At 48.2% G+C, this 67,768-nt stretch overlaps 1 protein-coding gene and 2 long non-coding RNA genes across 6 annotated transcripts; 2 read left to right on the forward strand and 1 right to left on the reverse strand.

Annotated features, from left to right (window-relative positions):
• Positions 1 to 5,742: 5,742 nt before the first annotated feature.
• Positions 5,743 to 30,635, reverse strand: SCIMP (SLP adaptor and CSK interacting membrane protein). Of its 4 annotated transcripts, none has more exons than XM_021928625.2 (5): positions 30,409 to 30,635; positions 18,306 to 18,429; positions 15,513 to 15,576; positions 10,284 to 10,357; positions 5,743 to 6,290 (listed from the first exon to the last, which is right to left on the reverse strand). In XM_021928625.2, exons 2-5 carry the CDS (start codon positions 18,415 to 18,417, stop codon positions 6,115 to 6,117), a joined length of 426 nt encoding a protein of 141 aa, XP_021784317.1. In that variant the 5' UTR covers positions 18,418 to 18,429; positions 30,409 to 30,635; the 3' UTR covers positions 5,743 to 6,114. The 4 variants fall into 4 exon arrangements, with proteins under 4 accessions (XP_021784317.1, XP_009187728.1, XP_031513158.1 ...); XM_009189464.4 differs by lacking the exon at positions 30,409 to 30,635 and adding an exon at positions 29,915 to 30,402; XM_031657298.1 differs by lacking the exon at positions 30,409 to 30,635 and adding an exon at positions 29,508 to 30,402.
• On the forward strand, positions 30,263 to 41,182 carry LOC108582565. Its single transcript, XR_002517944.1, has 3 exons — positions 30,263 to 30,376; positions 34,042 to 34,110; positions 40,821 to 41,182. It is a non-coding gene; the product is annotated as an uncharacterized LOC108582565 (long non-coding RNA).
• A 1,845-nt stretch (positions 41,183 to 43,027) lies between these two features.
• Positions 43,028 to 43,909, forward strand: LOC103878614. The gene is made up of 2 exons (XR_638842.3): positions 43,028 to 43,400; positions 43,716 to 43,909. It is a non-coding gene; the product is annotated as an uncharacterized LOC103878614 (long non-coding RNA).
• Positions 43,910 to 67,768: the final 23,859 nt, after the last annotated feature.

The raw sequence follows: 67,768 nt of genomic DNA on the forward strand, positions 1-67,768 counted from the left end.
GAGATCGTGCCACTGCTCTCCAGCCTGGCAACAGAACAAGACTCCATCTCAAAAAAAAAAAAAGGATACATGTTAGTAATGTCCCTTTTCTTTCTGACTTTCAATGTCATCATGTACAGATGCTTGGAGTGATGGCAGCTATTTTGCCACCATGAGGCTAAAGCTAAGCAATTTGAAAGTAGTCCACACTCCTTTTTTTTTTTTTTTTGAGACAAAGTCTGGCTCTGTCACCCAGGCTGGAGTGCAGTGGCGCGATCTCAGCTCACTGCAACCTCTGCCTCCCGGGTTCACACCATTCTCTTGCCTCAGCCTCTCGAGTAGCTGGGACTACAGGCACCCACCACCACACCTGGCTAATTTTTTATATTTTTAGTAGAAACGGGGTTTCACCGTGTTAGCCAGGATGGTCTCGATCTCCTGACCTTGTGATCCACCCGCCTCGGCCTCCCAAAGGTCCACACTCCTAAGTTATGGAGCTGATGAATTCTGGAGTGTTTACCTCTAGACTTCTTGCTTTGTGAAATTATAAACTCCTCGTTGTGTAAGTTATCTTTAGTTAAATAGTCTGTTCTTTTTTTTTTTTTTTTTTTTTTTTGAGATAGAGTCTCGCTCGGTCGCCCAGGCTGGAGTGCAGTGGCCGGATTTCAGCTCACTGCAAGCTCCGCCTCCCGGGTTTATGCCATTCTCCTGCCTCAGCCTCCCCAGTAGCTGGGACTACAGGCGCCCGCCACCTCGCCTGGCTAGTTTTTTTTGTATGTTTTTTTAGAAGAGACAGGGTTTTACCGTGTTAGCCAGGATGGTCTTGATCTCCTGACCTCGTGATCCGCCCATCTCGGCCTCCCAAAGTGTTGGGACTACAGGCTTGAGCCACTGTGCCCTGCCAATAGTCTGTTCTTTGCAGCCTAAAGCATCCTGACGAATACACTTCAGTTATAAAATTTATTGCTGGTAATGCCAGTGCATTTCCTGAAAACAATCTTGTTTGTATTGCAAAGATCAGATAGTAATTATTATAAGGAAAATTATAATCCACTGATTTGTGGTATGTTTTCAAGACAGAGTCTCATTCTGTCACCCAGGCTGGAGTGCAGTGGCACGATTTTGGCTCACTGCAACCTCCACCTCCCAGCTTCAAGTGATTCTCCTGCCTCAGCTTCCTGAGTAGCTGGGATTACAGGTGCCCGCCACCATGCCCGGCTAATTTTTGTATTTTTAGTAGAGATGGGGTTTCACTATGTTGGCCAGGCTGGTCTCAAACTCCTGACCTCAAGTGATCCACTTGCCTTGGCCTCCTAAAGTGCTGAGATTACAGGCGTGAGCCACTGTGCCTGGCCAAGCATCAGTTCTTAAAACAGTTAAGGTGGCAGAACAGGAGTTCTTTTAGAATGACGATTTTCAATGTGGGTATTTCAACATCATAATAGTCATCTTCAGGTTCAATATAGCTTAGGACAGAAACTATCTTCTTCTTTCTTTCTTTTTTCTTTTTTTTTTTTTTTGGAAACGGAGTCTCACTCTGTCGCCCAGGCTGGAGTGCAATGTCATGATCTCAGCTCACTGCAACTCCGCCTCCCAGATTCAAGCAATTCTCCTGCCTCATCTTCCCAAGTAGCTGGAATTACAGGTGCCCGCCACCACGCCCGGCTAATTTTTTGTATTATTAGTAGACCCGGAGTTTCACCATGTTGACCAGGCTGATCTCGAACTCCTGTCCTCAGGTGATCCACCCGCCTCGGCCTCCCAAAGTGCTGGGATTCCAAGCATGAACCATCACACCCGGCCCTTATTTCTAACTTTATTTATTGATGAGTATGTATTCAATAGGTGACGGGGTTTCCTGTGGTACTGGAATATACAAAAAGATCCTATGAAATCTTGATATATTTAAATCTGTCATCCAAACTAGTAACAATTTCCCTAGTAGAAAACTTGGCTTTATTATACGTTCCCAGTATAAAGTCTCAGACAAATTACTCATGTCGAGAGAAAAAAAAAAATTTTTTTTTGTCAAACCGATTGATAGATTTTCCATGAATGTTCAACAGTCAATAAATATTGCCTACCATGTGACAGGCTTTGTGCTGGATATTGGGAATATAGCAGTGAGACAATTTCCATCCCAAAGGAGCCCCCAGATTAGAAAAGGAGAATGGCAAGTAACCAGGTAATTATAATTATAATATAGAATAATGATAATACAAAGGGAGAAGTAGTTCCACAGGGCCAAGTATGGGAGCTGTGAGAGCTCAGAGGAGTTCATTGATTCATCCATTCGACCCAATTGATTATTCAACATATTTATTGAGCATCTACAATGTGCCTGGGTACTGTGCTAGGAACAGGGAAAACAATAGAGGAAAGAAGGACATATCCCCTGCCCTCATGTTGCTTTGGGTCTAATGGAGGAGAGAGACAGATACGCAATAATTATAACATGCTAATGCTATGAAAGGAGAGCATCCAGGAGGCACCAACCCACGTTGGGTCATGAGGAAAGGGTAGCCGAGATGAAATGGGAAGGATCCAAAGGTGGGGAAGAATGTTTCATACAGAGGAATGGTGCTGTGCACAGGGGCAAGAGGGACCATAGTGAAGGTCATTTTATTATTATTATTATTATTATTATTATTATTATTATTTGAGATGGAGTCTTGCTCTTTTGCCCAGGCTACAGTGCAGTGGTGCAACCTAGGCTCACTGCAACCTCTGCCTCCCAGGTTCAGGTGATTCTCCTGCCTCAGCCTCCCAAGTAGCTGGAATTACAGGCATGTGCCACCATGCCCGATTGAGTTTTGTATTTTTAGTAGAGACGGGTTTTCACCATCTTGGTGAGACTGGTCTCAAACTCCTGACCTCATGATTCACCCGCCTAGGCCTCCCAAAGTGCTGGGATTACAGGTGTGAGCCGCTGTGCCTGGCCTGTGAAGGTCATTTTAAATGGCTGGAGCAAAAAACTCGGGCGGAGTGGAGGTTGCAAGGGGGTAGGGAGAGAAGAGTTTGGCAGAAGATAATCAGTGACCAGATCCTGACAAATCTTGTAAGCCATGTTAAGGGGTTTGGTCTTTTTCTGGGGTTAATGGGCAAAGAGAATATTTAAGCAAAGGAACGAAGTGGTCAGATGTTCACTTTAGCAAGTCCCTGGGTGCCATGTAGAAAGTGGACTGTAGGTGAGATGCCAGAGGCAGGGGAGCAGTTAGGGGTCTCTTGATGTTCTCTTGCAGGTGCTGGCAATGATCCATCCTCAGAACAGTGATGGAGAGACGTGGACTCGTTGGAGAACCACGTGGGAGGCACAAGTAACATGGGGAACTCTGGAAACAAAGCAGTGTGGGGAGAAGGATACTGGTTTCTGACTTCAGCAACTAAGAAGATAGTAGAACACAAGACATTTGGGACTAGAGGTAGGTCATCAGTTCCTTTTGGTGTATGCTGAACTTGACGGGGGGTCTGTGGGGCAGTCACAGGCAGATGTCTTTGAGGCAACCCTGCTGGAACTGGAGAGAAAGAGCTCAGCTGAAGTCAGAATAGAGGGGGCAGCCGGGCATGGTGGCTCACATCTGTAATCTCAGCACTTTGGGAGGCTGAGGTGAGTGGATCACCTGAGGTCAGGAGTTCGAGACCAACCTGGCCAGCATTGTGAAACCCCGTCTCTACTAAAAACACACAAAAAATTAGCCAGGTGCGGGCGTGTTGGCACACACCTGTAATCCCAGCTACTCAGGAGGCTGAGGCAGGAAAATTGCTTGAACCTGGAAGGGGGAGGTTGCAGTGAGCTGAGATTGTGCCACTGCACTCCAGCGTGGGTGACAGAATGAGACTTGGTCTCAAAAAAAAAAAAAAAAAAGAATGGAGGGGCCCACTGAGCTCATGGACACTGGTGAGATCACTCGTGAGTGTTGGAGGCAGGTGGGCAGAGACACAGGGACAGAATCTGAAGAAGACTAGCATTGAAGAGATGCTTTAGAAAGAGTGGGTGGCCCCAAAATGAGATGGAGACAGAAGGAGAACCAGGAGAGGGTGGCGTCCCAGAAACCAAGTAAGAGTCAACATTTGTCTCGTATTTCTTTTTAATTTTTGTCACAGGCATGGAGGGTTTACAGAACATTTGTAAGAAGCAAGCATGTGTTTGAAACACTCCAGTCCTTTGGCTTATTTCTGTTCTATAATTTGGGAAGAGTCCTCTCTTTGGCTATACCAGAGTCCCATAAGGCCATAGTTAGAGAACTGCTGGCCTAACATAAGGAGGGTTTATTTATTTATTTATTCTTATTTTTTGAGATGGAGTTTCACTCTTGTTGCCCAGGCTAGAGTGCAATGGCGCATTCTTGGCTCACTGCAACCTGCGCCTGTAGTCCCAGCTACCAGGGAGGCTGAGGCAGGAGAATGGCGTAAATGCGGGAGGCGGAGCTTGCAGTGAGCTGAGATCAGGCCACTGCACTCCAGCCTGGGCGACAGAGCGAGACTCCGTCTCAAAAAAAAAAAAAAAGAACACAGCCTCAAGCCCCTTCCTTTCAGATCACTGTCCCTGGGCACCTGGGAGGAGACAGAAGGTCCAGTATGATGTGCTGTAGCCAATGAGATACCAGGGGCGTGGGCTGATGTCTTGTTAAACAAGTGTCCTAATGGGGCCAACGAGGCCCAAGTCAGTTTTGTAGGCTCTTAGACCTCATCAGTTCCTTCCAGCTGATCTGTTAGAGCCCTAGGACTTGACTCATTCTCACTATACTCACAAGATCTGGTTTCTAAGCAACCTCTGGGAAATCTGGCAAATGAACAGGCTTGCAGAGAGAGCTCTGTGGACCTGGAAAGGCCTGAGAGTGACTCTCAGACGGAGCTTTCCCTCAAGAGATGGGAAAATGCGTTCCTCCTATTTTCAAGTTTTCTCCCTCAATCAACACTGGAACACTGGGGACCTGGCCTTCCTCCCTGGTTCTCTCTTTCTAGACTCTATGAAGGCTTCCACCTGGCTATTAATACCTCCTTGAGAGGCCGAGGAGGGTGGATCACCTGAGGTCAGGAGTTCAAGACCAACCTGACCAACATGGAGAAACCCCATTTCTACTAAAAATACAAAATTAGGCGTGGTGGCGCATGCCTGTAATCCCAGCTACTCGGGAGGCTGAGGCAGGAGAATCGGTTGAAATCGGGAGACGGAGGTTGTGGTGAGGCGAGATCACGCCACTGCACTCCAGCCTGGGCGACAGAGCAAGACTCGGTCTCAAAAAAAAAAAAGAAAGAAAGAAAATGATGGACAGGGGATGTTAAGCCCCCTGAACTCTCATCTTGAATATGCCATTGGTACATGCCCCTTTTCTTTCCTGTTCCCTATGATTTTTCATGAGGGAAATCTGTTTTTCCTGTAGCACCCCCAACACACCTATTGCAAAATGATTCTTCTCGGTGTAAATCAGAAGGTAACTTTTGTCCTTTGTCCATTGTTACAGTACAACTTGCAAGCACAGGGCAAAAACCTAGGGGAAAACTCAAATCTCTGTGGTCAAGTTGGCCTATGTCATATAAAGGCACTGGGGTTTTCTGGGTGTCTAGGTGGGGAGGGTTCACAAGAACAAAAGGTACTCCCTGCCCTTGCAAACTTGCGAGATGTGGTATGGGAGCCTGGGCACAAGAGCACTCAGCTGTAACTCACCCACGGCCTCACATTGCAGGAGGTGGGTGGGGTGAGAGGGTAAAGACCAGCATGCTTGGTGAGGGCCCTGCTGGGGATGGGAGCCTGGGAGGGTCTGCAACACCAAATGCAGAGATTTCAGATCACTCAGAACCATGCAAACCAAAGGGAATGAAGGGGGAAAGAGTGCCAAGAAATGAGTAGTTTCTCACAGGTGGGAGCCATGGAGCCCCATGGTCCTTCCCGTGGAAACTTCCCTCAACAACGCGAGGCTGACCCCTCTGAGTCCTCAGAGCCGAGCACCCATGTCACTCCTCTGGCTGCAGTCATCTCATTGCCGGGGTGCCTTCATCTAAGGTTTGGCAAGTGCTTTATCTTATAGAGCTTCATAAAATCACCACTGGCTTTCAGGGCCCAGAGACCTACTGAAGTTAACCAACCATTCTTCATTGTTTTAAAATAAGTCGTGTGAACCCTCTTCAGTTTTGTCAAAAAGAAGAAATGGCTGTTTCAAAATGATGCTTTTCAGTATTTGCAGGGATTTCAACATCGTCATAGTCATCTTCAGGTTCAATGTAGCTTGGGATGGAAACAGTCTTCTTATTTTTAACTTTATTTACCAATGAGTATGTAGGTGGCGGCTGACTTGGGGTTTCCTGTGGGGCTAGAATACACAAAAAGATCCTTAGATGCAAAGCTATCATGTGTTTTTATATTTTTGACGCAGTGGCTCAGTGTGATTTTCACGTTTCAGTGATCTTCCCACTTCTAGTGGGCCAGATCCCCATTTTACAGAGGAAATTCAGATGCAGACCTGACACAGTCTCCGGATCACCCAAGTGAGTAAATGGAAAATATTAGTCAGACATCTTGACTCCTGTATCTTTGCCTAAGACTGCCCTGCATGGAAACCATGAAGCAAAAGCTTAGAAAAGAAACAGACCAGGTCAGGTGCAGGAGCTCACACCTGTAATCCCAGTACTCTGGGAGGCCGAGGTGGGAGGATCACTTGAGCCCAAGAGTTCCAGACCAGCTTGGGCAACACAGGGAGACCTCGTCTCTACAGAAAAATTTAAAAATTAGCTGGATGTGGTGGTGCACACTTATAGTCCCAGCTACTTGGGAGGCTGAGGCAAGAGGATCTCCTGAGCCCAGGAGGTTGAGGCTACAATGAGCCATGATCACACCACTGCACTTCAGTCTGGACAACGTAGTAAGACCCTGTCTCAAAAAAAAAAAGAATGGATGAAAAGAAACAGACCAGAGCCCAGTAGTCATGAGTGCTGTTGTGTTACAGATCCTAATTTTCACAAGGAAGTGAAATAAATCATATTTCCTTTTTGGCACATCCCTTCCAGTGACTTACACTGTTTTCCAGGACTCTCCGTAATTGCTTATGTACAAATCTCTCTGCTAAGAAGAAAGGGGATGGCATTATTTTCAAAAGGTGGAATTAGTACAGAACAGGTCCATAGGAGGCCAGAGGTGGTGGCTCACGCCTGTAATCCCAGCACTTTGGGATGCTGAAGTGGGCGGATCACCTGAGGTCAGGAGTTCAAGACCAGCCTGGTGCCGGGCACGGTGGCTCACGCCTGTAATCCCAGCACTTTGGGAGGCCGAGGCGGGCGGATCACAAGGTCAGGAGATCGAGACCACAGTGAAACCCCGTCTCTACTAAAAATACAAAAAATTAGCCGGGCGCGGTGGTGGGCGCCTGTAGTCCCAGCTACTCAGGAGGCTGAGGCAGGAGAATGGCATGAACCCGGGAGGCGGAGCTTGCAGTGAGCCGAGATCGCGCCACTGCACTCCAGCCTGGGTGACAGCGCGAGACTCCGTCTCAAAAAAAAAAAAAAAAAAAAAAAAGACCAGCCTGGCTAACATGGTGAAACCCCGAATCTACAAAAATACAAAGATTAGCTGGGTGTGATGGTGGGTGCCTGTAATCCCAGCATCTCAGGAGGCTGAGACAGGAGAATTGCTTGAACCCAGGTGATAGAGGTTGCAGTGAGCCATTATAGCATCACTGCACTCTAGCCTGGGCAACAGAATGAGGCTATGTCTCAAAAAAAAGAAAAGAAAAGAAAAGAAAAACAAAAAAACAAAAAGAACAGGTCCATAAGTAATAGAAGGATGATGAAACAGCTTGAAACAGCTCAGCTCCATCTTTGATGGGGATAGGAACTGCCTCTCCCACAATCTCATCTTTTCCTAAGAAAACCTGAAATGCCACTATTTGCAGAACTCTGCAGTTTGACAGACCTGAGTTCATGTTCAGGTTCCAGCAGTCATTAGCTGTGTTACTATAGGTAAACCACTTATCTGTGCCTCAGCATCCTCATCTGTCAAAGGGGAATAAAAATGTACCTGACTTGGGCCAGGCACGGTGGTTCACGCCTGTAATCCCAGCACTTTGGGAGGCCGAGGTGGGTGGATCACCAGGTCAGGAGTTCCAGACCATCCTGGCTAACACAGTGAAACCCCGTCTCTACTAAAGATACAAAAAAAATTAGCCGGGCGTGGTGGCGGGCGCCTATAGTCCCAACTACTCAGGAGGCTGAGGCAGGAGAATGGCGTGAATGTGGGAAGCGGAGCTTGCAGTGAACCAAGATCACACCACTGCACTCCAGCCTGAGTGACAGAGCGAGACTCCGTCTCAAAAAAAAAAAGTACCTGGCTTGTAGAGTTGTTGTGAGGACTGAATGAGCTAATACCTGTAAAGTGCTTAGTGTGGGACCTGAAACACAGCGCATGCTCAGTAAATGGTAGCTAATATTGTTTATCTAGCCAATCAAAATATTTTTCTTAAGTATCAACTAAGCCTCACGCCCTGCTCTAGGTAGTGGATAAATATGAATAGTGGTGGACAAGAAAGGTTCCTGTTTTCCTGAAGTTTATACTCCAGTGGAGGAGATCAATAATACACAAATGAACAACAAGTAAATAACACAATTTTCGATAACTGTCAGTTTCATAAAGGAAATTAGCAGGACTACTTTAGGTTGAGTGGTCAGAGAGGGCCTCTTTGAGGTGGTGACTTTTGGGCTGACATCTGAAGGATGAGGAAAATCCAGCTATGCAAAGAGCTTAAGGAAGAACATTCCAGTCAAAGGAACCAGGCAGAGTTTTTCTGATAGGAAGTGAGAGGCCTAGTGACACCCCATGTTTCTTTCTGTTTATGTTCCAAGCTGGAATTTGAACATGAATTTACACATTTATATCAGGATATTGGGGGCGTTGGTACTTATTCTGCCCCCTTTTTTCTTTTTCTTTTTCTTTTTTTTTTTTGAGACAGGGTCTCACTCTGTCATCCAGGCTGGTGTGCAGTGATTTGCTATCATAGCTCACTACAGACCTTCTACGCTCAAGGGATCCCCCAACCCCAGCCTTCCAAGTAGCTGGGACTATAGGTGTGCACCATCACACTGGCTAATTTTTGTAAAGATAGGATTTTGCCATGTTGCCCAGGCTGCTCTCAGACTCCTGAGCTCAAGTCAGCTGCCCGCCCTGGCCTCCCAAAGTGTTGGAATTACAAGCATATGCCACTGTGCCTGGCCTCTGGCTCTCTTTTAAACAGGATGCTGGTTGGGTGTGGTGGCTCATGCCTGTAATCCCAGCACTTTGGGAGGTCGAGGCAGTCAGATCACTTAAGGTCAGGAGTTCAAGACCAGCCTGGCCAATATGGTGAAACCCCATCTCTACTAAACATACAAAAAATTAGCTGAGTGTGGTGCTGTGCGCTGATAATCCCAGTTACTCAGGAGGCCAAGGCAGGAAAACAGCTTGAACCTAGGAGGTGGAGATTGCAGTGAGCGGAAATCACGCCACTGCACTCCAGCCTGGGTGAGAGAGCAAGACTCTGCCTCAAAAGTAAAATAATCAGGATGCTGAATATATAAATCCTAGTGCTACAGACTGAATATTTGTGCCCCTCCAAAATTCATGTGTTCAAGCCTTAACCCCCAGTGAGGCTATATGTGGCCATAGGGATGAAGCCTTGATCCAACAGGATCAGTGTCCTTGTAAGAAGAAACACCAGAAATCTGGTTCCCCGACGCTCTTCCCCAGCTTGAATGCACCAAGGAAAGGCCATTTGTGGGGACATAGCAAGAAGGCACCTGTCTGCAAGCCAGGAGGAGGGCCCTCACCAGAAACCTCACAGAAATTGGCCAGCACCCTCATCTCGGGCTTCCAGTCTCAGAACAATGAGAAAACAAATTTCTGTTGGGTAAGCACCCCAGTCTGTGGTATTTTTGTTGCAGCAGCCTGAGCTATGTAAGACACCTTGATAGGGGCCAGGCGCCGTGGCTCACGCCTGTAATCCCAGCACTTTGGGAGGCCGAGGTGGGTGGACCACGAGGTCAGGAGATCGAGACCACAGTGAAACCTCGTCTCTACTAAAAATACTAAAAAAAAAAAAATTAGCTGGGCGTGGTGGCAGGCGCCTGTAGTCCCAGCTACTTGGGAGGCTGAGGCAGGAGAATGGTGTGAACCCGGGAGGCGGAGCTTGCAGTGAGCTAGTGAGCCGAGATCGCGCCGTTGCACTGCAGCCTAGGTGACAGAGTGAGACTCCATCTCAAAAAAAAAAAAAAAAAAAAGACACCTTGATAAACTTGTTATCCTACCCTAAATTAAACTGCTACCAGTAAAATATACTTACAGGAGTCTTCTAGAGAAGGCCAATTCCTTGGTGGCAGAGGCGGTAATTGAACTGGCGACTCATTAAGAACATTCCTAGAGAGACAGAAAGAGAGAATCAGTGTTGGATTTGGGCCATGCCTGTTCCCAGCAGATTTAAGAGAAAACATCAAGGAAAGTGAATGGGTTGAACATTCAAATCTTGGTCTTCACAAATCGGAAGCATTTCCTTTCCTTTATAGGTCCTGGATCCCATTTGTAATTGGCACCCTAATGAAACTGTTTCCTCTAGCCCAGGAAATGGCTGAAACTGAGGGGAAGGAAATAAAAGTGCTACAATTCAGAGCATGGAGCATACCTTCCTGGTTCACCTGAGCTGATTTAGGAGCGGTAGGCACCAGATGTATTTCTATTTGCAAAACAGATGAGCTAGGCATGGTGGCTCACGCCTGTAATCCTAGCACTTTGGAAGGCCGAGGTGGGCGGATCACCTGAGGTCAGGAGTTCAAGACCAGCCTGGCCAACATGGTGAAAACCCGTCTCTACTAAAAATACAAAAATTAGCCGGACATGATGATGCTCACCTGTAATCCCAGCTACTTGGGAGGCTAAGGCAGGGGAATCGCTTGAACCCGGGAGGCAGAGGTTGCAATGAGCCAAGATCATGCTACTGCACTCTAGCCTAGGCAACAGAGCAAGACTCTGTCTCAAAACAAACAAAAAAACCAAAAAACAAAAGCAGATGAACTCCTAAAGCAGAATGTACACACACCTTGAGACTGCATTTCCACTACTGGGTCTACAGCCTATCAAAATGCTCACATATGTTCACCAAAACATGCATTAGAATGTTCAGAGCAACACTATTCATAACAGCTCCAAATTGGACACTACCTGTGTTAGTCTGGGTTGTCCAGAGAAGCAGAGACACATAAAATTTGCCATCACACAACCCAAATGCCCATCAGCAGTAGAATGGATAGATTAATTATAGTATAGCGACTGGGCAAGGTGGTTAACATCTGTAATACCAGCACTTTGGGAGGTGAAAGAGGGAGGACAGCTTGAGCCCAGGAGTTTAAGGGTAATATAGGGAGACCCTAAGCAACACAGGGAGACCCTGTCTCTACAAAAGAATCAAAATAATTAGCTGGTTATGGTGGTATACACCTGTAGTCCCGGCTACTCAGGAGACTGAAGCAGGAGGATCACTTGAGCCCAAAATCTGAGGTTACAGTGAGCTATGATTGCACCACTGTACTCCAGCCTGGTTGAGCGTGAGACCCTGTCTCAACATAAAAAATAAATAAATAGTGGTGTACTCCCACGGTGGAATGTTCTATAGCAACAAGAATGAATAATCTACAACCACACACAATGAATCTCATAAAAATGATGTAAGCAAAAAAGCCAAACACCAAATAATATATACTGTATGATGCCATTAATAAATTGCATAAAAACCAAAAAGCTGCCGGGTGCAGTGGCTCACACCTGTAATCCCAGCACTTTGGGAGGCCAAGGCGGGCAGATCATGAGGTCAGGAGATTGAGACCAGCCTGGCCAACATGATGAAACCCAGTCTCTACTAAAAATACAAAAATTAGCCAGGTATGGTGGTGTGCACCTATAGTCCCAGCTACTCAGGAGGCTGAGGCAGAAGAATCGCTTGAACCCGGGAGGCGGAGGTTGCAGAGAGCCAAGATCGCACCACTGCACTCCAGCCTGGCAACAGAGCGAGACTCTATCTCAAAAACAAGCAAACAAACAAACAACAAACAAACAAAAAAACCCAAAAAGCTAATTTATACTGTCACAGACAGTGATTACCTTTGGGATGTAACAGCTGAAAGGCTGTATAAGGTAAGCCTCTGAAGTGCCGGTAATTATTTCTTGATCTGGGTGCCAGTTACCTGGGTCTGTTCAGTTCGTGGAAATTCATCAGGTTGTACACTTAGTATTTCCATATTTCTGTATTTATTTATTTATTTATTTATTTATTTATTTATTATTTTTTTTTTGAGACGGAGTCTGGCTCTGTCGCCCGGGCTGGAGTGCAGTGGCCGGATCTCAGCTCACTGCAAGCTCCGCCTCCCGGGTTTACGCCATTCTCCTGCCTCAGCCTCCCGAGTAGCTGGGACTACAGGCGCCCGCCACCTTGCCCGGCTAGTTTGTTGTATTTTTTTTTTTTAGTAGAGACGGGGTTTCACCGTGTTAGCCAGGATGGTCTCGATCTTCTGACCTCGTGATCCGCCCATCTCGGCCTCCCAAAGTGCTGGGATTACAGGCTTGAGCCACCGCGCCCAGCCCATATTTCTGTATTTATATTATACTTTGGTAAAAAGCTTTAACTAAAAGAGAAACTCTTAAGAAAGCTTCCTTATTTGGGCCTCCATCCCCCTAGGTACACTGATTTGACTCCTGTATGCTATAAAGTCCCCCTGGGAATGAAGAAACATTTTTAGGTTGTTGGGTTGAGTGCAGATGGGCCATGGGGGTAGAGCTCCATTGACAGCTCTCTCCACCCCTCTGTAGCTCTTCTTAAGGGAAGAAAGCAACTCATCTGACTGCTAAATTTGGAAAAAGTCTAGCTCCCCTCATTTTCTCCGCCAGAGCTGGCCTGACTGCAGAAATCACAAATCCTGCTCTGGTCTTTGCCATTCACAGAAAGGGGTCTGCTCGGTGGGGGAGACCTGAGGTTTTCTGGAGCTGCCTGTGAACTGGGCGGGAAAGTCACCCAGTTCCAAATTAGGAAACTCACTAGCTCACAGAAAAGAGCCACATTCCGCAATCCCAGTTTTATTCTTTTTTGTTTGCTTGTGTTTTTTTTTGTTTTGTTTTGTTTTGTTTTGAGACGGAGTCTCGCTCTGTCGCCCAGGCTGGAGTGCAGTGGCGCGATCTTGGCTCACTGCAAGCTCCGCCTCCCAGGTTCACTCCATTCTGCCTCAGCCTCCCGAGTAACTGGGACTACAGGCGCCCGCCACCATGCCTGGCTAGTTTTTTGTATTTTTTAGTAGAGACGGGGTTTCACCGTGGTAGCCAGGATGGTCTTGATCTCCTGACCTCATGATCTGCCCATCTTGGCCTCCCAAAGTGCTGGGATTACAGACTTGAGCCACCACGCCCGGCCTGTGTTTTTTTTTTTTTTTTTTTGAGACAGGATCACACTCTGACACCCAGGCTGGAGTGCAGTGGCACCATCACAGCTCACTGCCGCCCCGACCTCATGGGTTCAAGCAATCCTCCCACCTCAGCCTCCCAAGTAGCTGGGACTACAAGCAGACGCTACCACACCTGGCTAATTTCGGTATTTTTTTCAGATATGGGGTCCCACTATGTTGGCCAGGCTGGTCTCAAACTCCTGGCCTCAAGCCATCCTCCCCCTTGGGCCTCCCAAAGTGCTGGGATTATAGGCATGAACCACTGCCCCAGGCCAATACCAGTTTTATTTTTTTGCTTTTTTGAGATGGAGTCTCACTCTGTGGCCCAGGCTGAAGTGCAGTGGCCAGATCTCAGCTCACTGTCACTGCAAGCTCTGCCTCCGGGTTTATGCCATTCTCCTGCCTCAGCCTCCCGAGTAGCTGGGACTACAGGCTCACCACGCCTCTGCTAGGTTTTGTGTGTGTATTTTTAGTAGAGACGGGTTTCACTGTGTTAGCCAGGATGGCTCGGATCTCCTGACCTCGTGATCCACCCATCTTGGCCTCCCCAAAGTGCTGGATTACAGGCTTGAGCCACTGGCGCCCGCCTTTTTTTTTTTTTTTTGAGATCTGGAGGTCTTGTTTCTTGTTGCCCCAGGCTGGAGTGCAGTGGCCGGATCTCTCAGCTCACTGCAAGCCCCTCCTCCTCGGGTTCACGCCATTCTTCCTGCCTCAGCCTCCCCAGTAGCTGTGACTACAGGCACCCTCACCACGCCTGGCTAGTTTTTTGTATTTTTTAGTAGAGACGGGTTTCACCGTGTTAGCCAGGATGGTCTCGATCTCCTGACCATGATCCCGCCTGCCTCGGCCTCCCAAAGTGCTGGGATTACAGGCTTGAGCCACCGCTGCCTCGGGCTCTCTTTTTTTTTTTTTTTTTGAGACTGAGTTTCACTGACCACCCAGGCTGGAGTGCAGTGGCACAATCTTCGCTCACTGCAACCTCCACCTCCTAGGTTCACGCGATTCTTCTGCCTCAGCCTCCCAAGTAGCTGGGATTACAGGCACCCACCACCATGCCCGGCTAATTTCTGTATTTTTGGTAGAGACGGGGTTTCACCATGTTGGTCAGGCTGGTCTCAAACTCCCGACCTCAGGTGATCCGCCCGCCTCAGCCTCCCAGATCTGGGATTACAGGTGTGAGCTGCCACACCTGGCCCCAGTTGTATTCTTTTAAAAGGCAGTATTTTAGTCACCTGTCTTATTCCTGAAGGGGATCAGAATTGATGGAGGCAGGGGGAGTCTTATTTGCTGGATCCCTGAAGCTACAGTCAAAGGCATTTTAGAAAAGCATAGGTTTAACAACGTTTTGTATACGGTGTCTCACTATGTTGTCCAGGCTGGTCTTGAACTTCTGGCCTCAAGTGATACTCCCACCTTGGCCTCCCAAAGTGCTGACATTACAGGCATGAGCCACTGCACCTCGCCCCAAGAGTAAGTTTTGTTTTAGATAGTGTATATATTCCAAAGAAAGGACTGGCTCTTGACTGGCTCCTGGGAAATAATATCTAAACCCTTGGAATAGCCTCCCTAATAAGAGTGTCTCCAGCCAGGCGCGGTGGCTCACGCCTGTAATCCCAGCACTTTGGGAGGACGAGATGGGTGGATCACGAGGTTAGGAGTTTGAGACCAGCCTGGACAACATGGCGAAACCCCATCTCTACTAAAAATACAAAAAATTAGACAGTCGTGGTGGCGGGCACCTATAGTCCCAGCTACTTGGGAGGCTGAGGCAGGAGAATTGCTTGAACCCAGGAGGTGGAGGCTGCAGTGAGCCGAGATGGCACCAATGCACTCCAGCCTGGGCAATAGAGCAAGACTCTGTCTCAAAAAAAAAAAAAAAAAAAAGAGACAAGAGGAGGAAGGACTTGCCCAGCATTAACAGTGTCCTGAGTCTCTGCCCTTATGTGGAGAGATTTGGCAGGTGTGACATCTCACCAGCTCCACAGGAAATGCAGATGTCTCAGTCATACTGGTACAGAGTGGAGGGGCAAGAATGGAAGTGACCAGGCAGTTCTCAACAGTAAAAAGCAGAAGGATTCCTCTCCACTTACTCATACATTTTTTCTTCATCTGCTTGCTTGTTTTTCAAGGGCTTGGCAATTTCCCATTTCTTGCCTAAGAGAAGGAAAAGCATGTTCATTGAAGAAGAATTAGCAAAAGTTGTGATTTTCGAATTGAACCCAGAAAAAACACACTTAGGGACACCGAGTTAATAAATGATAGAACTGGACTTTGAATCCAGACTGTCTGACCACAGAGCCTCTGCACTAACCCAGTGAGGGCGGGCACAGTGTAGGTGGTGTTTATTTCCTCTATGCCTGGCACTTAGGTGGCACTTAGAAATGTTGGTCGAATGAATAATCAAAAGTGTGGTTGGGAGGAAATCAGATAAAGCCTCGGAAAAGCAGTTTGTATCCTATAATGTGCTGGACATATAAGTTGTCATAAATTAAAACCTGCTTGTTAATAGGAGTGAGGATAAAAAGAAAGGAGGTAAAGTTTTGGTTCAGGGTCATTCTTTTGTCCACATTTGAGAATGGAAACTTTTTTTTTTTCCCGCAGACAGAGTCTTGCTCTTGTTGCCCAGGCTGGAGTGTAGTGCACAATCTAGGCTCACTGCAACCTCTGCTCCCCAGGTTCAAGCCATTCTCCTGCCTCAGCCTGCAGAGTAGCTGAGATTACAGGCGCCCGTCACCACACCTGGCTAATTTTTGTATTTTTAGCAGAGACGGGGCAGGGGGTTTCACCATGTTGGCCAGGCTGGTCTCGAACTCCCGACCTCAAGTGATCCACCCGCCTCGGCCTCCCAAAGTGCTGGCATTACAGGTGTGAGCCACTGCACCTGGTGGGAATGAAAACTTTTTAGAAGGCAAAAGGAAGCCAGGCACGGTGGCTCACATCTGTAATCCCAGCACTTTGGGATGCCAAGGCTGGAGGATCACTTGAGGTCGGGAGTTCAGGACCAACCTGGCCAACATGGTGAAACCCTGTGTCTACTAAAAATTCAAAAATTATCCAGGCATGATGGCATACGCCTGTAATCCCACCTGCTGAGGAGAATGAGGCAGGAGAATCACCTGAACCTGGGAGGTGGAGGTTGCAGTGAGCCCAGATCACACCACTGCGCTGCATCCTGAATGACAGAGACTCCATCTGGAAAAAAAAAAAAAAGGGCAAAGGACAGAGGACTGTAGGGTCTCAGAATACACTTTTTGTATTAAAAAATTAATTACGATAGAGGAGAAAGAACATTTAATTGGAAGCCCAGCAGGCCTGAGTTCTGGTCCCAACTCTGCCACCCATTCTTATGGCACCTCAGTGAAGCTCTCATCCTCCTTTGAACCTTAATTTTCTTATCTCTAAAGAGAGATTGAGAAGAATGACAGAAAGATTTCACTTCTTGTCTATCTGTGATCTGCCAGCACTGAGCTGGGCTGAGCAGGAATCTGGAGGCTGTGACCAGATACAGTGAGTGGATAGTGGCTTCATCATTGAGGGATGCCAGTCCAGGGTGCCCCAGGGAAGGTGGCTGTACCTCTCAGTGTGCTTACCATCCCTAGGTGTACTCCCTGCTTAGGTCATTGTTGTTGTTGTTGTTGTTGTTATTATTATTTTGAGATGGACTCTCGCTCTGTCGCCCGGGCTGGAGTGCAGTAACACCATGTCGGCTCACTGCAACTTCTGCCTCCCGTGTTCAAGCGATTCTCCCACCTCAGCCTCCTGAGTAGCTGGGATTACAGGCACCCACCATCACGCCCGGCTAATTTTTGCATTTTCAGTGGAGATGGGGTTTTGCAATGTTGGCAGGCTGGTCTCGAACTCCTGACCTCAAGTGAGCCGCCTACCTTGGCCTCTCAAAGTGCTGGGATTACAGGCATGAGCCACTGTGCCCGGCCAGGTTGTTATTTAAAGGGATGAGATGTCAAGATAACACACCATTGAATCAAGGCTTTCATGTTTCTGGCGATGAACAGGAAAGTGGAAACCCTACTTACAGATAATCTAAAGTTAGTGTTAATCCCCAGACCACTTATTTATGTCTGAGGGTACCAAGAGGTTTCTGGTCTAGGTAATACCAGAAGATTCAGAGTATGGTCTCAGAGAAGGCAATCATAGTGGCCAAACATGTTGGCTGTGGGTTGAGTCCATATTTTATTACTCAAGAAAGTTCTTTTTTTTTTTTTTTTTTTTTGAGAAACAGTCTCACTCTTGTTTCCCAGGCTGGAGCGCAGTGGCGCGATCTTGGCTCACTGCAAGCTCCGCCTCCCAGGTTCCCGCCATTCTCCTGCCTCAGCCTCCTCAGTAGCTGGGACTACAGGCGCCCGCCACCGCGCCCGGCTAATGTTTTTGTATTTTTAGTAGAGACGGGGTTTCACCGTGTTAGCCAGGATGATCTCGATCTCCTGACCTCATGATCTGCCTGCCTCGGCCTCCCAAAGTGCTGAGATTACAGGCGTGAGCTGCCGCGCCTGGCCGACAGTTTTTAATATTCCATATACTTGTGTTCTCTCAAGATGCTGTGATCAGTAGCCACACAGGAAAGAAAAAGCCCTTGAGCATACTGTGCCTTAAAACAGATTCTGCTTTCACCGGATGATTAGGGCTGGAAGGGCTCTTGGAGATTAGTTGACATCCCTCCTTTCACTACGCGGATGAGGAAACTGAGGCCTAGAGACATAATGTAGTGGCAGGGCTAGGACTCAAACCCGGAATGCAAGATGCTTAATCCAAAATTCAGCTTATTCAAGCCCAGGATTGATTGCTTGCCCTAAAGGATCAGTGCTCTACTGCACTGATAACCACCTGGCTCCTCCCTCCACCTGCCCAGGTAAGATGGCCATTACCTTGTCGAAGCTGCCACTTACAGACACAATACAGGATGAGGCCCAGGCCCACAGAGACAACGATGATGGCCACAGCTAAGATGATCCAAAAATTGTTCCTCCACCAACTCATTGCAGTGGAATCCTGAGAAGAATGGAGAGACAAGAATGAGGCATGAATGAAAGATATCCTGGGGTGGGGTGGGGGGGGGGGGGGGCAGTTATCTACTGTGTTTTGTTTTGTTTTGTTTTGTTTTGTTTTTTTTGAGTCGGAGTCTTACTCTGTCACCCAGGCTGGAGTGCAATCACATGATCTCAGCTCTCAGATCCTTACAACCTCCACCTCCCGGGTTCAAGTGATTCTCCTGCCTCAGCCTCCAGGGTAACTGGGACTACAGGCACCTGCCACCACGCCCAGCTAATTTTTGTATTTTTAGTAGAGACAGGGTTTCACCATGTTGGCCTGGCTGGTCTCGAACTCCTGACCTCAGGTGATCCACCCAACTTGGCCTCTCAAAGTGCTGGGATTACAGGCATGAGCCACGGCGCCCAGCTAATCTACTGTGTTGTGTAGAGATGCAGACATCTGCTTAGGAATCAGGTGCTGGTTCACAGCCATACCCTACTGATTAACACCTGGGGGACCTCAGGCATGTCACTCGACCTTCTGTGAGCCCCATCTGTAATATAGGGATGATACCTCCTACTTCAATGCAGTTTGTGAGGACTGGAGATCAAGCATGTACCTACTGGGCCCTCTAGAAATGGTAGACATCATCACTGCTCTTTCAGACATGCAGCAGGAGGGGGAAGGTGCCATTTAAAGCAATAATTGACGGCAGGGTTTTTTTGTTTTTTTGTTTGTTTGTTTTTTGAGAAGCAGTCTTGCTGTGTTGCCCAGGGTGCAGTGCGGTGGCGCAATCTCAGCTCACTGCAACCTCCACCTCCCAAGCAATTCTCCTGCCTCAGCCTCCTGAGTAGCTGGGATTAAAGGTGTGCGCCACCACGCCTGGCTAGTTTTTATATTTTTAGTAGAGGTGGGGTTTCACCATGTTGTCCAGGCTGGTCTCGAACAGTTGTTTTTAATCACAAGGACAAGTCAGATTTAATGCATAGCAGGGGAGAGAAATTTTAAGAGCTCTTGTTTGAGGTGAGGGTTAGAAAAATAGCTGGATGGGTCTCTTTGAGTGAGATATGGTCAGAAGGGTGAAGCTGAAGAGATAGGGCAAATTGAGTTGATCTGCATGAGAGAGTTAACAGGCATTTGGGGGCTGGAAGCTGACAGACCAGAGAGGGGAAAAATCTTGGAAAAGGTTAGCAGCAGAGAGAGAGGTCAAGAAGAGAGCGGCAAGTCAGAGCCTGGTTAGGAAGCTCCCGCAGTGGCAAATAACCAAGGCATTTCTAGGACAGTAATGCCTCATGTCCAGCTTTAAATTGCTACCTAGGTTATGCTGTGGTGTCACCTTTTGTTACCATCAAACCTCCAATAAAACTGCATAACATGGCCGGGTGCAGTGGCTCATGCCTGTAATCCCGGCACTTTGAGAGGCTGAGGCAGGCAGATCACTTCAGGTCAGGAGTTCAAGACCAGCCTGGCCAACATGGCAAAACCCCGTCTCTACTAAAAATAAAAAAATTAGCCGAGTGTGGTGACTTGCACCTGTAGTCCCAGTTACTCGGGAGGCTGAGGCAGGAGAATTGCTTAAAGCCAGGAAGCGGAGGTTGCAGTGAGCCGAGATCACACCACTACATTCCAGCCTGGACAACAGAGCAAGACTCCATCTCAAAACAAAAACAAAGGCTGGGTGCAGTGGCTCACGCCTGTAATCTCAGCACTTGGGGAGGCTGAGGCGGGCAGATCACTTGAGGTCAGGAATTCGAAACCAGCTTGGCCATCATGGTGAAACCCCTTTTCTACTAAAAATACAAAAAATTAGCTGGGCATGGTGGTGCACGCCTGTAATCCCAGCTACTCAGGAGACAGAGGCAAGAGAATTGCTTAAACCCGGGAGACAGGTTGTGGTGAGCCGAGGTTGCGCCATTGCACCCCAGCCTGGGCAACAAGAGTGAGACTCCATCTCAAAAAAAACACTGATCTCAAAGTGAGAGTTGTGAGAACCCCAACTTTGAAGCTGGTTGCTCTCAAGTTCCAGAGGCCCGGACTTGCGACCAATGTCTGGGGAGTTGGGGGAAGCAGTCTTGGGGACTGAGCTGTGGGATCTGATGCTATCTCTGGGTCTATAGTGCTGGCATTGAATTGGAGAACACCCAGCTGGTGTTCACTGCTTGGTGTGTGGGGGGGAAAAACCCGCACACATTTGGTCACAGAAGCCCTTTTCTGTGTTGATTGTGGTGGTGTGTGAGAACAGAGGAAAAACACCGTCGGCAGAGTTTTCCTGAAACGATACTCTTTAGAGTGATAGAGATAAATACCAGGACCTGCGCATTCAAAGCTGTTGTATCTGGATTGTGACTGCGTGGAAGGAGGGGGCTGCGTGAAAGGATGAGGCGGGAAGACAGGGACTGTTGCTTTTCATTATAAACTGTCTGCATTACTGGATTCTTGCACTAGGTACATTTACTTTGATAACACTGAAAAGAAGAAATTCACCATGTAGTGTAGCCTCCAAGAAAAACTATTGCTTAGGTTTCAAGGTCAAGGAAATTTCATTCTCATCAGTTTCTTGGGAAAGAGGAAGTGGAATGATATTGTCAGAAAGGGAAACCCTGGGTCATTTTCAGAATTACTCAGAGTGATAAATAGTTTTTGTCAGTTTTGTTCTTACGAATGAAATGGACTGCAGAGAGACACTTTTTTTTTTCTTTTCTTTTCTTTTTTTTTTTTTTTGAGATGAGGTCTCGCTCTGTCCCCCAGGCTGGAGTGTGATGGCGCGATCTCGGCTCACTGCAACCTCCACCTCCCTGGTTCAAGCGATTCTTCTGCCTCAGCCTCCCGAGTAGCTGTGATTACAGGTGTGTGCCACCACGCCTGGCTAATTTGTTTTGTATTTTTAGTAGAGACGGGGTTTCACCATGTTGGCCAGGCTGGTCTCGAACTCCTGACCTCAGGTGATCCACCTGCTTCGGCCTCCCAAAGTGTTGGGATTACAGGCGTGAGCCACCACGCCCGGCCGACACATTTTCAGCAGAACCAAGGAGAGCTTGCTTTTTGAGAGAGGGCAGCTGAGAGAGGGGGCCTAAGAGAATCACATTCTAGTTCCAGTAGGAAGTCCTCTAGGCCACCAGGCTGGTTTAATGGCCAAGGTGCTTCCAGACAGGGGAAACCCTGGGGAAGGATGACAGAGAGTATGGACAATGGGAAGATCACGATGGCTGCATGACCAAGTTCAGGCCCTGGGAAGGTATGGAAGCTGCATCCTACCTGTGCTAGCAGGCCTGGAGTTGTGGCCACAGAGGGCTGATAAGATTGTGAGTACAGGACTGCTGAGGGCTACTGAAGGATTGCAAAGAAGTGTTTGTACTGGCTGAGTGAGTGGCTCACGCTTGTAATCCTAGCACTTTGGAAGGCCAACGCAGGTGGATCACTTGAGTCCAGGAGTTCAAGATAGCTTGGGTGACCCAGCAAGACCCTATCTCTATGCACACACACACAACACACAAACACACACTCACATGTAGCCGGGCGTGGCGTCATGCGCCTGTAGTCCCAGCTACTCAGGAGGTTAAGCTCCTCCGCAGCTACTCAGGGGTTTCACCCTGCTGGCCAGGGTGGTCTTGAACTCCTGACCTCAAATGATCCGTCCTCCTCTGCCTCCCAAAGTGCTGGGATTACAGACGTGAGCCACTGCCCCACCCAGAATGAACTTTCAAAAGGGAACAAGGGCCAGGCGCGGTGGCTCAAGCCTGTAATCCTAGCACTTTGGGAGGCTGAGACAGGCGGATCACAAGGTCAGGAAATCGAGACCATCCTGGCTAACACGGTGAAACCCCGTCTCTACTAAAAAGTACAAAAAACTAGCCGGGCGAGGTGGCGGGCACCTGTAGTCCCAGCTACTTGGGAGGCTGAGGCAGGAGAATGGCGTGAACCCGGGAGGCGGAGCTTGCAGTGAGCTGAGATCGCGCCACTGCACTGTAGCCTGGGCGACAGAGCAAGACTGTCTCAAAAAAAAAAAGGGAACAAGGATTAGAGAAGGGAGTGACACCCAGTGGAACCAGAACCGGAGAGAAGGGGCTTGGGGGCAGGAAGTTGAGAGCTCACACTTAAGTTTCCATTTCCTCTGAGTTGGGAGGCAAAATCAACAGCCTGGGGGCTGAGGTGGGAGGAGCTGGCTTGAGCAGAGCAGTCCAAGAGCACACACCAACTCCTCCACCTTCCAGCCCAGCCCCCACTCCCCATTCCCATGGCGCTTTCTTCACAATTTCAGTTGATGGAGCCTTTCTTGTCAGGCCGTCCTTCCTCCTTGCCTGCTGCATCCCAAGGAGAGCTCCTCAGCTGCATGAAGGGATGTCAATACCCCTGCAATATGTATATGTGAAATATGTTGGGTGTGGTAGCTCATGCCTGTAATCCCAGCACTTCGGGAGGCCGAGGCTCGCGGATCATGAGGTCAGGAATTCAAGACCAGCCTGGCCAACATGGTGAAACCCCGTCTCTACTAAAATACCAAAATTAGCCAGGCGTGGTGGTGGGTACCTGTAATCCCAGCTACTTGGGAGGCTGAGGCAGAAGAACTGTTTGACACTGGGAGGCAGAGGTTGTGGTGAGCCGAGATCGCGCCACTACACTCCAGCCTGGGTGACAAAGCTAGACTCCTTCTCCAAAAAAAATTTAAAAAATAAGTTGGGCATAGTGGCATGCGCCTGTGGTCCCAGCTACATGGGAGGTTGAAGTGGAAGGATTGTTGGAGCCCAGGAAGTCGCGGCTGTAGTGAGCTGCAATCATGCCACTGCACTGGAGCCTGGGTGACAGAGCCAAATCTTGTCTCAAAAAAAAAAAAAAAATGCATTGAGCACAGTGACTGACACCTATAATCTCAACACTTTTGGAGGCTGAGGCAGGAGGATCACTGAAGGCCAGGAGTTAGCAACCAGCCTGGGCAACATAGCAAGACCTTGTCTCTCCAAAAATTTTAAAAATTTGCCAGGCGAGGTGCTACATGCCTATAGTACCAGCTACTCAAGAAGCTTAGGTGAGAGGATTGCTTGAGCCCAGGAGTGTGAGGCTGCATTGGGCCATGACTGTGCCACTGTACTCCAGCCTGAGCGACAGCGCAAGACCCTGTCTCAAAAAAAAAAAAGTGAAATGCATTTTTCTTCCAACTGAGCCTGTGACAGTGACAGTTGTCTCTTGGTGTATTTGTCCTCTTTGTTTATTTGTTCCTTGTCTGTCTCCCACACTGATGGGTAAGCACTATAAGAGCCGTAAGCTCCGAGGCATTGCCTGTAATTACCACTGTTTCTCTAGAGCCTAGAACATCACCCGGGGCAGGACATTCCATACATATCTGTGAATATGTGAATGAATGGATGATGCCCCAGTCTCTTTCCCCTGCTATAGATGGACTTTCCCCCAGAGAATGCAGGCAGAAGTCACTTTGGGTCCAGTACCTGAAATTCCTGTGCTGTGCAGTCTAATTCCAAAGCCTCATCTGAACACACGCTGGCCTTTGGCTACTGGGGTCAAGAGGCTGGCTGGGAAGCAGTGGCCATACAATGCTGGGGAGGTGGAGTTCCAGCTTCCCCTTTGTTTCTCCCCATTCCTCTAGTTGTCCATGACATTTTCAAGGAACATGAGTGAGCCTGTTGCAGTTCTGGGTGGTTTCAGTGGAAAGGATTTGGCAAGACATTCCACAGGGAAGAGGGCGGGTGAGTGGGAGAGCAGCTGAAGGCAGCCACCACGTCAGCTTCACTTTCATTTCTCCAAGGGGCATTTCCAGGGCGTCAGGGACAGAAATCACATTTTCCTTCCCCAGGAAGTTCTGAGACTGTGGGTTTATTTCGCTTTTTTTTTTTTTTTTTTGAGACGGAGTCTTGCTCTGTCGCCCAGGCTGGAGTGCAGTGGCCGGATCTCAGCTCACTGCAACCTTCACTTCCCGGATTCAAGCAATTCTCCTGTCTCAGCCTCCCAAGTAGCTGGGACTACAGTCACACACCACCACACCCAGCTAATTTTTATACTTTTAGTAGAGATGGGGTTTCACCATATTGGTCAGGCTGGACTCGAACTCCTGACCTCAGGTGATCCACCCGCCTTGGCCTCCCAAAGTGCTGGGATTACAGGCATGAGCCACGGTGTTCTGCCTATTTAGCATTTTTAAAATAAGATGTTCAGTAAGAAATATAGTTTACACTGTGAAAGGTATACACATATTCACATAAATGAAGCATTGAAGGGCCATAGGCTGGCCATCGAGGGAAACAAGTTCTCCTCCCCTCCCCTCCGTTTCTCCTCTCCTCTCCTTTCTCTCCTCTCCTCTCCGCTCCTCTCTCCTTTCTCCTCTCCTTTCTTCTCTCCTCTCCTCTCCTTTTTCTCCTCTCCTCTCTCTTCTCCTTTTTCTCCTCTCCTTTCTCTTCTCCCCTCCTCTCCTCTCCCCTCCCCTCCCCTCCTCTCCTTTACCTTCCTTTCCTTTTTGTAAAGACAACAAAATGTTGTAGATGCACAAAAAATGTTGCGTAGGCTGGTCTCAAACTCTGGGCCCCAAGTGATCCTCAGCCCCAGCCTCCCAAAGTACCAGGATTGCAGGCATGAGCCACTGCATCTGGCCAGAGGGAATACGTTTCCTGTTCCCACTTAGCTGTTGCACTTGGAATAAGACCCTTTTTTTTTTTTTTTTTTTTTTTGAGACGGAGTGTCGCTCTGTCACCCAGGCTGGAGTGCAGTGGCCGGATCTCAGCTCACTGCAAGCTCCGCCTCCTGGGTTCACGCCATTCTCCTGCCTCAGCCTCCCGAGTAGCTGGGACTACAGGCGCCCGCCACCTCGCCCGGCTAATTTTTTGTATTTTTAGTAGAGACAGGGTTTCACCGTGTTAGCCAGGATGGTCTCGATCTCCTGACCTCGTGATCCGCCCGTCTCGGCCTCCCAAAGTGCTGGGATTACAGGCGTGAGCCACCGCGCCCGGCCAAGGAATAAGACCCTTAACATCTCCTTGCAGGCTTCTGAAAAGCTTCCAAGAGATGATGCATGCAAAAGAGCTGTGTGTGCAGAAGATCACCAAGCATGAGGCATTATTAAGGGCAAACCAACCAAGTTCTATTTACAATCGCCAAGTGTCTTCTAAGAAGGGCAGCTACCCGACGAGGAGAATTCCCTATTCTCCCTGCAGAGGATCTCCAGGTCTGCAAAGCTGGCGGGGCTAGGAATGAAGTTTGCTGGTAGGAAGTGGGGAATGTTAAATTCCTCTGGGTTATAGAGGGGGAGAATTTGGAGTTCTGGGAGGGAAGGTGATGAGAAGAAGGGATGGAAGGGTGAGAAGAAGGGGAGCCAGCAGGATGGTACAAAGGTGGGAGTGAACCCAGGCTAGATTAGGCCTGCGGAACTTAACCTACTTTACTTGATTTTAGTCACTTGCTTCTAGTTGATGTTAAAACCTATATAGCTGCTGGGATCAGTGGCTCACACCTGTAATCCCAGCCCTTTGGGAGGCCGAGGCTGGAGGATCACTTGAGCCCAGGAGTTCAAGACCAGCCTAGGCAACATGGCAAGACCTTGTCTCTACTAAAAACAAACAAACAAAAAACCAGATGTGGCGGCATGTGCCTGTAGTCCCAGATACTCAGGAGGCTGAGGTGGGAGGATGGCTTGACTCTAGGAGGTTGAGGCTGCAGTGAGCTGTGATCACCATCAGTGTACTCTAGCCTGGGTTATAGAGTGAGACCCTGTCTTTAAAAACAAACAAACAAACAAAACCTATATAGCTAAAAGTCATGTAGCTAAGCAATATTTCACTGGAATTCCACCAGCTTCCTGCTGCATAACATCTCTGATGTATAGGTCATCATAGTAATGGTTGTTTAAGTTGTTTTCCAGGGGCTGGACGCGGTGGCTTACGCCTGTAATCCCAGCACTTTGGGAGGCCAAGGTGGGCTGATCACCTGAGGTCAGGAGTTCAAGACCAGCCTGGCCAACATGGTGAAACCCCGTCTCTACTAAAAATACAAAACTTAGCCAGGCATGGTGGTGGGCGCCTGTCATCCCAGCCACTCGGAAGGCTGAGGGAGGAGAATCATTTGAACCCAGGAGGTGGAGGTTGCAGTGAGCCTCCAAGATCGCTCCATTGCACTCCAGCCTGAGTGACGAGAGAGAAACTCCGTCCAAAAAAAAAAAAAAAAGTTGTTTTTCAGGAACGTGTGGTCAGCTCTTATCCAGTTCAAGCCACTTATGACCATCAGTCCTTCAACTTGGTCTGTGAGAGTGTCCAGTAGGTGACGTTTGATGTCAGAGCACCAAAAACTCCATCCTTAGTCATGCTAATGCCACCATTTTGTGAACCTGCATCCTATGAAGAACCACGAAGCTTGACTAGGCTTGCACAGATCGCTGATGCCCTACTTTTCCTTGCCTCCAATCACCTTCCCTACACCTTAGGCCACCTGCTTCTTTGTCCCATCAACGTCTCTAAACCCCATCTTTGAGGAAGTCAGTTTGAGACCTATTTTCCCATCTCCTCACTTGGCTGCCTCATGAATAAACACATTCTCTGCTGCAAAACTGGTCATCTCGGCACGGTGGCTCCCACCTGTAATCCCAGCACTTTGGGAGGCTGAGGCAGGCAGATCACCGGGTCAAGAGATCGAGACCATCCTGGCTAACACGGTGAAACCCCGTCTCTACTAAAAAATAGAAAAAATCAGCCGGGCGTGGGGGCGGGCGCCTGTAGTCCCAGCTACCTGGGAAGCTGAGGCAGGAGAATGGCGTGAACCCGGGAGGCGGAGGTTGCCGTGAGCCAAGATCGCACGACTGCACTCCAGCCTGGGCGACAGAGTAAGACTCCGTCTCAAAAAAAAAAAAACAAAAAACTGGTCACCTCAGTGATTGGCTTACTGTGCGATGAGCAGAATGGGCCTCATTTGGTAACAAGAGAAGAAACTGATAGAAAGTCCTCCTCAGGGATGGGGTGGCAAAGACATTTTCAGAACAGGGCCCTGTTATGTTCCGTGCGTAGTTGTTTGCACTGGTGCGTTACAAGCCCCTCTGGTGGCCTCCCGCTTAGTCTTTGGTAAAGTCTGCTGCATCTGCCAGTGGTTTTGTGAGCAGATTTGTTCTGGGGGTGTGGGGAACTAAGAAAGGGGTGGAATAGAAACAGTGCAACATAAACAGTTAAACCCACAGAGGCTGCAGGCCCATTGCTGACCATGGAAAAAGAGGTGGACTCCTTGGGAGTTCACAGAAGTCTTGGGGAGGGCTTTGGACTTCCGCAGGCCTAGAATAAGGGTTCGAACTAATCTCAGCCTAGATCTCAAGGGTCTGAGAGGCTGTAGAGAACATTTAGGCTGGTTGGCCTGAGCAGCTCTTGCCCCAGTTCACCTCTAATTCCCAGACTGTTGCTGTTCATGCTCAGTGAGGCCTTGTTCTCACTCATCCTTCTCTCTTTTTTTTTTTTTTTGAGATGGAGTCTTGCTCTGTCACCCAGGCTAGACTCCATTGGTGCAATCTCGGCTCACTGCAACCCCTACTTCCCGGTTAAAGCCATTCTCCTGCCTTAGCCTCCTGAGTAGCTGGGATTACAGACACACATGCACCACCATACCTGGCTCATTTTTGTGTATTTTTAGTAGAGATGGGGTTTGGCCATGTTGGCCAGGCTGGTCTCAAACTCCTGACCTCAAGTGATCCACCTGCCTCGGCCTCCCAAAGTTCTGGGATTACAGGCATGAGCCACTGAGTCTGGCTCCAGTTGTCCTTCTCACTGATGTCAGCACCAGAAATGGTCATGTGGATAGTCACTGGCAACTTAAAACCCAAGTGTGCATGGGGAAGTGCAGGGCAGGGTCATTAAACGGAGTCCAGCCTCTCTTCTCCCTTTCTCTATCCTTTCACTTCTGGGAAAGACCGGAAACCTCACCTCATTCCTCTTTCTCCCATGGCCCCATCCCCACCCCACTTCAGCCCGTCAGCCTCCAAATGTAGTCCAAGTCCTCATCTCTGTACCTGGACCATTCCATTTTCACTGGTCCCTAGTCCCCATCTGGCTCCCCACTGGCTGCCAAATACCACTGTGACCCTGTCCTTTCCTTGCTTTAAGCCTCTCAGTAGTTTTTTTGGTTGGTTGGTTGGTTTTTTTTTTTTTTTTTTTTTTTTTTTTTTGAGATGGAGTCTTGCTTGCTCTGTCACCAGGCTGGAGTGCAGTGGTATAATGTTGGCTCACTGCAACTTCCACCTCCCGGGCTCAAATGATTCTCCTGCCTCAGCCTCCTGAGTAGCTGCAACTATAGGCACCCACCACCACGTCCAGCTAATTTTTGTATTTTTAGTAGAGACGGGATTTCACCATGTTGGCCAGGCTGGTCTTGATCTCTTGACCTTGTGATCTGCCCACCTTGGCCTCCCAAAGTGCTAGGATTAGAGGAGTGAGCCACCGCACCCCACCTGCCTCTCAGTCGTTATTTACCACTGAAGCAGAGTGAAGCCTGTGCTCTGCATTGCTTCACGGCCAAGACCTCGGGGACAAGTGGATACACAGGGCAGTGGGAGTGGATATGGCGAAGCTGAACCCTGGTCTCTTCTCGAAATAATTTTCTAGAGGGCAAAAGCAGATGGCTCCACCGAGAACTCACACCAGCCCAACACACTTTGATCTCGAGGCCTCTGGAAGGGAAGGTGCCTAATGAGCTACTTAAAGCCAGAGATGCAATGACAGCGGTACCAAGACTGGAGGTGTTCCAGGTCTTTCATCCAAGAGCCCCAAGACATAGCCTAAATTCGCACCACTGTAATCTCAGCACTTTGGGAGCCTGAAGCAGGCGGATCACCCGAGGTCAGGAGTTCAAGAGCAGCCTGGCCAACACAGTGAAACCCCATCTCTACTAAAAATACAGAAATTAACCAGGTGTGGTGGCGCGTGCCTGTAATCCCAGCTATTCGGGAGGCTGAGGCAGGAGAATCGCTTGAACCCGGAAGGTGGTCGTTGCAGTGAGCTGAGATCGTGTCACTGCCCTCCAGCCTGGGCAACAAGAGCAAAACTCCGTGTCAAAAATAGATAAATAAATAAAATAAAATAAAAATAAATAAATGGACACAGTCAGTGCCTTGCTCCCACCCCTACCTCCAGCACAGCACCATGACAGTCTTCTCACATATCAGTCCCAAAACATACTATCGGCATCCAGAGAGTGGGAATAACTCGTTACAGTTCACACCTCTCATTCCCAGTCATTATCTCATTTCAACCCGAGAGGTAGACTTCTTCATCGCCGCGACATACACACGAGGAAAAGGCCCAGAGAGGTGAAGCGATGCCTCAGGTCACTCAGCCAGTTACCGGCAGAGCAGATTCTTCAATGCAAGTTTTTCTCCAACCCTACCCAGCAGTCGTACCAGGGCCCCAGGCTGCAATCCCCTGGCCCGGTGCCCATCGGTGGCTCCCAGGGACACATGCCCTGATGCCGGCGCTGACAGATGTCTACTGGGAAGAGAGCAGGAAACTGTCCCTTGGAAAGCCGAGATGCTTACCTGAACTGTGAAGGTATCCGAGCGGCTAAGGAGACAGCAGTGGCTGGAGTGCTGCGGTTCAGGCACAGCTGGCGAGAGGCATTCCTCACTCACAGGCCCTCACCCACCGCTCGAGACAGTGAGCCTCATCCTGACCACTTCCCCTTTCTAGTCTGCCCACGGGGGAGAGACCCAGGCGTCATCTCTAGGCAAGCATCCCTTTTCCAGGGAAGCTGACGACCCGCGGCTGTCCGGAAGCCAGAATCTTCTCACTGCCCTGTGTCGCTCCCGCAAGACCCACCAGAGGACCCTCGTGGTGCGGGAGGGGGTCCTGGTGGGGGCCAGGGGCCAGGGTGGAGACTTGGCAGTGTGGGTGGGTGAGGTGCCCCCACAGACGAGTTTGCCCTGAGCATTCCTGGAAGTGGTAGCCTTAGTCTCAAGAAGAGCGACGGGACGCCGACTCCCACGCAGAGACAGATCCAGGTAAGAAACCAGCTCATGTGTGACAAACTCACCAGCTCACAATGAGGGTGACTCTTGAAAGCTCCTGTGCACCCTGGAACTGCTGAGACATCTTCTGCTTGCAGGAGGCAAGGGACAGGCTTCCTGTTTCTGAGGGCGTGTGAGTGGCGACATTGAGAAATGTGGCCAGTGGAGCATTTTGACGGAGTTGGGTTCCCTCATTTAACACTGTGAGACAGAAACTCCCAGCGAGGCCCACGGCCCCTGAACATGGGGGATGGGGTGGGGAAACCAATTAACCATTTTGTTGAATTGGCTGCTTCTGACTCAAATGAGCAGTCACATTAGTAAAAATAGGCAAACGGATGTGCGTTGTGTCTGCCTAGAGCGAATGAGTTGTTGTCGATTTCAGTAATAATGATGATAACCTGATAGGTCTGATAAATGTTTAACAAACACCTGGCTTGGCCGGGCGCGGTGGCTCACGCCTGTAATCCCAGCACTTTGGGAGGCCGAGGCGGGTGGATCACAAGGTCAGGAGATCGAGACCATGGTGAAACCCCGTCTCTACTAAAAATAGAAAAAATTAGCCGGGCGCAGTGGCGGGCACCTGTAGTCCCAGCTACTCGGGAGGCTGAGTGAGACAGGAGAATGGCGTGAACCCGGGAGGCGGAGCTTGCAGTGAGCCGAGATTGCGCCACTGCACTCCAGTCTGGGCGACAGAGCAAGACTCCGTCTCAAAAAAAAAAAAAACAAAAAACAAAAAACAAACACCTGGCTCTGGCCGGGCACAGTGGCTCACGCCAGCACTTTGGGAGGCCGAGGACGGCGGATCACCTGAAGTCAGTAGTTCGAGACCAGCCTGGCCAACATGGTGAAACCCCATCTCTACTAAAAATACAAAAATTAGCCAGGCGTTTTGGCGTGCGCCTGTAGTCCCAGCTACTCAGGAGGCTGAGGCAGGAGAATTGCTTGGACCCATGAGGCGGAGGTTGCAGTGAGCTGAGATCACGCCACTGCACTCCAGCCTGGACGACAGGGCAAGACTCCATGTCAAACAAAACAAAAACAAAACATCTGGCTCAGAAGATTCCTGATTTGCAGTGTTTACTAAATTCTTTTTTTTTTTTTTTTTTTTGAGATGGAGTTTTGCTCTTGTTGCCAGGCTGGAGTGCAATGGCTTGATCTCGGCTCACTGCAACCTCCAACTCCCAGGTTCAAGTGATTCTCCTGCCTCAGCCTCCCAAGTAGCTGGGACTACAGGCGCCTGCCACCACATCTGGCTAATTTTTGTATTTTTATTAGAGACGGTTTCGCCATGTTGGCCAAGCTGGTCTCGGTCTTTCGACCTTGTGATCCGCCCTCCTCTGCCTCCCAAAGTGCTGGGATTACAGGGATGAGCCCCTGCACCTGGCCAAGGCCTGAACTCTTTCTTATTAGGCTCATCCAAAGTTTAGCTGCTAAAACACCTTCCTAAAAGCCAATTTAAAATTCTCTGCTAGGCCAGATATGGTGGCTCACGCCTGAAATCCCAGCACTTTGGGAGGCCGAGGCAGGCGGATCACAAGGTCAGGAGTTTGAGACCAGCCTGGCCAATACAGTGAAATCCCGCCTCTACTAAAAATACAAAAATTAGTCAGGCGTGGTGGCAGGCGCCTGTAGTCCCAGCTACTCAGGAGGCTGAGGCAGAAGAATCGCTTGAACCTGGGAGGCGGAGGTTGCAGTGAGCTGAGATCAAGCCACTGCACTCCAGCCTGGGCAACAGAGCAACACTCCGTCTCAAAAAAAAAAAAAAATTCTCTTCTGAAGGGTGAATAAATGCTTCTGTGGATAGAACTTATCCTAGGCTAACAAAGCTGTGACTTCTTGGTTTGTGTTTCATTCATTCATTCAATAAATCAATCAATAAATTATTTTGCTAACCTTTAAGGACCCCAGTTCAGCTGTGTGATATAGTGAACTCTGTAACCCTATTCCCAACAATGCCTTTTGCACATCAAGTTCAAGGGTGAGGTGTCAGGTGATCAGAATTCCAGGCCTGGTTTGACAACTTTCTTTGTGAATCCTTCCCTTCTCTGAGCCTCAGTTTCCTTGTTGTAAAATGAAAGAATACAATTGATAAACATGAAAGTGCTTCAGGGATTTTGCCATAAGGTTTTTTTTTTTTTTTTTTTTGAGACAGAATCTCCCTCTGTCGCCCAGGCTGGAGTGCAGTGGCACAATCTTGGCTCACTGCAACCTCTGCCTCCCAGTATCAAGCGATTCTCCTACTTCAACCTCCCGAGTAGCTGGGATTACAGATGCGTGCCACCATGCCCAGCTAATTTTTGTATTTTTAGTAGAGACAGGGTTTCACCATGCTGGCCTGTCTGGTCTCAAACTCCTGACCTCAAGCAATCTGCCCGCCTCGGCCTCCCAAAGTACTGAGATTACAGGCATGAGTCACCGCACCTGGCCTTCTTTTTCTTTGTTTTTAAAGACAGGATCTTACTCTGTCACCCTGGCTGGAGTGCAGTGGTGCAATCACAGCTCACTGCAGCCTTGACCTCCTGGGCTCAATCGATCCTCCTGCCTCAGTTTCCTGAGTAGCTGGAACCACAGGCATATGCCACCATGCCTGGCTAATTTTTGTATTTTTTTTGTAGAGATGAGGTCTTGTTATGTTTTCCAGGTTGGTCTCAAACTTCTGGGCTCAAGCAATCCTCCTGTCTCAGCCTCCCAAAGTGTTAGAATTACAGGCATGAGCTACTGTACCTGGTCTATTCTAATTTTTAAAGGTTCAATAAAATTCTAATTCTCAATAACATTCTCTGTATCTCTCTCTCTCACACACACACAGTTATATATATATAACATATAGTTAAATATATAGTTGCATTTTCTTTTTTTTTTTTTTTTTTTGAGACAGAGTCTGGCTCTGTCACCCAGGCTGGAGCTCAGTGGCTGGATCTCAGCTCACCGCAAGCTCCGCCTCCCGGGTTTACGCCATTCTCCTGCCTCAGCCTCCCGAGTAGCTGGGACTACAGGCGCCCGCCACCTCGTCCAGCTAGTTTTTTGTATTTTTTAGTAGAGACGGGGTTTCACTGTGTTAGCCAGGATGGTCTCGATCTCCTGACCTCGTGATCCGCCCGTCTCGGCCTCCCAAAGTGCTGGGATTACAGGCTTGAGCTACCGCGCCCGGCCTATAGTTACATTTTCATTATCCATTAATCTGTTTGTAGACACTGAGGTTGTTTCCATGTCTTGGCTATTATGGAAAATGCTGCAATGGACATGGGAGTCAAACATCTTTTTCCATCTCTTCAGTTTCAGCCTGCGTGTTTCCTTAAAGGGCAGCATATACATTATATCTACATAATGATGTTTTGGTCAGTGATGGACCGCATATTAGACAGTAGTCCCCTAAGATTATAATGAAATGGAAAAATTCATATCACCTAGTGATGTCATAGCCATTGTAACATCATAGCACAATTATTTTTCAAATGAACTTGTATAGCTTACATGTACAGTGTTTGTAAAGTCTGCATCGTGTACAGTAATGTCCTAGACCTTCATATGCATCACTACTCACTCACTGACTCACCCAGGGCAACAGCCAGTCCTGAAAGCTCTATGGCGAATACTCCATACAGATATACAATTTTTAAAAAATCTTTTTATTTTTATTTTATTTTATTTTTTAGTTTCACTCTTGTTGCCCACGCTGGAGTCCAATGGTGCGATCTCGGCTCACTGCAACCTCCACTTCCCGGGTACAAGCAATTCTCCTGCCTCAGTCTCCTGGATTACAGGCACATGCCACCAAACCCAGCTAATTTTTCTTGTTTTGTGTTTGTTTTTGTTTTGGGACAGAGTTTCACTCTTGTTGAACATCTCCGTTTTAAATGTATTGTTTTCCTAATTTTGGTTGCGTTGTCTGTGTTCTGCTGTAGCTTGCTATGCTCCCTTAAAACAATTATTTTGAATTCCTTGTCAGGAAATATTTAGATCTCCACTTCTTTGGGGTTGGTTACTATAAAATTATTGTGTTCCTTTCATGGTGTCATGCTTCCTCAGTTTTCATGTTGCTTAAAGTGTTACATTACTGTCTTTGTATTTACTTGGGGAAGTCACTTCTTCCTGTCTTTGATAACTGGCTTTGAGAGGAAAACATCTTCACCAGTTAACCAGGCTCAGGGATTCTGAGGCTATTTTGTACTTTTTCTATGGATGCACCCACTCCACTCCTCTTGTTCGCTCTTGGGATGGGGGGGGGGGTTCTTAAGATGATATACCTTCTGTTAATACTGCAAAGCCAGGCCAAGCACGGAGAGTCTCCCATTTGTTTTCCTTAGGGGCAGTGCCCTGAAATGCTCATTTGTGTACCTTCTCCCAATCCTACGGTATCAAGCCTGTTGAGTGCATGTGCTTGCAAACCATCTGTAAAGCCCTACACTTGCTGTCCAGGGTACACCTAGAGAGGTCCAGCCATGGGGTGGTGAAAGGGGTGAAGCACATAGAGTATTCGAGGTGCCCATGGGCCAGCTGGGGAGTCTACAGGTAAGGCATCCCAAGCAGCTTGTGAGCAGGCCTTTGATGGAATCTGTGAAGCAGCTAGTAAGGTATGTGGCCCTTTGTTGAGTTTTATACTGTGATTGCTGTGAGTCTCTTGCCTTTGTTCCTTCCTCCACATTCTCCCAGCTACTCGTTCATGTGCATCCCTTCAGTATTCTGGGTGGGATGAAGAAGAGGGAGGACTCTTAGGAAACATCCTGCACAGCTGGGGAAGCTGAGTGTTCACTCATTATACTTTTACATTTCCCTGTGGGAGTTACTGTGGGCTGAGGGGGTCTGTCGTGTCACTGACCTGTACCACCTACGGGCAGGGGTGATGCAATGAAACTGTTCTTTTTATTTTCTTCAATGTTCCTATGTTTAGATTTTTTGCTCCAATGGTGTTCTAGAATTTCTTCCCTGGACTCCCAGAAAGGTATATTAATCCATGGATAGTTGTCAAAACCAGGGCACTGTGGAGGAGATGAGATGAATAGCAGTAGGAAACTCCTATTCCACCATCTGGGTCTCTCTGCCTTCTTCATATTTACTGTTATAGACTGATCTCTCCAGTTGGAAAACTCCTGGAGGACTGAACACTTTCTCAAGTACCACCTGAGTGGACAAAACATCAACTACGTTTCCTCTGCTCTCATACCACAGTCAACACAGAAGACTTCCATGAAATGTATGGAAACTTATCCCTACCAATAGGCAAGCGATCAGTTCTACATTCAACAGCTTATGGGTGTCCTCCAATTCAATTTCGCCACTACCACCCTGGAGACAGCATCAGATCACACAGATTAAGGGCTCAGTCCCACGAGACTTCCTGTCACTTTTGACGCCAATCACAAGCACCAGGATGTTTTACCCATGCTTCTGACCTACTGGCTATAAATGGGGGTTCCCATGGCTTCCTCCTTGGGGTTGATTAATTTTCTACAGTGGCTCACAGAACTCAGGGAAACGCTTATTTATGCTTACCAGTCTATTGTAAAGGATATTACAAAGGATACAGATGAAATGTTGCACAGGAAAAGATAAGGGGGAGAAGGGACAGAGCTTCCATGCCCTCCAAGGACGCACTGCCTTGCAGGAACCTCCACATGTTTGGCTCCCCAGAAACTCTCTAAACCCTGTCCTTTGTGGTTGGTATGGAGGCTTCATTATGTAGGCATGATTGATGAGACCATCGACCCACTGGTGATCAGTTTAATTTTCAGCCCTTTTCACCTCCTGGGAGGTGGAGCTGAATGTGCCAATCTTCTAATCCTTCTGGGTCTCTTCAGTGATCAGCACCCATCCTGTGAAGCCACATATGAGCTGCCAGTCATAAGTCAACTCATTAGCATACAAAAAGATAACACTTCGAAGAGTCTAAGGATTTTAGGAGTTGCATGCCAGCAAATGGGGACAAAGACCAACTGTATGTTACACCCTGCCAACCATGGCACCCTCCCAACATGGCACCCAGCATATTCACAATGTTACACCCTCCCAACTATGGCACCCAGCATATTCCTGAACACATAGGAAATACCTGATAGATACTCATTGACTGAAAAAAGAAACTGAGTCATCCACAGAGAGAGGTGAGTTGCAGCCGGGTGCGATGGCTCATGCCTGTAATCCCAGCACTTTGGAAGGCTGAGGCAGGTGGATCACCTGAGGTCGGGAGTTCGAGACCAGCCTGACCAACATGGAGAAACCCCATCTCTACTACAAATACAAAAGTAGCCGAGCATGGTGGGGCATGCCTGTAATCCTAGCTACTCAGGAGGCTGAGGCAAGAGAATCACTTGAACCCCGGAGGCGGAGGTTGCGGTGAGCTGAGATCAAGCCATTGCACTCCAGCCTGGGCAACAGGAGGAAAACGCCATCTCAAAAAAAAAAAAAAAAAAAATGTGAGTTGCGTACACAAAGGAGGCAACTTCATTCTACCAAACTTGAGTGCCTACTTTACCAGGCCATGTGCTGGACAGTGCAAGAATTCAAGAAAAGAATCCGACTCAGCATCTGCCCTCAAGAAAGTCCAGCAAAATGTAGGAGGAAGTTGAAGCCATAATATGATGCAGGCTAAATACAGTGACCTTCAATTTGTGCCAGACCCTATGCAAGTAGAGACTGAGAACTGGGCAAGTCATTCATGGGCAGAGCACATGCTCTACAGGACAGAAGGCACATAAGTTATTACTATGCATAGTGATGAATGCTAGTGCTGTGGAAGCACAAAAGTGGGAGAGAAGAATGGGTCTGATATGGTAGCATTTGAACTGGGCCTTGAAGGATGTGTAGGAGCTCACCAAGTGGAGAGAATGTGGACAGACACAAAGCAGCCATAGTGTTTGGAGAGAAACAGACGGTTGCATGGCTGATCAAGAGTGAATGTATTGAGCAGTCAGAGGCCTGAGAGCAAAGTTTAGGGACACACACCAGAGCATCTGGATCTGCCCACTTCCTTGCTACCTACATTCTTCCCCGACTATACCATTTGTCTTTCCACCACAAGAGGAGAGCAGGAAGTTGAGGCGGTTGTGTTCTTTCTGCACATCTGAAATGCCATCTGCTGGTCTGGGCAGCTAAAGAGGTCCCTGAGGGCGGTAGATTAGCAGTTGGACCAGAGGGGGTCAAGGAGAATGAAGGGCACCCTCTAGTGGTCATCTGTGGTACTTTCTCCTCGGGATTCTGGTCCTTCTGACCTCCCAAGAGGGATGGCTGGACACACAAGATGTTCACCTCTTTTTTTTTTTTTTTTTGGGAGACAAGAGTCTCACTCTGTCACCCAGGCTGGAGTGCAGTGGGGTGATCTCCGCTCACTGCAAGGTCCGCCTCCCGGGTTCACGCCATTCTCCTGCCTCAGCCTCCTGAGTAGCTGGGACTACAGGCGCCCGCCACCATGCTCGTCTAATTTTTTGTATTTTTAATAGAGACAGGGTTTCACCATGTTAGCCAGGATGGTCTCGATCTCCTGACCTCGTGATCCACCTCGGCCTCCCAAAGTGCTGGGATTACAGGCGTGAGCCACCGTGCCCGACGATGTTCACCTCTTAAAGCTATAGAGACCATCAGGCTAGAGGACACTCAGAAGGGGTTCTAGTCCACCCCTCATCCCATGACTCAACATTTTTGTCAACATCCGGGTGGCACCCAGCTTCTGCCGTTTTGTTTCTTCTGTTTCTTCTCACTCAGTCATCCAAGCCATGTATAAAATGAGGGTGTTATTCTTTGTACCACTCACAAGTGTCAATTAATCCCCATCATGAGAAAAAAACTGAAGTCATCCTGGCTAACACAGTGAAACCTCGTCTCTACTAAAAAAAATACAAAAAACTAGCCGGGCGTGGTGGTGGCGCCTGTAGTCCCAGCTACTCGGGAGGCTGAGGCAGGAGAATGGCGGGATCCCCGGGAGGCGGGAAAGCAGTGAGCCGAGATCGCCACTGCACTCCAGCCTGGGCTTACAGAGCCAGACTCCGCTTCAAAAAAAAAGAAAAGAAAAAAACTGAAGAAAGGGAAATCATAAAATAGAACATTAATAGATTTTATTATAGTTTTTAAGAAGTTTTTTAAGAGCTCTCAAGTGACAGTTCGGCTGGAGTTCTATGTGGTGCCATCTCTCAGCCTACTGCAACCTCCCACCTCCTGGGTTCAGGCTATTCTCCTACCTCAGCCTCCCGAAAGTAGCTGGGATTACAGGTGATGCACCACCACTTGGCTAATTGCATCTTTAGTAGAGACGGAAGCTTCCATGTTGGTCGGGCTGGTCTCGAACTCCCGACATCAGGTGATCCATCCACCTCGGCCTCCCAAAGTCCTGGGATTACAGGCGTGAGCCACTGTGCCCAGCACAAGAACTCATCTTTAAAGAGCTCTGAGAGCAGTATGGGTGGCCAAAGCACTCAGGTGGAACCGGAAGTCATCACTAAGCGTCCGTGGCTGCTTTGTTTGTCCCTAACAATAGCCAAGCAGGTGTTGCAGCTCCTCTGTCTCCCACCCCGGCCCTCACGACATTGAAGTAGGGTCTTTCCAGTTCAGATGTAAAAAGGCAAGTGTGTAAGTATTTGGGGGTGTAGCAGGAGGCAGCCGTCTCTTGTGTATGAACGGAGTCCCTGCCCACTTCTCCCCATTTCTGGAGGTAAAGATTCCCGTGAAAGTTATTGAGCTGCTGGGCTGCAAGGCTCGGTTCGCGAATCCCAGCACTTTAGAGGTCGGTGACGGGCGGATCACGAGGTCAGCAGATCGGCATCCATCCTGGCTAACCCGGGTGAAACCCCGCTCTACTAAAAAATACAAAAACTAGCCGGCTAGGTGGCTACTCGTAGTCCCAGCTACTCGAGGCTGAGGCAGGAGAATGGCGAAACCCGGAGGCAGGCGGAGCTTGCAGTGAACTGAGATCCGGCCACTGCACTGCAGCCTGGGTGACAGAGCAAGACTCCGTCTCAAAAAAAAAGTTACTTGGAGCATTGGGCCCCTAATCCCCAGAACCCACGACTATGTCATTTCACATGGTGAAACGTGGACTTCAGCAATGCATCAAGGATTTTAAGTGGGAAGTCATGTTGGATTATCCACATGGACCCCGTGTAATTACAAGGTCCTTCTGAGAGGGATGCAGGAGAGTCAGGGTCAGTGGCAAGGGACGTGCTGGCAGAGGCGAGAGACTGGGGAGATCCGAAGAAGGGCTCTTGAGCCAAGAAATGCAGGCCGTCTCGAGGAGCTGGTCAGGGCTGGGCAATGGCTTTTCCCCTGGGACAGAGATGGGGAGACAGCAGTGATTTCAGTTCTCACCCTTGAACCTTCTCTCTTCTGCGTTCCCAAACATGAGTCCACTAGCCCCATTACCACTCAACTGACTGGGAGCCACATCAACCACAACTCTTGTGATTTACCAGTTGTAATACTTAAGCATTTTCTGTGGCCTGGCAATTTATTGATTGATTGATTGATTGATTTTTGAGATGGTCTCACCCTGTCACTCAGGCTGGAATGCAGTGGTGCAGTCATGGCCCAATGCAGCCTCAAACTCCTGGGCTCAAGTGATCCTCTCACCCAAACCTCCCAAGTAGCTGGGACCATTGGCATGCACCGCCATGCCTGGCTAATTTTTAAATTTTTTGTAGAGATGGGGGTCTCGCTACATTTCCCAAGCTAGTCTCAAACTCCTGGCCTCAAGAGATTTTACTGCCTAGGCCTCCCAAAATGCTGGGATTACAGACATGAGCCACCGTGCCTGGCCTGGCAATTTAACCCAACTAAGTCATCTCCCCTCTGGATGTTCTCCCCATGACATACTTTTCAGTGGTTTTAAAATATTTTTACATTTTTTGAGACTCCTTTCATTGCACCGTGGGAATCTATGTCCCCTCTACTCGAAAGTGGGCTGGTTGGCCGGGCGCGGTGGCTCAAGCCTGTAATCCCAGCACTTTGGGAGGCCGAGATGGGCGGATCACGAGGTCAGGAGATTGAGACCATCCTGGCTAACACGGTGAAACCCCGTCTCTACTAAGAAATACAAAAAATAGCCGGGCGAGGTGGCAGCGCCTGTAGTCCCAGCTACTCGGGAGGCTGAGGCCGGAGAATGGCGTGAACCCGGGAGGCGGAGCTTGCAGTGAGCTGGGATCCGGTCACTGCACTCCAGCCTGGGCGACAGCGCGAGACTCCGTCTCAAAAAAAAAAAAAAAGAAAGTGGGCTGGCAGGACTCACTTATAAACCACAGAATGTAGGGGAAGGAAAGCTGCTTAACTTTTGAGGATAAAAAATTGTGCAGCTTTGGGCGGGGCGTGGTGGCTCACGCCTGTAATTCCAGCACTTTGTGAGGCCGAGGCGGGTGGATCATGAGGTCTCGAATTCAAGACCAGCCTGGCCAATGGAAGGTCCTCTGAATGAGCTACACCATGGTTGAGCCATTGTGACCCCTGTGACCCACAGGTACAGGCCTCCTGGAGTCACAAAGCCTGGAGCAACAGGAGAACCACTAAAGAAGAAGAAACAGCTAGTTCCTGCCCTAATGGATTAACCCACCTTTCAACATTCCACCACTGTGATATGTTCCTGCCCTACCCTAATCAATCAACCTTGTGATATCCTGCCTTGGGACTTCCCCCTCCTCATGACTATGTACCTTGTGACATTCTTTCCCTGCCATGAAAAACTGCCCCCTAACTGTAACTTTCCACTACCTACCCCAAACCTATAAAACCAGTTCCACTCCTACCACTCTTTGCTGAGTCTTTTCTCAGACTCAGCCCACTTGCACCCAAGTGAATAAACAGCCTTGTTGCTCACACTAAGCCTGCTTAGGTGGTCTCTTATACGGACGCACATAACAGCCAAGATGGTGAAACCCCGTCTCTACTAAAAATACAAAAATTAGCTGGGTGCGGTGGCAGGTGCCACCTGAGGCAAGAGAATCACTTGAAGTCGATGGGTGGAGGTTTGCGAGCCGGGGACCAGGCCACACCCAGCCTGGTGTGACAGAGTGGGAGACTTCCATCTCAAAAAAAAAATTGGCCGATGCGGTGGCTCACGCCTGTAATCCAGCACTTTGGGAGGCCGAGGGCGGCAGATCAACAGGTCAGGAGGATTGAGACCATCCTGGCTAACACGGTGAAACCCCATCCCTACTAAAAATACAAAAAATTAGCAGGTCGTGGTGGCGGGCGCCTGTAGTCCCAGCTACTCAGGAGGCTGGGGCAGGAGAATGGCGTGAACCCGGGAGGCGGAGCTTGCAGTGAGCCAAGATTGCCCCACTGCAGTCCAGCCTGGGCGACAGAGCGAGACTCCATCTCAAAAAAACAAAAAAAATTATGAAGCTTCTACTTCGTCCTCTTGAGTCTCCCACTCAGTGGGCCGGGGGAAGCCAGCCACCACATAAGAAGTCCAGCTACTCCGAGACCCCGCCATGCTGGAGAAGCCACGTAGAGCCCTGGGTTGGCAACCCCAGCTGAGCTACCAGGCCACAGCCCGTGCCAGCCGTGTGAGTGAGCCAGCTTGGACGTCCAGCCCTGTGGGGCCTTCAGATGACATCTGAGCAGCTACTAGGGAAACGCTGAGTGAGACTGGCCAGGCTCAGGCCTGCCTAAATTCCTGGCCCACAAAATCATGAGCAAACCAAGTGGCTATTTTAAGTCAACAAGATTTGGAGTAACTTGTTAACATCCGTAGTGGCTGGAACAACTTTTTCTCTACCCTCCTGCCCCACTTCCACGCCTCCAGGGGCAAAGCATAACGCCCATTTTGCTGCAAACAGCATACCTGGTCGGCCTCTCTTTTTTTTTTTTTTTTTTGCGGGGGGGATGGAGTCTCGCTCTGTCGCCCAGGCTGGAGTGCAGTGGTGTGATCTTGGCTCACTGCAACCTCCGCCTCCCGGGTTCACGCCATTCTCCTGCCTCAGTCTCCCGAGTAGCTGGGACTACAGGCGCCCGCCAACACGCCCGGCTAATTTTTTGTATTTTTAGTAGAGATGGGTTTTCACCGTGTTAACCAGGATGGTCTCAATCTCCTGACCTCATGATCTGCCCATCTCGGCCTCCCAAAGTGCTGGGATTACAGGCGTGAGCCACCGTGCCCGGCCCCTGGTTGGCCTCTCTATCACAGCTGAGTGCACACCTGTTATCTTGCCTTCCCAGGCCTTCACTCCCTCTTCGGTGAAAAGCAACCCTTTCTTTTGAGAAAATGTCCCCCCATTGCCCACCCCCTTTATCAATCACATTGTTTTCAGTCAGAGCTGCCACGTTCCTATTTTCACTCCCCACTGCCACATGGGAATGCAGATGGCCTCCAGGAGGTGAAGAAGGCAGCGAAATAGGTTCTTCCCCAGAGCCTACAGAAAGAACCTGCCTGCCAACACATCGCAGACTGCTGCACTTCGGCACCTCCAGATCTGTAAGAGAATATCAAACGTGTGATTGATATTTTGCTACAACAGAAACAGGAAGTGAATACACCCTTCAACACCTGCAAGATCCTCCTAGTACCTTTTTTTTTTTTTTTTTTTGAGACAGAGTCTCACTCTGTTGCCCAGGCTGGAGTGCAGTGGTACAATCTTGGCTCGTTGCAACCTCCCCTTCCCGGGTTCTAGTGATTCTCCTGCCTCAGCCTCCCAAGTAGCTGGGACTACAGGTGTGAGCCACCATGCCTGGCTAATTTTTGTAGTTTTTAGTAGAGATAGGACATCACCATGTTGGCCAGGCTGGTCTCGAACTCCTGACCTCAGGTGATCCGCTTGCCTCAGCCTCCCAAAGCGCTGGGATTACAGGTGTGAGCCACCACGCCCAGCCCCAGTACTTCTTTGTTTATGTCTAAACCAGTTCCAGGAAGGCTGCCACCGTTGGCTACCAAAATAATCCTTACACAACAATAGCGAGGATCCTTCCATCTCCTCTATTCTGGCCCTTGAAGCCTTATCAATGGTGAGGTCACAGTCATTGTTTGTTGTTTGGTTGAGAACTGAGGGGGTGGGGTAGGAGGAAGAAGGTCTATTTTTAAAAATCGCATACACTAAAAAAGGTTCAGGCTTGGCCAGGCGCGGTGGCTCAAGCCTGTAATCCCAGCACTTTGGGAGGCCGAGGCGGGTGGATCACGAGGTCAGGAGATCGAGACTATCCTGGCTAACATGGTGAAACCCTGTCTCTACTGAAAATACAAAAAACTAGCCGGGCGTGGTGGCGGGCGCCTGTAGTCTCAGCTACTTGGGAGGCTGAGGCGGGAGAATGGCGTGAACCCGGGAGGCAGAGCTTGCAGTGAGCCGAGATCAGGCCACTGCACTCCAGCCTGGGAGCACAGCGAGACTCCGTCTCAAAAAAAAAAAAAAAAAAAAAAAAGGTTCAGGCTCTGAGAACCTGTGAAATCTTGCCTAATTTTGGCTTTCCCCATAGGAACCCACCAGAAACGTATTCAAACTTGTACAGAGCACCCTTGATGCAACTAAGTCCATCTTAGAAAAATGCTCCATTTTCTGTTTCATAGAGCGCTTTGCCAACTAGGATAAGATGTTTTTGCTTAAGAAACAAATTTAAGGCCGGGCGCTGGGTGGCTCACGCCTGTACCCCAGCACTTTGGGAGGCCGAGGTGGGCGATCACAAGGTCAGAGATCGGAGACCACAGTGAAAACCCCCCGCCTCAATAAAAATAAAAACAGTCAGGCTGTAGGCAGTCCCAGCTACCAGGAGGCTGAGGTGAGAATTATGAAACCCGGGAGGCGAAGCCCAGTGAGGCCGACCTGCACTGTACTCCAGCCCTGGCGAGCAGCCGAGACCCCGCCTCCAAAAAAAAAGAAACAAATTTAAAAAAAGAAGAAGAAGAAGACTGCATCCGACCAGATAAAGATGCAAACAAGCACACTCTTCCACCATCACTTCTCATCACTCTCATCAGAGGACTCACAGGGACTCCAGCACTATAAACCATCGGCTGGCTGGGGCGGGTGGCTCACACTCAACCAGCACTTGGGAGGCTGAGGCAGGTGACCAAGGTCAGAGCGAGACCATGGCCAACATAGGGAAACCCCATCTCTACTAAAAATACAAAAATGAGCCAGACATGGTGGCGTTCGCCTGTAGTTCCAGCTACTTGGGAGGCTGAGGCAGGAGGATCGCTTGAACCTGGGAAGCGGAGGTTGTGGTGAGCCGAGATCATGCCACTGCACTCCAGCCTGGGCAACAGAGCAAGACTCCATGTAAGAAGAAAAAAAAAAAAAAAAAAAAAAAGCAAGCCTCTAGCAGCTTGAAATAGCCGTAACTCATCATCATCACTCATAAGAACTCAGCATTTGGCTGGGTGTGGTGGCTCACGCCTATAATCCTAGCACTTTGGGAGGCCGAGGCAGGTGGATCACCTGACACCAGGAGTTTGAGACCAGTCTGGCCAACATGGTGAAACCCCGTCTCTACTAAAACTACAAAAATCAGCTAGGAGTGATGGTGGGTGCCTGTAATCCCAGCTACTCAGGAGGCTGGGGCAGAAGAATCACTTGAACCCAGGAGATAGAGGTTGCAGTGAACAGAGATCACGCCATTGCACTCCAGCCTGGGCAACAAGAGTGAAATTCTGTCTCAAAAAACAGACAAACCAAAAGAACTCAGCATTTGACCCCCGAAAGCTCAGCCACATTAAAGACTCTTCCTTGCAAGATCTAACCGGGCCCAGACCACCAGACCAGGACTCCTTTTGTCTTCTTGCTTCCCGGGACTTGTTCCTTAACCCTTTCTCCTATCTCTTTTTCCTCTTTATGTTAAATGTTACTTTGTTGTGGGATGTTTAATATGTAACACTTACATATTAATTAAATATGTTATTTTGTGCGGTTTGCAATATTGACTTACTTGTGGACTGGCTGGAGCCTGTGTGCCCACAGCTGACTGCTGAGTGATGGGAAGTACTAAGGAGAATTGCCTCCTTGGGAACCCCATGTAGCTTGTGGCTTTTGTGATTTAAATAGCATCAATAAAAGCCTGACACTGTGGAAAGGCACAAACACACATGGACCTGGTTATCTGTAACCTTGTACTGCTCATGACAAAATTAGCAAATCATTTTCTTTTTTAAAAAAGCAGTCATGGTAAAATGTATGTGCCATAAGGCTTATTATTTTAATTTTTTTTTTTTTTTTTTTTTTTTTTTTTTTGAGACAGAGTTTTGCTCTGGGCTGACCACAACCTCCACCTCCTGGGTTCAAGCAATTCTCCTGCCTCAGCCTTTCGAGTAGCTGGGACTAAAGGTGCCTGCCACCACATCCGGCTAATTTTTGTATTTTTAGTAGAGATGGGGTTTCACCGGGTTAGCCACGCTGGTCTCCAACTCCTGACCTCGTGATCCACCCCCCTTGGCCTCCCAAAGTGCTGGGATTACAGGCGTGAGCCACTGCACCAGCCCAGAACTTTTTACATCTTCCCAAAGTGAAACACTGTAACCATTGTCCCCTCTCTCCTGCCCCTGGTAGCAATTCTTTCTTGAAAAAGGTTAAAGTAGGCAGGGCGTGGTGGTTCACGCCTGTAATCCCAACACTTTGGGAGGCCGAGGTGGGCGGATCACCTGAGGTCGGGAGTTCAAAACCAGCCTGACCAACATGGAGAAACTCCGTCTCCACTAAAAGTACAAAATTAGCCAGGTATGGTGGCACACGCCTGTAATCCCAGCTACTCGGGAAGGCTGAGGTAGGAGAATCACTTGAACCTGGGAGGCAGAGGTTGCGGTGAGCCGAGATCGTGCCATTGTACTCCACCCTGGGCAACAAGAGCAAAAACTGTCTTTAAAAAAAAAAAGAAATAAAAAGAAAAAGGCTAAAGTAGGCCAGGCATGGTGGCTCATGCCTGTAATCCCAGCACTTAGGGAGACCGAGGCAGGTGGATCACCTGAGATCAGGAGTTGGAGACCAGCCTGGACAACATGGTGAAACTCCATCTCTACTAAAAATATAAAAATTAGCCAGACAGCGGACCTGTAATCCCAGCTACTTGGGAGGCTAAGGCAGGAGAATCACTTGAACCTGGGAGGTGGAGGTTGCAGTGAGCTGAGACCGAGCCACTGCACTCTAGCCTGGGCAAGAGAGCAAGACTTTGTCTCAAAAAAAAAAAAAGATTTTATTCCACTTAGTAATTAATGAGGGAAGAAAGCCACCCAGCCTGTGCAACAGAGGGAGATCCTATTCAAAAAAAAAAAAAAAAAGGCCAATGTTGTAAGAGGTTTAAAAGAAAAATCCAAAGACCAGACAACATTTATAAATCAAGGTTATTGAAACGAACTGGGATAGAGGAGGGACCCATTTTAGGGGCCTGAGAGCCCTTTTAAGCATGGAAATTAAGGAAAATCTTGAGTTCCTTCAAAGAAAATTCCAGGTCTCTAGCTAGCCCTGAGAAGTAAATGAGTAGCTTGATGAGCAAGAAGGTAATAGTAGCTTAAAACAATAGGCAAGGCAGGGCACGGTGGCTCACGCCTGTAATCCCAGCATTTTGGGAGGCCAAAGAGGGTGGATCACCTGGGTTCGGGAGTTTGAGACTAGCCTGGCCAACACGGGGAAACCCTGTCTCTACTAAAAATACAAAGAAAGCTAGCTGGGTGTGGTGGTGGGCACCTGTGATCCCAGCTACTTGGGAGGCTTAGGCAGGAGAATTGCTTGAACCTGGGAGGCAGAGGTTGAAGTGAGCCAAGATCACACCATTGCACTCCAGCCTGGGCAAGAGAGCGAGACTCTGTCTCAAAAACAAAACAAAAAACAAACAAAAAATAGCCAAGGAAGTTAGAGTGAGGAGACGTTTTGTCACCCACATCCCTGAGTTGTTTTTCAGAAATCCGGACACCCACCAAATGGATCTGCTGGCCCGTAGACTTCAGATAAGGGCAGCTGAGAACTGAACTCTGACTTCTGGTCTTTGTTCTCAATTTCTTCCTGAGGGGCCTGGAGGAAGTCGTGCCCAGGAGCCAGAGCTAACATTCTTTTCTGCTGACCCCAAATTTTTAGACAAAGCTTCGCCTCCTGAACCAATTGCAAATCAGAAAATCTTTGAACCTACCTATGACCCGTGGCCCCCCTGCCTTTGAGATGTCCTGTCTTTCTAGGTAAAATCAATATATAGCCTGTATGTATTGATTTACAACTTTGCCTGTAACCTCTGCCTCTCTGCCTTTAAAAACTCTTGACTGGCCGGGCGTAGTGGCTCACGCCTATAATCCCAGCACTTTGGGAGGCTGAGGCAGGTGGATCACCTGAGATCAGGAGTTCAAAACCAGCCCATTCAACATGATGAAACCCCATCTTTACTGAAAATACAAAAATTAGCTGGGTGTGGTGGCACATGCCTATAATCCCAGCTACTTGGGAGGTTGAGGCAGGAGAATCGTTTGAACCCAGGAGGTGGAGGTTGCAGTGAGCCGAGATCACTCCACTGCATTCCAGTCTGGGTGACAGAGCAAGACCCTGCCTCAAAAATAAATAAACATAAAAAATAAAACGTTTGTCTGTAAGCCATCAGAGAGTTCAGGTCTTAAGCAGGAGCTGCCAGATTCGTCTTGCTTGGCGCCCTGCAATACATGCCCCACTTTCTCTGGCTGCGATCCTCATGCCAGTGTTTAGCTCTGCTGGGTCAGGCAGGCCCACCCAGGTTCATTTGGGTAACAGGAGGAGCAAATGTAAGCAAATCGTTTTTTAACAAAGGGGATGGGGAAGAAAATCAATGCAACTTCTACAGGACAGGACAGAATATCCACCTCTATAAACAAAAATTATTTTTGCATTGCTATCAGCCATCCATACTTTACAGAGAATTGAGATCACACAACCCAGAAAGATATCCTCTAGAACAGGGGTCTGGGGCCTGTTAGGAACTGGGCGCACAGCAGGAGGTGGTGTTGGGTGAGTGAGTGAAGCCTCATCTGTGTTTACAACTTCTCCCCAGCGTTCTATGACTGCCTGAGCTCTGCCGCTGTCAGATCAGCAGGGGCGTTAGATTCTCACAGGAGTGAGAACACCGTTGTGGACTGCACATGCCAGGGATCTAGGTTGCGCGCTCCTTATGAGAATCTAATGCCTGATGATCGGTCACTGTTTCCCATCACCCACAGATGAGACTGTCTACGAAAACAAGTTCGGGGCTCCCACTGATTCTACGTTATGGTGAGTTGTATAATTATTTCATTATAATAACAATGTAATAATAATAGAAATAAAGAGCACAATAAATATAATGAGCTTGTATGAGCCTGAAACCATACACTGCTGCTCCTGCCCCCTGGTCCGTGGAAAAATTGTCTTCCATGAAACCAATCCCTGGTGCTGCCCTGGAGTTTACATACTACACAGCTTTCTGATGAAACACAAACTTCTCTCTATATGAGAGATGGCTGAGGCTGAGAAATTCGAAAGAAGAACAGGTCAGTAGAACTTCTTGTTTTTTTGTTTGTTTGTTTGTTTTTTGGGTTTTTTTTTTGAGACAGAGTCTCGCTCTGTTGCCCAGGCTGGAGTGCAGTGGCGAGATCTCAGCTTACTGCAACCTCCACCTCCTGTGTTCAAGTGATTCTCCTGCCTCAGCCTCCCCAGTAGCTGGGACTACAGGGGTGTGCCACCATGCCTGGCTAATTTTTTTATATTTTTAGTAGAGACGGGGGTTTCACCACGTTGGCCAGGATGGTCTCGATCTCCTGACCTTGTGATCCACCCGCCTTGGCCTCCCAAAGTGCCGGGATTATAGGCGTGAGCCACTGCACCCAGCCTTTTTTTTTTTTTTTTTTTGAGATGGTCTCACTTTGTTGCCCAGGCTGGAGTGGAGTGGCATGATCATGGTTCACTGCAGCCTCAAACTCCTGGCCTCAAACGAGCCTCCCACCATAGCCTCCCAATAGCTGGGACGATAGCCATGAGCCACCCTGCCTGGCCAGGTCAGTAGAACTTCTGACAGAAAAGGGGCTTCAGGAGCAGTTTGTAGACCAAGAACAAGAGCCCTCATATTTCTGAGAGATACTAGAGCTTCCACTGTTAAACTGTTACCTATACTTGGGTTTCCTGCTGAATTTTGCAATGAACCTCTTCGATGTGAGAGACCTCAGGGTTTGCATCAGGGACAGCCAGGAAGGGAGGAGGCACAAAGCAAGGCTGGATCCCAGAGACTCTGTGGGCAGGAAGCCACTCGGCTTTTGAGATGAAGGCAAAGCCACAAGGGAGGGCCCCCCTAGAGCGGGAGCAGCCTTTGATATTCTCCAGGCCAGGAAGGCTCTGAGGGCTGGGCCTGCAGGGAGGGCTTTACATTCCAGAACTGAACCAGAAAAGACAAGGTTACCTCAAAGGAGTCCCAGGAATTCCCTAAAGAAGGACTCTGTGAGGGAATTCCTGCTGGGTGGGGGCATCCTAGAGCCCTTATGAACAAGGGTGTGGAGAGCTCTGCCCGCGGTCTCTGCCTTGGCACTCCCAAAGCTGAGTGGGGAGAAGAACCCACTTCAGTACCCACTGAACTGAAGAGAGTTTCAAAAAGTTACAGCCTGGCTGGTGCTGCCAAACCCTGCCTCTCCCTTCATCCAGACTGGTCCTGGGATGCTCAGTAGAAATTATAAATTGCCAAAAGTTTGGAAACATGGAAACATTCTCACTTCTACCACCAGATGGCGGCCATCATCCCTCATTGTTAAACCAGACAAGAAGCGCTTAGACCCGCATGTCACACCCATTAGGATAGCCACTAAACACACACACACACACACACACACACACACACACACAGAGAGAGAGAGAGAGAGAGAGAGAGAGAGAGAGAATCTGCTTGTGCACTCTTGGTGGGCATGTAAGATGGCACAACTGCTATGGAAAACAGCATGGAAGTTCCTCAAAAATTAAATTTCCGTGTGATCCAGCAGCAATTCCACTTCTGGGTCCTTACTCCACAGAATTGAAAGCAGGAGCTCAGAGAGAGATTTGTACATCCATGTTCATAGCAGTGTTATTCACAATAGCCAAAATGTGGAAGCATCCCAAGTATCCACCAATGAATGAATGGAGACACAAAATGTGCTTGTAGAAATACAATGGAGGCTGGGCGTGGTGGCTCACACCTGTAATCCCAGCACTTTGGGAGGCTGAGGCAGGTGCATCACCTGAGGTCAGGAGTTCAAGATCAGCCTGGCCAACGTGGTGAAACCTTGTCTCTACTAAAAATACAAAAATTAGCCAGACGTGGTGGCGGGCGCCTGTAATTCCAGCTACTCAGGAGGCTGAGGCAGGAGAATTGCTTGAACCCAGGAGGCAGAGCTTGCAGTGAGCCGAGATTGTGCCAATGCACTCCAGCCTGGGCGACAGAGTGAGACTCCGTCTCAATTAAAAAAAAAAAAAAGAAATACAGTGGAATATTATTTAGCCTTAATAAGAGAGGAAATTCTGATACATGCTACACCAGGAATGAATCTTCAGGACGCTATGCTAAAGTGAAGCAAGCCAGACATAAAAAATAAACATTGTGGCTGAGCATGGTGGCTCATGCCTGTAATCCCAGCACTTTGGGAGGCCGAGGCAGGCAGATCACTTGAGGTCAGGAATTTGAGCCCAGCCTGGTAAAAACATGGTGAAACCCCGTCTCTACTAAAAATACAAAAAATACTTAGCCAGGCATGGTGGCGCATGCCTGTAATCCCAGCTACTCAGGAGTCTGAGGCAGGAGAATCACTTGAACCCGGGAGGCAGAGGTTGCAGTGAGCCAAAATTGTGCCACTGCACTCCAGCCTAGGTGACAGAGCGAGACTCTGTCTTTAAAAAAATAAAAATAAAAAATTGTATGATTCCACTTATATTGAGGTACCTAAAATTGGCAAATTCATACAAAGAGAAAGTAGAATGGTGGTTGCCAGGTGCTGGAGGAAGGAGAAAAAATTCGTTGGTAAAATTGGAATCATATTTCACACATCAAAACCAATTCCAGATTTTAGTTAAAATTTAAATGCAAAAAAATAAAACAAATATTCTTAAATATTCATGTCATGAATAGTAAATATAATTTGGTTTCTTTTATGATTTTCTTTTTCATTTTCTCTTTCTTTCTTTCTTCTTCTCTTTTAGACGGAGTCTGCTTACAAGCCATTGAGTAGGCCGGGATTCAAGTTACTGCATTCGCCTCCCCGGTTCACTTTAATTTCTCCGCTCATTCTCCGAAAGTAGCTGGGACTACAGGCGCCTCGCCACCACTCGCTAGTTTTTGTATTTTGGTAGAGATGGGTTTCACCGTTAGCCAGGATGGTCTCGACCTCCTGATCTTCGTCCATCACTGCCTCTGCTGGGATTACAGGCTTGAGCCAATCGGCTGCTCGTTCTTTTTTGAGAGAGTTTCACTCTGTTGCTCCAGGGCTGGGTGCAATGGCATGACGAAGGATCAGGTCCTCCGCCTCGGTCTGGGTGATTTCTCCGCCTCAGCCTCCAGAGTGGCTGGGATTACAGGCATGCTTCAACCTCACACCCAGCCAATTTTGTATTTTTAGTAGAGACGGGGTTTCTCCATGTTGGTCAGGCTGGTCTCGAACTCCCAACTTCAGGTGATCCACCCAGGCTACTTACAACCAGCAATAAAGAGAAGATATGAAAGCAGCCAGAGAAAAAACAAACATAAAAATGACAGCAATCTTCTTGTTCAGAGTTAATGTGATGCAGAAGATACTAAAGTAACATTTAAAAAGTACTAAAAGGGCTGGATGCGGTGGCTGACGCCTCCCGAGTAGCTAGGATTACAGACGTGTGCCACCACACCCGGCTAATTTTTTGTATTTTTAGTAGAGATGGGGTTTCACTGTGTTAGCCAGGATGGTCTCGATCTCCTGACCTCGTGATCTGCCTGCCTCAGCCTCCCACAATGCTGGGATTACAGGCGCGAGCCACTGCGCCTGGCCATGGTCATTTGATTTTCAACAAAGGTGCAAAGGCAATTCACTGGAGAAAGGATAGTTTTCAATTCTTTAAATAGGTAATTGGAACAGAATAGAGTCAATGTAGCAGTAAATTGTAGCCTGGGCGAGGTGAAATAGTCCTACACATACATGGTCAATTGATTTTCAACAAAGGTACAAAGGCAATTCAGTGGAGAAAGAATAATCTTTTTGGCTGGGCACGGTGGCTCACACCTGTAATCCTGGCACTTTGGGAGGCCGAGGCGGGCGGATCATGAGGTCAGGAGTTCGAGAACAGTGTGGCCAACGTGGTGAAACCCCGTCTCTACTAAAAATACAAAAAAATTAGCTGGGCATGGTGGCATAAGGCACCTGCAGGAACCTAGCTACTCTGGGAGGCTGAGGCAGGAGAATAACTTGAACCCAGGGAGGCGGGAGGTTGCAGTGAGCTGGAGATCGCATTCACTGCACACAGTTGGGCAATAGTGTGAGACTCCTGTCCCAAAAAAAAAAAAAAAAAAGAATAGTCTTTTCAACAAATAATGGGTCAAAAGTGTGGCTCCAGCCTGTAATCCCAGCACTTTGGGAGGCCGAGATCGGCTGATCACGAGGTCAGGAGATCGAGACCATCCTGGCTAACACGGTGAAACCCCCTGCCTCTACTAAAAGTACAAAAAACTAGCCAGGCGAGGCGGCACCTGTAGTCCCAGCTACTCAGGAGGCTGAGGCAGGAGAATGACGAACCCTCGGGAGGTGGAGCTTGCAGTGAGTCGAGATTACAGCCCACTGCACTCCAGCCTGGGCGACAGAGCAAGACTCCATCTCAAAAAAAAAAAAATAGTTGAAACCATAGGACATCCATATGCAAGAGACACACAACAAAGTAAACAAGGCTGGCCGTGGCCCGCTTTTCCAATCCCAGCACTTTGGGAGGCCGAGAGATCGGGCGGATCACGAGGTCAGGAGATCGAGACCATCCTGGCTGACACGGTGAAACCCCGCTCTCTACTAAAAAATAAAACTAGCCGGGCGAGGTGGCGGCGCCTCTGTAGTCCCAGCTACTCGGGAGGCTGAGGCAGGAGAATGGCATGAACCCGAGGCGGAGTTGCAGTGAGCCAAGATCACGCCACTGCACTCCAGCCTGGCGGTAGAGCCAGACTCTGTCTCAAAAAAAAAAAAAAAAGTAAACAAAACCGTGAGAACCAAATGCCAAATGTAAAACTTAAAACTATAAAACTTATAGAAGGAAACACAGGACAAAATCTTCATGACCTTAAGTTTGGCAAGGATTCCTTAGATACTATATCAAAAGCACTATTTATAAAGGAAAAAAATCAATTGAGCTTCATCAAAAGTAGAAATTTCTCTTCAAAAGACACTGTTAAGAGGATAAAAAGACAAGCCACAGACTGGGAGGTAACGTTGGCAAATCATATATCTGATAAGGATTTGGGTCCAGAATTTATAAAGGACTCTCAAAATGCAATGATAAGAAAAACAATCTATATAAAAGTGAGGGCCGGGCGCGGTGGCTCACGCCTGTAATTCCAGCACTTCGGGATGCAGAGGCGGGTGGATCACCTGAGATCATAAGTTTGAGACCAGCCTGGCCAACATGGTGAAACCCTGTCTCTACTAAAAATACAAAAATTAGCCAGGCACGGTGGCGCACATCTGTAATCCCTGCTACTCGGGAGGCTGAGGCAGGAGAATCGCTTGCGTTTGGGAGGCGGAGGTTACAGTGAGTTGAGATCACACCACTGCACTCCAGCCCGAGTGACAGAGTGAAACTCGGTCTCGAAAGAAAGAAAGAAAGAAAGAAAGAAAGAACCAAAAGCTGCAAACTAAATCCACAGTGACAGAAAGCAGGTCAGCAGTTGTTGCAGGAGGTCGGGGGTGAGGGTCTGGGGGGAACTGGGAAGATGGGATTACAAACGCACAGGAGAAAACTTTTGGGGTGAAGGGTGTGTTCTTTACTGTGATTGTGGTGATGATTCTATGGGTATATACAGAGGTTGGTTAACACTTTATAAATTGTACACGTTAAATGTGTGCAGCTTATTTCATGCCAGTCATAACTCAATAAAGCTGTCAAAAAAAAAAAAAAAGGTGAATCTGGGATTGGGATGGGTGAGTGTCAGTCAGAACATGGAGAACTCAGAAGCCAGACGGAGGGGTGTAGATGATCCCCGGTGACGGGCCAGCACCCCAGCGTTTCAGACAGGAGTGGGCTGTGGGAAACCAATACTGTCAGCAGGATCTGGAATGGATTGGAGGCCAAAGCAAGGAGTGGGGGCAGGAGCTCCTTGCAATGGACCCACTATAGTAGTGGGGGTGGATTCTAGGAATAAAAGAAGGGGGTCTTTGGGAAATGAAGGCGAGGTTAGATATAGAAAAGGAGGGAGAAGCAACTGGATCCATGACAATTGAGGGCCCGTTCCCCAGCTCCCAAAGCAGTCACTTGATAAACCAAATCTAGGGCAGAGAAGGCTCTTGGAAGCTTGAAAACAAATTCCTGCTATGTCTGCTTCTTTCTGGTTTCTCCCCTGTGTGCGGGGTCCTGTGACCACAGCTCTTTCTGCTGACCGCAGCTAGGCGCTGCTGCCTATGGAACAGAACCACCCACTCAGCCCCGCTCACTCAGCAAAGGGGCCTGTGCTCCTGCTCCTGCACCCGACTGGCCTTCAGGACTGCAAGAGGCCCCCAGGGTCCAGCTCTTCCTGCTGCTCTCAGGGGCACCACCATTACCCTGTCCAAGCCAAGAACCGTTTTATCTCTCAAGTCAAGTTCCTCCTTTGGTCTGCTTTCTATCTCTCTAGGTGTAATGTAAGTCATGAATATTCATTCTGCCAAACAGCCTGGAGTCAGTGCCTGACTTTACTGCTCACTTCCTCTCTACCTTGGTCCTACCTCAGTTTACTCCCAAAATGCTCCACCTACCACTATGCCCTGATTAACAGACGACCCCATCAGGTGACAGGAATCTAAATATAACTGTGGCTGGGCGGCTGACTTCCTGTGTGTGCTCAAGGCAAGAGATTAGGAATTGTGCCTTCACCAAGCCTGTCGATCCAGATCCTAGCTGCCTGAGACAGCCCTCAGGGTACAAGCTTGCAATCTGATGACAGAGAGAAGGGGAAGGGAGGAGAGGGGTGCGTGGTAGGAGACAGCTTGGTCCAGAGAAAGGTGGGTGCCAAACCCAAGGCCAGAGGCAAAGTTTAGAGCCTTGAAGAATGACTAACACCACTAAGTGATGGGTTCCTGTAAACTTTATCCTACCTAGTGAGGAATCTGCCAGCCTTTGATTGACATCGTAATAGTAAACTGGTGCCTGAAGACCATACCCGAGCCAACTGTTTCATTCTTTCATCCATTTATTTATTCACCCAGCAAATATTCATTGAAACCCTGGTGGCTCCAGCCTGACCAACACGGTGAAATCCTGTCTCTACTAAAAATACAAAAATGAGCCAGGCGTGGTGGTGCACCCCTGTAATCCCAGCTGCTCGGGAGGCTGAGGCAGGAGAATCAGTTGAACCCGGGAGGTGGAGGTTGCAGTGAGCCGAGATCGTGCCACTGCACTCCAGCCTGGGCGACAGAGCCAGACTCCATCTGGAAAAAAGAAAGAAAGAAAGAAAGAAACCCTGGTAGCAGACCTACACCCTGCCTTCAAGGAGTGGACACCAAAAAATAAAACTAATTATGAACAAGATGAAAAGGGCTCCAAAGGGGTCTTCAGCCCAGATCTGGGAGAGGTTAGGTCAGGGAAGGTTTGTTAGAAGAGATTCCATTCAGGCCGGGCGCGGTGGCTCAAGCCTGTAATCCCAGCACTTTGGGTGGCCGAGACGGGTGGATCACGAGGTCAGAAGATCGAGACCATCCTGGCGAACATGGTGAAACCCCGTCTCTACTAAAAAATACAAAAAACTAGCCGGGCGAGATGGCGGCCTGTAGCCCAGTTACCTCGAGGCTGAGGCAGGAGAATGGCGAACCCGGGAGGCGGAGCTTGCAGTGAGCTGGATCCCAGCATCAGCCCAGCCCGGCGACAGAGTGAGACTCTGTCTCACAAAAAAAAAAAAAAAAAAAAAAAAAAGAGATTCCATTCAGACTCAAGTCCTAGAGGGTTAGTAGGAATAAGTTGAGAGAGGTGTGCCGAGGTCGGACAGATGGGCTGGAAAGATCCTGAAGGAGCACTAAGTAGTCTGGATATTGCACTTAGGGTGAAATGGCATTGGGGGCTGGGATGAGGTGAGGCAAGGCTGGGCGTATTGGCAAGTTCCTGATCTTGAAGGCCTTCATTCACTCACTCACTCACTGAACAAATATTTATTTATTTATTTATTGAGATAAAGTCTCGCCCTGTCGCCCAGGCTGGAGTGCAATGACACAATCTCAGCTCACTGCAACCTCCGCCTCCTGGGATCAAACGATTCTCCTGCCTCGGCCTCCCGAGTAACTGGGTTTACAGGCGCCCACCACCACGCCCAGCTAATTTTTGTATTTTTAGTAGAAATGGGGTTTCACCATGTTGGCCAGGCTGGTCTTGAACTCCTGACCTCAGGTGATCCGCCCACCTTAGCCTCCCAAAGTGCTGGGATTACAGGCATGAGCCACTGCGCCAGGCCTGAACAAATATTTATTAAAGACCTACTCTGGGTCAGACATTGTGCCAGGGGATCAAGAATAGTTTTGGCACTTTGGGAGGCCAAGGTGGGAGGATTGCTTGAGCCCAGGATTTTGAGACTTTGTCTCTATTTTTTTTTTTTTTAATTAACTGAGTGTGGTGGCATGCACCTGTAGTCCCAGCTGCCCAGGAGGCTAAGTTGGGAGGATCACTTGAGCCCAGGAGTTGGAGGCTGCAGTGAACTATGATCAAGTTGCTGCACTCCAGCCTGGGCAACAGAGTGAGACCCTATCTCAAAAAATAAAAAAAATTTTTTAAATAGTCCTGGATTCATTAAGAAATTTGCAGTCATTGGAATGATATCCTGAGTTAGGTGATTTTACCACTAACAACAAAACATTTTTGAGCCCACGCTACCAACTACTCCAATTATTTATTTATAATTATTCATACCATTATTATTAATTTTCTCAGGACTGACTATACACTGAAGGTGAAAGGCATTATTAGTGATAAGGGATGTAAAAATGTATTTCAAACACTCTTTTTGATAATTTCTCTCACTCCCTCTTGCTCATTTGCCAGATTTTTGGCAGATCTGATGAGATCATGTTTTTACCTACAATGTGGCTGATGAAGGACTTATGAAGAGAAGAAGTATCAGGTCTGCCATTTCCTTTTTTGTGGCTTGTGCTGGGTTTATTAGTTTATATTCAATCTGTCTGTCTTTGCAAGCCACATGTCCAGTTTTTGAGGGCTGGGTTAGTGATAATATAATATAATCAGAAAAGCTCGGCCAGGGACGGTGGCTCACGCCTGTAATCCCAGCACTTTGGGAAGCCGAGGCAGGTAGATCACGAGGTCAGGAGATCAAGAGCAGCCTGGCTAACACGGTGAAATCCCCATCTCCACTAAAAATACAAAAAATTAGCCCAGGCGGGGCGCAGTGGCTCATGCCTGTAATCCTAGCACTTTGGGAGGCCGAGGCAGGTAGATCACGAGGTCAGGAGATCGAGACCATCCTGGCTAACACGGTGAAACCCCATCTCTACTAAAAATACAAAAAATTATCCGGGCATGGTGGTGGGCGCCTGTAGTCCCAGCTACTCGGGAGGTTGAGGCAGGAGAATGGCGTGAACCCGGCAGGCGGAGGTTGCAGTGAGCCGAGATCGCACTACTGCCCTCCAGCCTGGGCGACAGATCAAGACTCTGTCTCAAAAAAAAAAAAAAAAAAGAAAAAAAGGCCAGGTGCAGTGGCTCACACCTGTAATCCCAGCACTTTAAGAGGCTGAGGCGGGCAGATCACAAGGTCAGGAGATCGAGACCATCCTGACTAACACAGTGAAACCCCATCTCCACTAAAAATACAAAAAATTAGCTGTGCATGCCGGCACGAGCCTGTAGTTTCAGCTACTCGGGAGACTGAGGCAGGAGAATGGCCTGAACCCGGGAGGCGGAGCTTGAAGTGAGCCGAGATCAGGCCACTGCACTCCAGCCTGGGCAACAGAGTGAGACTACATCTAAAAAAAAAAAAACAGGCCAGGCGTGGTGGCTCAAGCCTGTAACAATCCCAGCACTTTGGGAGGCCGAGGCGGGTGGATCACGAGGTCAGGAGATCGAGACTATCCTGGCTAACACGGTGAAACCTCGTCTCTACTAAAAATACAAAAAATTAGCCGGGCGTGGTAGCGGGCGCCTGTAGTCCCAGCTACTTGGGAGGCTGAGGCGGGAGAATGGCGTGAACCCAGGGGGCGGAGCTTGCAGTGAGCCGAGATCGCGCCACTGCACTTCAGCCTGGGAGACACAGCGAGACTCCGTCTCAAAAAAAAAAAAAAAACAAAAAAACTGTTTAGCTGAATCCATTTAAGCTGCAGTGCATCACAGTATGGTGAAGGCAATGACTCCACTTGCTGTTGTGTTCCCTATCTGCAGGCGGGCCTCCCCTCTTCCATCAGACACTATGCACCTAGCCCTACTCGAGGTGATCTGAGCTACACACCAGGATGTCAGTGCCAATCTGCAAAATATATATCAGCCCGATTTGATGTATGTCAGTCTTACTACATTTAATACAAAATCACATGCTACTGGGTCATTTTGTGGATTTCTGGAAATAGAGCCCAGGGCCATAGCAGCTGCTGTCTCTTATATCAGAGGTGGAGAAAGCTCCGATGTAGCCTATAGCAGGTATTGAATATGAGATCCTTGATTTTCCTGCCTAATGGCCTCCAATGGCCTCTCATTGGGTCAGAAAAAAATCCACATCCTGGCCGGGCACAATGGCTCACGCCTGTAATCCCAGCACTTTTGGAGGCTGAGGCGGGTGTATCACCTGAGGTCAGGAGTTCGAGACCAGCCTGGCCAACATGGTGAAACCCTGTCTCTACTAAAAATACAAAAATTAGCCAGGCACGGTGGTGTGCTCCTGTAATCCCAGCTACTCAAGAGGCTGAGGCAGGAGAATCGCTTGAACCCGGGAGGCAGAGGTTGCAGTGAGCCAAGATAGTGCCTCTGCATTCCCGCCTAGGCAACAGAGTGAGACTTCATTGAAAAAAAGAAAAAAAAAAAAGCTTGTGGTTTTTTCAAAGCTCAATTAACAACTTTTTCTTAACTAATTTATTACCGAATTTAATTGAAGGTCTGTCCTCATTGGCTAAGTGATTTGCAATATGTAAACATGGAAAAATTTCATTACCGCCTTGTAGGAACTTAAATTAGAAGAAAAACCAAACTCACAGAATGCAGCGGCAGCAGCAGCAGCAGAATATTCCGAAAAAGGGTTGGACTTGCTGCCACAAAATTCTGATTTTAGACTTGGCAGTCACTCATTCGCTGCGTCCAGCCTTCAGCTTTTGGAGGCTGCATTCTTCATTTGCAAAATGGTGACTACCAAAAAAAGAAAACCAAAACACAGCAAACAAAAAAAAACCCACTAATGGTGAGGTCTGAAAAACAAAGATGGGATTCCTGAGAGTGAAGGGAAGAATAATGAGCCAAGGTAAATAAAATGAGAGGTTAGACTAATGTATACACTTGAGATTCCACCTGCTTTACTCTCTCCTGTAGTCCACAACTATATGCTGGAGAATGGATTTACACTGGTCACTGAAGGAAAAGCCTAGTTGCATGACGGAAAGGAAAACCACAATAATCTCACCTCTACAATTCAATAATGATCTTAAGGTACTATTATACGCAATGAGACAAGAAAAACAAACAAGAGGTAAGTTTGCTAGAAATGTAGACTCAAAATTATAAGACTCAAAACTTTAATCCAACCCTGGTTTAAAACAGCAACAGCAACTGTTGGTCACAAAAATATTTGATGAGAAGCCTAGAGAGGATACATATTTTTGCCAAAATTATTTGAGAATGCAAATGTAGTTCTGGTTGTTATCATGTTGGCAAGAGAAGAAGAAAAGGTTAGGCCAGGCACGGTGGCTCACGCTTATAATTTCAGCACTTTGGGAAGCCGAGATGGATGGATCACTTGAGCCCAGGAGTTCAAGACCAGCCTGGGCAACGTGGTGAAATGCTGCCTATATATAAAAGGTAAAAATTAGCTGGACATGGTGGCATGCACCTGTTATTCAGTATGCTGAGGTGGAAGGATATATTGAGCCCTGCAGGCTGCAGTGAGCCATAATTGTGCCACTGTACTCCAGCCTGAGCGACAGAACAAGACCCTGTCTCAAAAAGAAAGAAAAAGAAAAGGTTAGCACTGTTGGGGATTAGCCAGGTATCACCAAAGATCTAATTTATATTTAAACTATACTTGCTTGCTTCTTTGTCACTGCAATGACAGTTCCTTTCAGCGTGTTTATTGGCCTTCAGGGAGAAGGAAATAAAGAGGCTCCAAGAGATATTAATCTGTTAGAGTACAAGAGGTTTTTTGTTTTTGTTTAATCTCACAGGAATGCAAGCTTTAGCCACAAGTTTGGGAATCATACAACTTGTAAAATATATTTATTATGGCAAATCGTATTTGCTCATTGAGGACCCAAACTATGCTCGGAAAAAATTGAACTTGCCCGCTCAACTTGTAAATTAACTCAGTGGTTTTATGATAATTCATGTATCATTTTATAAGGAGGTATTTACATTGCATAGACATCGATGGGCTCAGTGAATTGCTGGGATAGCTGGAGAACCAGATTTGAGGTTATGTAGGAAAAACCATAACCAAAATTATGACGTAGAACTGGTCTGGTGAGGACATCTCTGCTACATTCCAGAGGGGTAGGTGCTGAAATGATGCTGCTGATGGCACTGGGAACTGGAGGACACCACTGGCACTGTTGCCACTACTGCCACCATCTCTACCACTGCCAGTGGAGGCGTTCCACAGCTCCTGTTTATTCCTGAGCTCCAAATGCAAAATTTAAGATAGTGCATCTGATTACATACACCCAGGTCATATGCTCAGCCCTAGCTGCAAAGAAGGCTGGGAAAGTAGGTATCTGGCAGTTTCAGCATTGATGTTGGGAAGACAGTTATGCCATTCACCAGGCCTGTAGGATGAGGAAAGGGGTTCCAATGGGCAGATCACAAGGTCAGGAGTTCGAGAACAGCCTGACCAACATGGTAAAACCCCGTCTCTACTAAACATACAAAAATTAGCTGGGCATGGTGGTACGCACCTGTAATCCCAGCTACTCAGGAGGCTGAGGCAGGAGAATTGCTTGAACCCGGGAGACGGAGGTTTCAGGGAGCCGAGATCATGCCACCGCACTCCAGCCTGGGTGACAGAGTAAGACTCTGTCTAAAAAAAAAAAAAGAAAAGAAAAAGAAAGGAGTTCTGAGTGTGAGCAGCCAGTAAGAATAATACAAGTCTAATATATATATGGTTAAGCCCAACTATCCTCTTACCCTGCACCTGTGCCCAAACGAGTGAATGTTGTAAGCAAAATCACTTCATCATGCAGATGAAATCATTTTTAATTTATGACCTCAAGTCTCAAATGAACCTGCAACACAGCCAGACGATTCTATTTCTATCCACTTTCTAATAAACTCATTTTTCTACTTTCTGAGACACTATTTCATATGACTCCCCCTACAAATCTCCAACAGCTCCTCATTTCAATGGAGTCTTTGTTAGTAATCCCTAGAGAAAACAGATGCAATCAGAGGAGGTCTATTGATCTTCTCTTTCTGCAAATGCAACCTTTCCACTAGTGCTCTGAATCCCATCCCCTCTCACCAACTCAGAGTCTGCTCCTGTAATCTTCCCTTTTTTTTTTTTTTTTTTTGAGACAGAGTCTTACTCTGTCACCCAGGCTGGAGTGCAATGGCACAATCTCGGCTTATTGCAACCTCTGTCTCCTGGGTTCAAGTGATTCTTGCGTCTCAGCCTCCTAAGTACCTGGGATTACAGGTGCATGCCACCACGCCCGGCTAATTTTTGTATTTTTACTTGAGATGGGGTTTCGCTATGTCGGCCAGGCTGGTCTTGAACTCCTGACCTCATGATCTGCCCACCTCGGCTTCCCAAAGTGCTGGGATTACAGGCATGAGCCACCGCGTCCAGCTAGTCTTTCCTCTTTCATACTCCAGTGGATCATTCCCATTGGTATAGAAACGTATCTTAGCTGTGTGCAGTCGTTCACGCCTGTAATCTCAGTACTTTGAGAGGCCAAGTCAGGAGGATCACTTAAGCCCAGGAGTTCGAGACCAGCTTCGCCAATGTGGTGAAACCCTGTCTCTACAAAAACTACAAATATTAGCTGGTGTGGTGGTGCGTGTTTGTAGTCCCAGCTACTTGGGAGGCTGAGGTGGGAGGATCATTTGAGTCCAGGAGTTCAAGGCTGCAGTGAGCCATGATCGTGCCACTGCACTGTGGGCAACAGAGTGAGATCCTGTCTCAAAAAAAAACAAAAAAACCAAACAACAACAAAAAGATGTTTTAATATCACTCATCTCCAAAGACATAAACACAACAAAACAAAAACCTGCTTCAAGCCCATGTCCTCTTTCAACTCTTGACTCTGTTCTCTTTCCAAATCAACCTCATCATTACAGTGGCCTATTCTTGTACTCATTCTTCCTCATCTGCAACTTTTTCTCAAGCCACTTCAATTGGGCTCTTGTTCTCACTATTTAATCAAGGTCATTAATGACCTGTACATCTTGCCAAACCCAATGTTTGCTTGTTTAATTTTTCTGTTGGCATCTTATTGAGCTTCTTAGCAGCATTCGAAGCAGTTGAAAACTTTGTCCTTCATGAAATACATTCTGTTTGAGCTTCCATGGTTTCAAACCTCCCTGGTTTTTCCCCTTGTCAATCTACTTGGCTTCCCAGGACTCTGTCCTTAGCAGCCTTCTCTCCTCTATCTACATTCACTCCTTAAGTGATTTCCAGCCCCTTTGCTTAATTTACTTTTCCCATGAATTTTATTATATTTCACCTTTATCATATTTCTCTTATTTTGAAAAATCTCAAACTTACCAAAAAGTAGGAAGAATAATAACTACGAACACCCATATACTCTTCAATACAATTCATAAATTGCTAATTTGCCAACATTTGTGCACATCCTCTCTTTCTTCCATTTTTCCTCACCTCTCCCCCTTGTCCCACAGAGTTTACTTTTTGCTAAAACATTTGAAATCAAGTTAGTGTTTTTTTTTTTGTTTTTTTGTTTTTTTGAGACAGAGTCTCGCCCACTTCAGCGTCCCAAAGTGCTGGGATTACAGGTGCGAGCCACCATGTCCTGCCTGAAGACACTTATAGCTGTCACAGCTGGAAAGGTGTTACTGGCATCCAGTGGGCAGGAGCCAGGGATACTGCTAAACATCCTGCAAAGCACAGGACAGTTCCCAAAACAAAGAATGACTCAGCCCAAATGTCAGTAGCGCTGAGGTTGAGAAACCCTAGTCCAGATTTATTTGATTGTTTGTTCATGATTAGGTTCAGGTTCAATGTTTTTGGTTGAGAAAGCTACTCAAATGGTATTATGGCCTGTAATTCCAGCACTCTGAAAGGCCCAGGTAGGCGGATCATTTGAGGTCAGGAGTTTGAGACCAGCCTGGCCAACATGGTGAAACACTGTCTCTACTAAAAATACAAAAATTAGTCAGGCATAGTGGCACATGTATGTCATTCCAGTTACTCAGGAGGTTGAGGCACAAGAATCATTTGAACCCGGAAGGCGGAGGTTGCAGTGAGTGGAGACTGTGCCACTGCACTCCAGCCTGGGTGACAAAGAGAGATTCTGTCTTAAAAAAAAAAAAAAAAAAAAAGCAACAGCCTAGCAGCCACTGGAGGGGACAGTGAGAAGCGAGAGATTGGTGCCTTCTCGGATCTTCCCTGGACATGTGCACAGCCCTGCCCATGCATGTATCCTTCCAGAGTCCCAAGAATAAGTCAGAGATCATCAAACTCCTAATGCAGAGAATTGTCACTATTTGATCTATCTGGCAGCTCCCTGAAAATCTGTATTCCTAGGGCTTGTCTTTATTTGCATAGACTCAGAGCTCACTCCATGCAAACAGCCCTATCCTATGGCATTTGTTGAAAAACAAACAGACAAACAAAACAGCTGCAATTGCTCAACATTGCAGCTACTCCAGGTGGTAATGCCAGCTGGGGCCAACAAGAAGATAATCAAAGAGTTTAAAAGGAAAAGCTGAGGCATGAGATGTCCGTAAAGGGCCTTGGTAATCTCTGACTTAGGACTCTAGAAGGACACATGTACATACAGGGCTGTGCATATGCACAAGAAAGACCCGAGAAGGCCCCAAAATCTCACCTCTAGTTGACCTTGAGGCCATGCACAAACAGGAAGTGAGGGATAAGGGAGAGTTATAAACCGTCTCCTGGAGCGTTGCAGGTGTGATCCAACATACACACTGAGCCCGTTGGCAAAAGCCGTGAAGCTTATTGGTTCAAGGCAATTAAGAAAATCTGGCCAGGCACAGTGGCTCATGCCTGTAATCCCAGCACTTTGGGAGGCCGAGGCAGGCGGATCACCTGAGGTTGGGAGTTTGAGACCAGCCTGACCAACATGGAGAAACCCTGTCTCCACTAAAAATACAAAATTAGCTGGACGTGGTGGCGGGTGCCTGTAATCCCAGCTACTCGGGAGGCTGAGGCAGGAGAATAGCTTGAACCTGCGAGGCGGAGGTTGCAGTGAGCCAAGATCTGCCACTGCACTCCAGCCTGGGTGACAGAGTGAGACTCCATCTGGAAAAAAAAAAAAAAAATCCATTGTATTTTCTAGGCTGGGCAGCATGGTGAAACCCATCTCTACAAAAAACACAAAAATTAGCCTGGTGTGGTGGTGTGCACCTGTGGTCCCAGCTACTCAGGAGGCTGAGATAGGATGGTTGCTTGAGACCAAGAGGTCAAGGCTGCAGTGAGCTGGGGTCACACTGCTGCACTCCAGCCTGGGCAAGAGAGCGAGACTCTGTCTTTAAAAAATTTTGTTTTGGCCGGGCGCGGTGGCTCAAGCCTGTAATCCCAGCACTTTGGGAGGCCGAGGCGGGTGGATCACGAGGTCAGGAGATCGAGACCATCCTGGCTAACATGGTGAAACCCCGTCTCTACTAAAAATACAAAAAACTAGCCGGGCGTGGTGGCGGGCGCCTGTAGTCCCAGCTACTCGGAGGCTGAGGCAGGAGAATGGCCTGAACCTGGGAGGCGGAGCTTGCAGTGAGCCGAGATCGTGCCACTGCACTCCAGCCTGGGTGACACAGCGCGAGACTCCGTCTCAAAAAAAAAAAAAAAAAAAAATTTTGTTTTGGACGGGCCTTTGGTGGCTCATGCCTGTAATCCCAGCACTTTGGGAAGCCAAGAAGGGCGGATCACAAGGTCAGGAGATCGAGACCATCCTGGCTAACATGGTGAAACCCCGTCTCTACTAAAAATACAAAAATTTAGCCGGGCATGGTGGCAGGCACCTGTAGTCCCAGCTACTCGGAAGACTGAAGCAGGAGAATGGTGCGAACCCAGGAGGCAGAGCTTGCAGTGAGTGGAGATCACATCACTGCACTCCAGCCTGAGCTACAGAGCGAGACTCCGTCTCAAAAAAAAAAAAAAAAAAAAATTTGTTTCTATACACTACCACTAAAAAATATAAAAATATAGGCCGGGCACGGTGGCTCACGCCTGTAATCCCAGCACTTTGGGAGGCTGAGGTGGGCAGATCACGAGATCAGGAGATCAAGGCCATCCTGGCTAACACAGTGAAAAAAAAAAAAAAAAACATTAGCCAAGTGTGGTGGTGGGCTCCTGTAGTCCCAGCTCCTCTGGAGGCTGAGGCAGGAGAATGGCGTGAACCCAGGAGGTGGAGCTTGCAGTGAGCCAAGATCACGCCACTGCACTCCAGCCTGGGTGACAGAGCGAGACTCCGTCCCAAAAAAAAAAAATGTTATGTCTATACACTACCACCAAAAAATCTAAAAATATAATTCAGAAATCAATTTTATTTAAAAGAACTGAAAACAAGGAAATACTTAGGGATAAGTTTAATGAAAGAAGTACAAAATCTATACTCTAAAAACAATAAAATATTGACTGGGCGTGGTGGCTCACGCCTGTAATCCCAGCACTTTGGGAGGCCAAGGCAGGTAGATCACCTGAGGTCAGGAGTTCGAGACCAGCCTGGCTAACACGGTGAAACCCCATTTCTACTAAAAATACAAAAATTAGCTGGGTGTAGTGGTGCGCACCTGTAATCCCAGTTACTCAGGAGGCTGAGGCAGGAGAATTGCTTGAACACGGGAGGCGGAGGTTGCAGTGAGCTGAGATAGTGCCATTGCACTCCAGCTTTGGCAACAAGAGTGAAACTCCATCTCAAAAACAAAACAAAAAAACAAAAACAAAACAAACAAACAAAAAACTGCCAGGCACGGTGGCTTATGCCTGTAATCCCAACACTTTGGGAGGCTGAGGTGGGTGGATCACGAGGTCAGGAGATTAAGACCATCCTGGCCAACATGGAGAAACCCTGTCTCTACTAAAAATACAAAAATTAGCTGGGTGTGGTGGTGTGAGCCTGTAGTCCCAGCTACTCGGGAGGCTGAGGCAGGAGAATCACTTGAACCTGGGAGGCAGAGGTTGCAGTGAGCCAAGATCATGCCACTGCACTCTAGCCTGGTGACAGAGTGAGACTCCATCTCAAAACAAACAAACAAAAAAACTATAAAATACTGTTGAAAGAAATTTAAGACAAAAATAAATGCAAAGGCTGGGCGCGGTGGCTCACGCCTGTAATCCCAGCACTTTGGGAGGCCGAGGCGGGCGGATCACAAGGTCAGGAGATCGAGACCACAGTGAAACCCCGTCTCTACTAAAAATACAAAAAATTAGCCGGGCGCGGTGGTGGGCGCCTGTAGTCCCAGCTACTCAGGAGGCTGAGGCAGGAGAATGGCGTGAACCCGGGAGGCGGAGCTTGCAGTGAGCCGAGATCGCGCCACTGCACTCCAGCCTGGGCGACAGCGCGAGACTCCGTCTCAAAAAAAAAAAAAATAAATAAATAAATAAATAAATAAATAAATGCAAAGACACGCCATATTCATGGATTAGAAGACAATATTTTTTAATGAACAACACTCTTCAGAATGACAGATTCAACCCCAATGTTTTTCAAAGTCATAGCTGACTTCATTGACAAGTTGATCTTTTTTTTATTATTATTTTTATTTTTGAGACAGAGATTCCTTCTTGTTGCCCAGGCTGGAGTGCAATGGCACGATCACGGCTTGCCGCAACCTCCGCCTCCCAGGTTCAAGTGATTCTTCTGCCGCAGCCTCCTGAGTAGTTGGGATTACAGGCGTGCGCCACCACTCCCAGCCAATTTTTGTATTTTTAGTACAGATAGGGTTTCTCGGCCGGGCGCGGTGGCTCAAGCCTGTAATCCCAGCACTTTGGGAGGCCGAGACAGGCGGATCATGAGGTCAG

The sequence above is a fragment of the Papio anubis genome, chromosome 17, assembly GCF_008728515.1.
Source record: "Papio anubis isolate 15944 chromosome 17, Panubis1.0, whole genome shotgun sequence".
NCBI lineage: Eukaryota > Metazoa > Chordata > Mammalia > Primates > Cercopithecidae > Papio > Papio anubis.

Bases quoted from the DNA above. Each gene is read 5' to 3' on its own strand.
- SCIMP (XM_021928625.2), bottom strand. From the start codon at position 18,417: ATGAGTTGGTGGAGGAACAATTTTTGGATCATCTTAGCTGTGGCCATC. The intron at 15,577-18,305 runs GTAATGGCCATC...TCCTTCTCTTAG, and splicing joins TAAGTGGCAGCTTCGACAAG to GCAAGAAATGGGAAATTGCC. The intron at 6,291-10,283 runs GTAAGTATATTT...TGTGTATTCTAG, and splicing joins GCCTTCTCTAGAAGACTCCT to CCCCACAGGAAACCCCAAGT.